Below are 72,089 nucleotides of genomic sequence, written 5' to 3'. Positions count from 1 at the left end.
TGCCACTGGTATCCAAATCTGCAGCTGAATACCGTGGACTCCTTTCATCAGTTAAGTCGGCTGTTTATCGTATATTTCATTAGTAGCCGCCGGTAGTGCCGCAACTCGGATTTTTTGGTCAACATAAAACAATGAGAGAATGAGCTATTCTGAGATTACATCAACCATTTCAATGCTGCAATCTTGAAAGTTCGGAACCTAAATCAGTTCGTGGTGATGATCGCACTGAAGGTCGGGCTTCTCCAAAATGACCTCCTCTTCTCACTCAACTTGAATTATCAAAAGAATTTCATCGAAGTGCTGGAGTGGGCAGAGAGGTATGCTCAAGTTAAGGAAGCCTAAGATCGACAAGGGGAGAACCTCGACGGCAGATCACAGCCGAATGTCGGATAAGAGAAAAAGGACTATCGGTGAGTGCAGCATCGACATATGGAACTGAGGCCTTGTCGTTCTCAGACCCCACCTCGAGGAAACTGACCTAGATCTCCGATAGCACCACATCAGATTTCACTACTTCACTCTGTTGAATGCCTCTCAAGCCCAAAATCTCATAGAGATAGAACGGCAAAAAGAGCTTCCCCAGCCAAAGAGGTTGGTCGCTCTGGTGCGAGCGAAAGATTTGAGGAAGTACTGCAGGTACCATCGGGACCACAACATGATATGGAAGAATACTGATAGCTCAGAGAGGAAATAGAGGTGCTCATCCGATGTGGACATCTTTGGTGCTACATTGACGAACGATGGATCCTAGTGAACTCGCATGACTAACCTCCTCGGCAAGAAGTCCCCCATAGAGATCAGCCAATAGCAGGGGAGATCCGTATGATCTCTGGGGGGCAGGTCGGCCATGGCACTTCTAAATCGGGCCGACCTGAAGAAAAAGAGCCGAAGAAGAGGAGGACTGATGATGAAATTACCTTCTCTGAAGCTGATCTAAAAAGGATAAAGTGTTCACATGACGATCCTGTAGTAGTGTTTTTGAATATTTCTAATTATGATGTACATCGGGTCCTAATTGATAATGAAAGTTCAGTTGATATTTTATTTTATGATCGTTTATTAGTATGAACTTGAGTCTTGAACTGCTGATGGAGAGGAACACACCTCTGATTGCATTCTCAGGTAGCACAGTCCCTGTGGGATGAACCATCTCCCTGACCATAACAACTGTGTTGAGCTCAACAGACAGTCATCACAATAAATTATTTTGTAGTAAAGAGCCCGTCAGTACATAATGCCATCTTAGATCAGTCTGGATTGAACACTCTCTGAGCCATAGTGTCAACCTATACTACTTGACGGTGAAATTCCCTACTCTCTGTGGGATCGATGAGCTCCAAAAAAATTAGTAGCTTACGAGGGAGTGCTACATGGTGACCTTGCATGGAGCGTCACCCATGGAACAACTGACGGACGAGCTGGACATATGGGATAAGCTAACTGAATAAAGAGGTCACCCAATGGAAGATCTTATTCTAGTGCCCATTGATGAAGATCCGAGCAAAATTGTCAAGATCAGCTCGAACCTATGTGAGGAGGATCATCGGCACCTCACCTCTTTTTTATGGGCCAATGTAGATGTATTTACTTGGTCGGCCTCTGACATACGATGCATTGACTCGGGAGTCATAGTTCATCAGCTTAATATGAATCCGAAGCACGTCCGATCAAACAGAAGAAATGCAGCTTTGCTCTCGATTGACAAAAGACCATACAGAAAGAGGTGGATAAGCTTCTAAAGACGGGGTTCTTCCAGGAGGTCTATTATCCAGATTGGTTGGCTAATGTCATCCTGATTAAAAAGGCAAAAGGGAAGTGGCGTGCTTGCATCGACTATACCAACCTCAACAAAGCATGTCCCAAGGATAGTTATCCTCTATCTCGGATCGATCAGCTGATGGATATGATATCGAGGTATCAGCTCTTATCTTTCATGGATGCATTCTTCGAATACAATTAGATTCGGATGGCCCCCGAAGACGAGGAGAAGACCTCATTTATTATCGACCAAGATCTTTTTTGCTGCAAGATCATATCGTTTAGCTTAAAAAATGTAGGTGTGACCTATCAATGGCTCGTCAACAAGTTTTTTAAAGAGCAGATCGACAAGAACATTGAAGTATATGTGGATGATATACTCGTTAAAAGTAAAACTGTCGAGCACCACATCACCGACCTTGAGGAGACGTTCGCCACGTTATGACGCTTTCAAATAAAGCTCAACCCTAGCAAGTGCACGTTCGGTGTCACCTTCGACAAATTCCTAGGCTTCATTGTGTCGCAATGGGGGATCAAAATGAATCCAAAAAAAATCCGAGCTCTCCAAGAAATGAAGCTTTCGAGAACGATCAAAAAGGTGCAGTGTCTGACTGAGAGGATTGCGGCCCTGAATAGATGTCTCTTAAGGTCGGCTGAAAAGAGCCTCCCCTTCTTCAAAGCCCTCAAACAGGCGAAAAATTTTCAATGGTCGGAGGAGTGTCAAACCACCGTTGACGATCTAAAGAAATACCTCAACTCACCTCTCCTCCTAAGCAAACTAGAGCCTAAAGAAGTGTTGTACTTATACCTGGCAGTCTCACTCTTGGTAGTTAGTTCGATCCTCGTCCGACAGGAGGCCAAGGTGTAGAAACTATTTTATTATGTTAGTCGAGTTCTCCACGACGTCGAGACTAGATACACGAAGCTCAAGAAGGTGACCTATTCTCTCATGATATCTTTCAAGAAGCTATGCTCGTACTTTCAAGTGCACACTATCGCTGTCCTCACCGACCAACCCATCAAATTAGTACTTTATCGACTTGATACCTCAGGATAACTAGCTAAATGGGCATTCGAGTTGGGAGAATTCGACATCAAATATCTATCGAGGCCGTCTATCAAGGCTCAGGTGTTGGCTGATTTTATCCTGGAGTGTACCATCTCCGATGAGAAGTAGAATGATGAGAAGGTAGCTTCGACGATCGACGAATGTTGGGTTCTCCACATAGATGGCTCTTCAAATACCATAGATTCGAGGGTCAGACTTATTTTAACTAGTCCAGATGGAGTGGTCATGGAGTACGTCCTGTGATTTGAATTTTCTACCTCCAATAACGAAATCGAGTATGAGGCATTAGTAACTAATTTGAGAATGGCAAAGGAATTGGGAGTTCGGCACTTCAGAGTTCACAATGATTCTTAACTCATCGTCGGCTAGGTCCAGAAAGAATATCAAGCACGAGAGCTGAACAAGATAAAACACCTACAAAAGGTCAAGGATCTCGCCACCAACTTCACCTCCATGAGCATCCAACAAATATCGAGATTAGAAAATATACAAGTTGACCTCTTATCAAAGCTCGCGACACTTGGTGTAGCAAATTTGAAAAGAAGCTCGTATCTTGAAACCCTCGAGAAGCTGAGTATTGAAGGGCCTTCTATGATACAAACTGATCTTGAGTCGAGCTGGATAGATCCGATCTTACGTTACCTGCAAGATAGGATATTATCTGTCGATCGAGATGAAGACAAGAGGTTGAGACATCTAGCACTGCAATACCTTATCTACGATAGAAAATTATATAAAAGATCCTTCACCTTGCCCTTACTTCGGTGCCTTTATCCCTCAGAAGCTGAATATGCCCTACGAGAAGTTCACGAGGAGATTTGCGGTAATCACTTGGGGGCAAAATCCTTGCCCATGAAATGCTACGATAGGGATATTTTTGGTCGACCATGTAGAAGGATGCCGCCGATATGATGAACAAATGCGACTAGTGCCAGAAGATTTCGAACATTCAGCGTTGACCCTCAACCTCTCTGACTCCAATTACCATGCCTTGGCCCTTCGCCCAATGTTTTTGGGATGGACATCCTTGGATCTTTCTCCATCGCAGTGGTGCAGAAAAAATTTTTACTAGTCGCGATCAACTATTTTACTAAATGGATGGAAGCGAAAGCATTGACGACCATCACTGAGGTCGAGATTCGTGATTCTGTATGAAAGTTGATCATTTGTCGATTTGACTTATCTCGAGCAATCATCATCAACAACGAGCGCCAGTTTGATAATTTGAAGTTCACGAGATTCTGTAATGGGCTCGACATCTCTCATAGATTGACTTCAATATCTCATCCTTAGAGCAACGACGAAGCTGAGGTGACGAACAGGATCTTGCTATAAGAGCTAAAGGCTTGGGTGGATCACGCTAAAGGATTATAGGTTGAAGAACTATACCATGTGCTCTGGATGTATCGCACAACTCTGTAGATTTCAATCGGAGAGACTCCCTTCAAGCTGACTTTCGAGACTGAAGCCGTCATACCTCTTGAGATCGGCTTGCCCATGCTACGAGTGGAGGAGTTCAACAAAGATAGCAACTCTATTGGGCTGAGGGCGAATCTGGATTTACTGAAAGAAATCCGAGAGAGTATAGATTCAGATGATCAACTATCAGCAAAAAGTAGCTCAGTATTACAATTCACGAGTCAAAGAAAAATCATTCATCACTAAACAGCTAGTTCTTCTTCGAGCTAAAGTTTCTCGTCCAACTGAACGATCGAAGCTTGCACCGAATTGGAAAGGCCCGAATCGCATTGATGAAGTAGTTTGGCCAAAAGTTTATCGCCTTTGTTGGCTTGACGGAATTTTGATTTTTCGGACTTGAAACTCCGATAACTTACATATTTATCACCATTGAATTATAAATTTTTATTGAATTAAATAATAAAAAATAATTTTTGCAGATCTGCATGTCTCCAACCGATCTCCAATCGATCTCCATCGCGTGCTTCTTGGCTGTACGCATCTCCAATTGTTCTCCAATGCACACTTCTCGACCATGATTGAGGAGCGATATGTATCTCCATATGGTTCTTCATCGTGTGCTCCTCGACCACATCGAAGAGCGATATGCATCTCCATGCAGTTCTCCATCGCATGCTCCTCGACCATGGTCGAGGGGCAGTATGCGTCTCCATGCGGTTCTCTATCGTACGTTCTTCAGCCTCGATCGAGGAGTTGTATACATCTTCAATCGGTCTCCATTGCACGCTCCTCAACCACGAGCGAGTGGTATGTATCTCCATACAATTCTCTATCGCGCACTCCTCGACAATGATCGAGAGATGATATGCATCTTCATGTGGTTCTCCATTGCATGCTTCTCGACCATGATCGAGGAGCGGTATGTGTCTCCATGCGATTTTCCATCGCGCGCTCCTCGACCACGACTGAAAGGTGGTACGCATCTTCATGTGGTTCTTCAACGTGCGCCCCTTGACCACGATCGAGCGGTATGCATCTCCATGCGATTTTTTATTGTACATTCCTCGACCACGATCGAGAAGTGGTATACATCCCCAATTGATCTCCATCTCGTGCTCCTCGATCATGATCGAGGAGCGATATGCGTCTCCATGTGGATCTCCAATGCATGCTCCTCGATCATAGTCGAGGATCGGTACATATCTCTAATTGATCTCCAACATGCGCTCATCAGTCACGATCGAATATTGATATGCATCTCCAATTGATCTCCATCGCATGCTCTGCGGTCACAGTCGAGGAGCGGTACGTATTTCTATGTGGTTCTCCATTACGCGCTCCTCGATCGTGATCGAGGAGTGGTGCGCATCCCCATTCGGTCTCCATTGCACACTCATCGGCCACCTCTGAGGAGCGGAACATCTCCATTTGGTCTCCTACAAGTTTCTCATTTTTTTATGAGCTAAATGATATGCCTGGAGTGCCTCGATCCCTACTCTTTCCGATGAGAAGACGACCTAAGGGTAAAGGCTGCAATTCTACTTATGTATGGCTATATTTAGAGAAGGTCGGGAACCAAACTCATCCATTCCTCGTCAGCTGAACAACAAGTGTATTCATTAAAGAAAAATTTTTACAAGATGTTGGTCAGTCCAGTACAAAAATACCTCAGCACATGTCGAGATCCACAAAATGGACCGACCTAAGTTTAAGTCCGGACATGCCCGAGCTGAACTACAAAAGTTTAAGCTCCCTCAGGAGCATGGGACTCGTCGGCCTCAGCATGATCGGAGAGGATGATGACGGCTGGGGGCAGAGCCGATGCAACATCTTCAGTTGCCCAATCTTCGTGAATCGGGCTGAAGAGCTCCTCGACCCGCAGTCCTTCATCGCCGACCTCTCTGATCTCCTCCTCACCATCTAACTCCGAGGAACCAAGTTTGAAGTCAGAAAAATGGCTCCTGACTTTTTCTTTGAAGTCTTCGATCCCCTGCAGGTACGAGATCGAGCCAAACTCCATCTTGATGTCCCAAAATTCAGTCGAAGAACGAAAAGCTTCAACCGCAGCAACCATAGTGGCCTCCAACTTCTCCTTGCATTTATTTTTCTCGATGGACAGCTAAGCTTCGGCATCAGCTCGAGCCTTTGTGAAGCCCTAGTCACTTCACCTCTTCCTTCACAATCTGGCCTCATCCTCGGCCTTTAGCTTGGAGAGCTGGACGTCATCCACTCTTCAGATGGCCTGAGCGGCCTTCTCCTCGGCTTCCCTTGTGATTTGCCAAGCTTTACGGATCGTTTCCAAGAAACGATCTACATGGTGGATGAGCTACCAAAAAAAAGAAGAAGAAGGAAGATCAGTAAAGAACTAAGCAGAAAGATCAGAATAAACTAAGGAATGACGGTAGATCATCACTTACCAGGAGAAGAGAGTCCCATGAATAGTGGATTCGGAACACCCTGCCTTCAGCATCGATGGCGTCGACGTCGGCCAGCAATATGGCCAACCTCAGTAAAGATCAAATGATCCGATAATCACCGATGGCCTTTCTGGTGTCCGGGGCCTCGGTGTCCGATAGAGCCTCCATTGGAGGGGATGCCTCATCCGATAGGTTGGCTAGGCATGAAGACATGCGCACCAAAATTCGGGAGGTGCCCGAACTCTGCTACGATGAGAAAGTAGAAGGCCAGGGGCAGGTTCCCCCGACATGGTAGAACAGAGGGGCTGCACTACCTTGGCTGGCACCGACTCCTTCCTCGAAGGAGCACCCTTGGGCCTTGAGGAACCCCAGCTGCGGGCTGAGCGAGGACAGCCTCAATTCGATCGTACTTAGGAGCTGGGGCCGCACTTGCCTTCTTTCTCTTCACGGCCCGATGAAGAGCTTCTAGATCTTCAGGATTCATTATTGTATGAGAGCGAAGTTAGCCAAAAGAAAATAAGGTCAAACTGAATAAGATGAAAATACTTACTCTTAAGATCGATCGGACTCAATCCGATCTTGAACAAGCTCTCCTCGGAAAGGAGCTTAGACAACGGAGAGGGAGTGAGATCGAAGATTTGTACCAATGCCTCCTCCTCAGTGTTCGACAGTATGGGAGCTCTTACCGCCGACCTACGAGGTCGACCCCATGACGTGTTGAAGTCCCAGGATTGTTTGATCGAGACAAAGAAGAAATGCTCCTTCCAGTTATGGATCGAGGAAGGAGCACCTCAAAAGAGATGATGTCCCTTTCGAGAAGAGGCATAGCACCACCCGACCTCTGTCGAATACTCCTTCAATATGAAGTAAGCTCAAAAGAGGTGGGAGGTTGGTTCGACCTTGAGGAGAAAGCAGTGGGTGAAAAAGGCTAATATTTAACGCTATGAGTTCAGCACTATGCTACAAGGGATTATTCTATGCAAGTTAAAAAACTCTACGACCAAAAAATAGAAGGATAGCCTAAGACCAACCTTCAGGGATTCCTCATAAAGGTATTTCTGACCTTGATGAGGAAGAGCTACCATTCTTCGGGAATGACGATCTCCAATCTGAACTCAGTCGGGACTTGGTATTTCAACCTGATGATCTCCAAATCCTCCGAGGTGAGGACGGAGTTCACCTTAAATGGACCGTAGCTCGAGATCTCACTCCCTTTGGGCCTATCTAAAGAACAAGCTACTTCGGACTCTTGATCCGCACCTTTCACATAGTCACCTGAACTCCAGTGGATGGGAACGAACTCGACGCACTCATGATAAATAACAAAGAACTGATCTACAGAATGACACGACCAAGCAAACAAGAGGCGAAGATGGGGTCGACAGTAGCTCAACTTCAACTAAGTAGAAGCTCCGAAAAAGCAAGTGGCAAAGTTCTGCCCCACAACAGCAAAAATGGTAAAAATAAAAGTTATAGCGGCCTTATTTATAGAATGCATGGACAGCTCTGATCTATTGTCAATTTACCTCCCTTGATTGATGTTCAACAAATGGCAGCTTTTGATTGATCAAGACGTTGCTCTCGTGGATCCAATGAATCAACGATCCAGATTTGAAGGCAAACCTTCGACACATATCAACAGAAGGCAATTCAACGAGATCAGTCTCGAGCTCGAACTGGTACTCTCTTCGGCTGACCTATCGAAAGCTTAACCTCGAGAATGGGGGGCAACTGTTGTGGATCTGTATCTCAACCTTGGCTGTCACATCCTTGGCTCCGATCGATCTATGGGAGATATGCTTATCAGAACATGAGTATACGACATATATGAAGATCGCCAAGCAAGACCTATTGAGTTTGCAGCAGTTCCTACTCCCCAGCCTGATCATGATTTACCTCATCCTTAGATGACTTACTATAGATCATATATAGCCGATCAATCTCAAATAATCTAGGAATAACGCATGCTTCACAATCTTCAGAACCTCGATCCCAGACGATCTATCCTAGCTCGTTTGTTGTCGAGCTAAGCTCTTTGCCACCAAATCCATTTCTCTTTTGAATTGAAAAAGTTTAGATAGATTGAAATTCCTCCACGATCGAGTCTTCTGTAAAAGAGAAAAATATCATTCAAATCAATTTACACGATAAATTCGAAAAACTAACAAGACTTCGAGACGGATACGATTCTAATTCCTCTCCTATAAATAAAGGGGCTCCGAAATCCTCAAAGTAAGCTCTCGACTCCCTACTCTCTCCCCTTATTGTTCTCCATCTTTTAACTTGAGCATCGGATGATCTTCATTGGAGAACATCCCGATGAGGGCTTTTTGCAAGTATTTAGGCAGATCTCCAGTAGCAATCTCTTCCTCGACCATCTCCATCTCGACAGCCGATCTCAGGTGGAGAGATTAGGAGCAATACTTTGCAATCCAACATTTTAGTAATCTAAAACATACCTTCGTCTACACTCTAAAATACAGTGATGATCAACGATGAAGCTAAAAATTGCTAGGAACTCTTCAACAACGAACTCGTATCTACAGAACCAATAGCATAGAAAAAGGCAATACCACAAAAACAGAATGTCATGCAACTATTAATTACTATGATAATTTTAACATACCATTTCTAAACAAAACATCTCACTACTCATTAAGTATCTAGCATGGAGGGGGAGAATGAGAAGGATCTTGTTGGCATATAACATAATCTAACCAACCAGTTGCATAGATTCTGCAGAGTGATAACTTAGTCAACTTGCATTCAATGAGGCGTTTGCATTGGCTTCAATATCCATCTTGCTCTTAATTATGCATTATTTGTTGGTTTTTGGGTCAAGTCTAACCCTGACACCAGTTTCAGTCATCAGTATGCTCAGCCATATAGAAAGTGATCCAATCAACGGTACTGTTCGCCTCCTGAAAGATATACTGAGTAGACACCACAACAAAATCATGAAGATAGGTCCACATGTCATGGAGTGGATGCACTTTCAATTGCATCATGTCGTTCCAAATCCAATCTATCACGATAGCAGAGTCTCTCTCAATGATGATTCTTTCTGCCCGTAACTTCTGTCAGATACAGATAATACCAGCCTAAGTGGTGCGAAGCTTGGCTCCCAGGATGGAAGGTTCAAAAAGATATGAACCCTCCACCACCAGCAATCTGACGTCCGTTCATTAGATAATAAAACCAGCACCACCCTTGCCATCTCTGATATTATCGTTGAAATTATCTTGACAAACCCTGAAGAAGGGGGATTCCAAAAAATGAAGATAATCCTCTTAATCACTGTAGGAGAAGCATGGGAGCCCCAGAAATTGGAGGCGTCAAGGAAAAAGTCGATAGTATCGAAGCAACTGTACTTCATGGCCAAGCAAAAGGCTCTCTCCAGCACTCGATGAGCAAATCCATCTCTGCTTCAAAACCAAGCTATTTCTAGAGAGCTAGATCTAATAGATGACATATGCTATTTTTTCTCCTAAACACATATCGAGCTCTCAGTAGTACTCCAACAGATCGCATCCAGAAAGGGATCCAGCTAAGGACCACTGCTTGCCTCCCACGATTGATCACCAGACCTTCTCCAAATTAGCTTCGCTCTCGAATATCGTAGGAGGGCATACTCCATCGACTCATCCGACAACCATAGACTGGACAGAAAATCACAAGCTCCATACTCATATCTTTGAATAGCGTGTGCATCGAAAATCAATCCCAGACAACTTTTCAAAGAAAAAGCCTCACCTTAGGATGAGTAGCTACTCTTTAGATTATGGCTGCCCCAATCCTAGTAAACACCGCATGCCTGTATATCTCGAACATATTTCTTAAGAGAGCTCTTGGGCAGCAAGAACAGTCTCATACCCTCAAATCCTGTCTACGATGGATAGAGATCAGAATGATGAGAATCCGATCAACAAGCGGGCTACCAAAAAGACAGGTGATGCCCTGTGCTTTACAACCCCTACCATCAGTAGTGAGTAGGTCACAGACTTGAAGTTGATCATCCATCTTCGTGCTGACATAGATCGATCATCGGATGAGAGGTAAATTAAAAATTCAGGTATCCTGACTCACATTCACCAACCTTCCATCTTCAATCAACCATTTAACCTAGATCAAAGCTGTTGGGGCGCAAGCACAAATCTCCTTCTACATAAAAGAGTAGCCCCAAACAATCCATGCCTCGGACTCCTGACTCCACATTCCAAACCAAGCCCTCATCACCTTGCTCCACAAACAATCCAGCTGAATAAGAAATTTGGTGACATGCCTAATGATCAAAGCTTCCCTCCTGACGAAAAGAGACTGAATATCAAGATCTCCATCCTCTATAGGGTGGCAGACAACTTCCTAGGATAGCAAATGAAGTCCATGACGATCATGCCTTGAGCTCCACAAAAAATTTCTGAATAGCTGCTCCAACCATCTAAGATAAAAACTCGGCATAATCGAGTTTGCCAAGAGATAGACAAATATGAAGCTCATGATCGATCTCACAAGTGTCATCCTACCTATCATGGAGAGGATATTGGCTTGCCAGCCCTCCAGACGATCCTGAACTCGCTGCTCTATAGGCCTACAATCAGTCCTCTAAAAATATCGACCTTTGATAGGAACCCTGAATAAATTAAGGCCCAATCTACTCCTAGATCTTTAGTCTCTTCCAAATCGCCTGCTTCATCCAGATCTTTGTCTTGGGACTAAAGATGACTATTGACTTCTGCAAATTCACCAATGTGTCCGAAGTTCGATAGTAGGCCTCAATAATGGATGCAAAGTACATTAAATTTCGGATCGAGATCCAACCAATCAGAAGACAGTTATCTGTAAAAAGAAGGTATGAGAGTCTGGACCTTATGGGCAGGCCAATAGAGCTGCAGCTTCGACCTCTAGACCGCTACCCTCAACACTCAAGATAAAGCATCGGCACATAAGATGAATAGATAAGGAGAAAAATGATAACTTGAATGTAGCCTAACCGTCAAGCGAAAGAACTCTGTCAGAGCACCATTAATCAGAATGGCAAAACTCGGATGCTCCACATAGTCCATAATCTAATTGATCCACCTATCCTGAAAATTGAGCTCTTGCAGCGTTCGACGTAGAAAGCACCAGCTCATCTGAGCATGTTCGTTCCATATCTAGCTCAATTGCCATAAGTCTTTGACAGGCAGGAGCTCACCGCAGATCATGCACAAACTTTTAGATGAGCAAGACATTATCGATGATGCACCAATTGCTGACAAAAGTATTCTGCTCTAGATTGATCAGATGTGGGACAATCTGCTTCTGTCGTACTTTATAGAAGATGGTACAGAGGCTGATCGATCTGAAATGCTCCAAAGTAGATGCCTCAAGATACTTTGGGATGAGAGTGATCAGAATCTTTTTCCATCCCTTTAAGATATCTCTAGAATTAAAGACCATCTACACATCCTCCACTTCTCCCCAGATGATAGGTCAATATTGATGGAAGAAGAGAAAGGAGAAACCATCCAACCTCGGGGCTTTATTCTCTCCAAAAGACTAGAAGGCCCCCCACACCTCAGCAAATATTGGATGAGTCAGGGCCTTATTCTCCTAACCGAAAACACGAGTCACAGACTGGGACCCCTGGAGGGGGTATCCTTATTCAAAGGCATCATCCATCATGATATGAAGAACCGAAAGATCTACCTCCTGATCTCCTTACTATCATCCACCATTCTATTGTCGCTCTCCTCAGTTGCCTAATGTGATTAGCAGACCTCCGGATCATAGTAGATTGATGAAAAAAACTGATATTTTTATCACCTCCTAATCCATTGCATCATTGATTTTTGCCTCCACAATATCTCTTACTATTTCAGCAAAGAATAATACACCGAGAGTTTGTGACGAAGCTCCCTCAAGTCAGGCTCCTGAAAGCCCCCTTCCGATCCTCTCTTCTCAATAGCTTCATAATGTCCATCTCCATCCTCTCAATCCATTTAAAGATGTCATCAACCTCAAGCTTGTTCCACCAAAGAAGTCTACATTTGGCTAGCTCCAATCTCCAGAACACCCAATACCGTGCATCCCCATGCATTAATATCCTCCATACATCTCATGATCTCGAATAGAAGGTCCCAAACTTCTTAAATCTAAATGGGCCTCTAGGCAAGAGTGGGCTATCAGTGGAAATGAGAATCAGATAGTGATTCGATACAATCCTCGAGAGGTGCTGAACTTGATACCCTAGAAAATGTTGGAGCTAGTTGGCGGTGGCAAGAAACTAATCAATTATCTTCCAAACCCTAGTCATCCTCTACCGATTGTTGCACCAGATGAATCTAGATCCAGACTAGTCAAGATCAATTAGACTTGTATTGCTAATGAACTCCTTGAACTCTCTCAAGTCAATGCTATCTGCATATTACCTACCGTCTATCTTCTCATGGGGCCCCATAATGCACTTAAAGTCTCTAGTGACAAGGGAGGATAAGTCTTGCAATACCATCTTAAAGATCTCAGACCACAACTCTCTTTACTTTCTATGTTCGACGCTCGCATATATCCCGAACAAAAGCCAAGATCCTTCAATCTGCTCTGAGATGATTTAAGCCACATGCTGCTTACATCTTTGGAAGGCATCCACTTTGACCGAACCTCACCTTCATATCATCAGGATCCACGTAAGTGCTCCACACCGCTGGAATCTACCATCTGGCCTGAGCCTCAGAGTTGGGTCTCGAGTAGGACACACGTTATGACAATGTTGTTGAATCAATGTATCAAAGATTGACCGAAATGAGGACTTCCCCATCCCTTTAGTGTTCTAAGTTAGCATCCTCATCAGATAGCTAGTGAGGATGGGGTTTCATGCCAGCATGCCCGTCAGCTTGAGCATCTACCTCCGTCCCAGCTACCGTCAGCTTGAGCATCTACCTTCGTCCCAGCTACCGTCAAGTTCATCACAGATGAGCTCTCTCCTTCCTCCTGAATAGCCTATCTCAACCAGACAACAACATCCTCGTGGTCTTCGACCAGGCTTCCCCCGACACATCCATATGCACTGGAATCTCTCTCCTGAAAAGCATTGGGTCATGCTTCATCAGAGGCCTCAGCCCCTTCTTTGAATGCCCCTCCTCAGTTGGGGCCCTCGGATCCGATGCCACCTCCTCCGACTGAACCAAGACCCTCCCCTCCTCCCCCAAGGCCTCTAATGCCATCTGTCGACTCCATCCAGACCTCCTGGAGGACTAGAGCCTTGTCTTTGGCCTTTTTTAACTTGATAAGCCCCTTTCTAGACCCACTGGGCCCTGAATACACCCACTGGGCTTCATAGGTGCCTGACCCACATCGAATTCAAGAGGCCGGGCCCTCTTGGGCTGGGATGAGCCTACCTTAAAAACTCTCGCCAGCTCACTCCCAGACAGACCCTCACTTGCGTCACAACCCAGCACTAATGGGCCCAAGTGGTTCGCGAGCCCTACCACGTGTGGGCTTAGGCACAAGGAGTAGCCCGCATAGATCTCAACACCCTTCCCACCCATTCCGATCGTTGGATCGGGCCTAGAATGGATGGGGTATCACCGCCATGCAATCTTAGCTTGCTTGATCCAGCAGTCTATTCCTGCCCTTGAGTCAACTCGGTTTGAGTCTGCCTACTTCATCTTCGGTTTAGGCTTAGCGGATCGGGTTGACTCGGCCTCCTTCCTCATGTCAACCTGCCCCTCCAGCCCAAGCTGCTACTGGCAAATAGCCACCAGCCATGGCCCCAAGCAGACCTCCAGCCGCCGCCTTCAGCCCCTCCCCTTCGATCGGAGCACCCATCTCTGAGCTCAAGCCAGCCGCTGATGCACCTCCCCCATTGATCGGGCACACCTCCTCTGATAAATGCAGCTGTTTGCACCAGAGGCAGAGGCCATCAAGGTACTCGTAGGTGAACCTCTGCTAGAAGAGGCCTTCTGAGCTCCCGATCTCAATAGCCGAGAGAAGTCGATCTTCATGCAAGCTCGGGCAGACCCGAGCCTCTTCGCTGCCATGCAATCATTTATCAAAGAGAACTCCCTGACCAAGTTTAGGAGTCTCCGAATCGCCGTCTTTCCCCAAAACTCCACCAGAAACCAAAACAATCGGATCCAAACTAGGATCGACCTGATGGCCCCTTTCGATGGGAAAAATCCCGATTACCGGGACTCCATTGCCACCACCTATACATCAACCACTCATGGTCGGTTGAGAACAAAATCCCTCTCCCCGACCTTCTTAAACCTGAAGAAAAAGAACCCTTTCTCCAACGCATACCCTTTCAGCCCCTCCCGCAGTCGAAACCACACAAGCTTTTCCTCCACTCGAACTTATGCTATCGTTAGCAGTAATCTGCATAAATTCTTGCCTACTAAGTACTAACTTACCTGTTATGTGGCATATGATCCAGCATTGTGGATCAAAAGATATATAGAAAATGGCAGCTAAGAAAGCATGCTAAGGGAGTGTATCTGATGGCTGAGTTCCAGAAGATTCGTTGATAAGTTTGTTATAATCCAATTTCCCAAGGTTCAATTGATATGATAATTAACCCACAAAAAGAAATTTTGAATTCTTCCAAGTGCTAACTTCAACCAGCAGCCACCATTGCTTATGAAGCAACTAATTGACTGCTATCAACTATGCAAAACACTACTGAAAAACGAAAAACATTCCATATTTACCTTATAGGTCTATGGGGTTCTCATGCTACCAAAGGATATTTACTAGGAAAAATATTGCTGTCCAAATCACCATCCTATTAAATGGGAACACATTCCTGAAGATCTAATAATCCATCCTGGTCAAGTACCAAATAGCATCTCTTCATGTCTTCCGTGCAACTAAAGTGCAAGTATACCAGAAGTCACGACCCTTATCATTTAAAGGAAACAATGTTAATGCAAGGTCACTTGATGTAGCAGCAAAAAAAATATTGATCCTCATATGCAGGTCATGTAACTGATTGCTGGAGTCAACGGATGGAACTTCAAATAAGTATTTCTGAATTGAAATAGAGGAGCAAGTTTTCAGCTTCCCGAATGATATCATGATGAAGAAGACATACCTGCAACACATGCAGCAAAAAAGAGTGTTTCCTTGTTCTCCATATCCTTTTTTTGATGTGGGCTCTCGTGCAAGGACTTGGAATACTTAAGGAAGGCTTTATGAGCGTGCTGCTTAAACGCCTCCAAATCTTCAGGTGGATCAGTCTTCACAAGATGAACATCATTATCCAGAACAAACCCATCATGGGTATTTAGGCCACCGCACTGATCTTTCATACCCCTCTTCCAATGCTTGTAGAGTCTAAAAAATTCTTGTCTAATCTCTGAAGAAAACGAACAATGGAATTCTGAAAGGCCTGACCTCAACCACCTTGTTAAACTCATGCCATGGCAGCCATCTGCATGAGGTCTGACAGCAACCGAGCATCAGATCTAGACATTCTACGAGAGGTCATTCTACATGGGAATGCTCAAAGGCCATGCTCTTCTCAGGCCAAAAAGCTATCCTATCTTCATTAAGCCATATTTCATCACCACCAGTCGGTGACGGAATCCTTGTAAAGGCTTTTGGGGTCATTAGATGCAATGACTCTTTGATCAATTTCCTTCATGTCACTATCCATAACACAGCTTCTTCTGATCACCCTTTCCGATGATAGATCATAAATATCCAGATCAACCACACGTGAGTTCCCTGATGGAGGGCTCATGTCCTTACCGCACATACCTAAACAATGATTAGGCTACATAGGACTCCTCGGCCTCTCTGTATCCCATAGAAGTAGCATTGCTCCCTAAAGCATGGTGATTTCAAATGATGGGATTTAGCAATCTTAATGGCTTCATTCAAAACTCAAGATGCTCACTTCCAGTACCACCAACATAATCCTCATGAACCCCCTTTAATTCATGACAGTCCGGAGCTGCATTTCAATGCAAAGAATGGTGCTGATCCCAGAAACTGCTCTCACTTGTCATATTCCAAGAAGCATCCAGTCCCTCACCCCTGCTTCCTGTGAGATTCATAGAGGATGATACAAGTGAGTCTACATAGTCACCTTCTGGACCTCATGGTATCTTTTTGAATATGTCATCTGATGCAAGCAATCCATGATCACTACTCCTCTCTCCCTGCCAGAGCTCATGATAACCATAGTCCTGTGGTTCATCCCTGGCAGGTGGACTATGAAGGCCCTCGCTGGCTCAGGAAGCTGCACTTGACCGTATCCAATCCAGTCCAAAGGGTCATCCAGGAACTTCTTTACGCCACGGCTCACATCCATGGGACAAGTGATGATGGTGATCGCCATACAAGCCCAACAAATCATCCTTTAGCAAAGACAGATAAAGAGTTGCCACCATAAGGCCTGAGCTGCGAGGGAGGCATCACCAGAAAGGTAACATCTCTGGTAGAGTAAATCCTCTCTCTCATCATAAGGATCCCTCATGCGATAGGGGCAACTCGTCATAATATATCCCTATGTTCAGAGTGCTACCGCTGCTTCATGTTCTTCCAGGAACACAGATTTCTGCGGCAGCATGCCCTGCACATCGAGCCCCCAGGATGCCAGTGCCGGGGCACCATTGGCTTCAAGCCGGCACTCAGATCCGGGTCCGAGTGAAGCGGAATGGCCGGCAGTATCTACTTGGGTGGAAGCTCGTAGCGCTCGTCTTCCTACGGCGAGGGTCGGCTGCGGAGCTGGGAAGGAGGGTGTGGTCGCGCTTGTGCTGCTTCCCGTGGTCCGCGCGCCTGGGGCCATAGTCCTTCCGCTCGACCGTGGTGCTCCGGCGGCCAGGGGACCGGCAAGAGCCGATCCCGAAATCGGAGGGCTTGGGCTGCGGCTGGAGCGACGGAGGAAGGAACTGCGGTGCCAATCCGAGAGGTGGTCCTTGATCTTGGCGTTGGTGGGGGTTTGGGGGGAGACATCTCCGGCGCTTCCCGGCCTTCTTGATCGCATATTCTTCTATAAGATTAAAACTGCCCAACAAGAATATCTTGTAGAACAGCCAAGATCGAAACCCAATTAATCGGGTTTTCGATAAATTACATGGAAAACGAATCAAAACCAAACGAAAATAGGGTTGTAGGAGACGAGGATCAACATCGCAATGCTCGAATGAAGCAAAGAGCAAAGGATTAAGGGAAGGGAGAAGAAGATCAAAGAGATGTTGTGATCAAGAACTAGCATAACCCGAACCGCAGATCATGATGGAGAAACCGTAAAACCTAACGCTAACGCATTCGTTTATTGGGGGAGACTGGATGAAAGAGATCAGATTCTGACCCGGGGGAAGAAGATTGCGACGAAGGGAAGAAGGCATGACGATGCCGGACGCCATCGCCATTGCTGATCTCTTGCTTTTCTCCCGCCTCCCTCGCTCTCTTTCTCAGCAGCCCGAAGCTGAACGGTTCGCTGCTCCCGCTAAATAATATTGGTAGTTAGAGAGACGTTTTTCATATATAAATCCTGTTAAAAGATAAAAATCCGGTTACCCTCGAGGAGTTGTTTGAAGAATTTTTTTAAATTTTGAAAAAGCTAATTCCTAAAAATATTTGAATAATTTTTTTTAATTTTAAAAATATTGATCTCTGATGTTAGAAAAAATAATTTTAACATATTTGACTGGCTATGAAAAAATATTTTATTTTAGAATAATTTATCTTTAGTTGAACATTCATTTTTTTTAAAAAAATATATAAAATATCTATTATATCCTTAATACAAGAAAAAATATTGTCCTATCTGATAAATTATTATTGTTTCCAAATAAAAAACTATGATGATCAATAATATTTTGGCCATAAATCATAATGGAGGATGGTTTAAGACAATGTGATAGAGAGAATATTCATTTCAACTTTATATCTTATGATGACTTAAAAGGATTTTTTTTTTTAAAGTCCCATTCTCATCCCATGGGAAAGTCAAATTCCACATCCATCATGAATTTTTCTTTCCCATAAAATATAAAAATTATATTCTCATGCAAACATCTTTTTTTTTAATTTTTCCTTTGAAAACTCTAACCAAACAACAGAAATTTATGAATGCCAATGTGGATGTGATGACTGAGTGTAATCAATAAGTAGTTGTGGTTATTACTGATATCAATGAGAGGCTTTGGCTTTTTTATGATGTCTATACGAGCACAGATTATAGAGTACGAAGGGTGTTGTGAGAGGAGGGATCGAGATTGGTGGACCAAGGTCTCCCCTCCCTTTTTGTGAGGGACTTCAATTGCATTGATGGACCCCAGAAGAAAAGAGGAGGTAGGCCTTTCTCGGATAATATGGGAGTCAAGGAGTTCAGAGAGTTCATCAGTCAAAATGGCCTTATTGACCTTGATTTCACAAGGCCCAGACTCACATGGTGCAACAACCAGTAGGGCAGTAATCGGGTCTGGGAGTACATTAATAAAGCCTTTGCAATAATGGGGTGGGTGCAGTATTTTTTGAGCTTCCAGATTTGTCATCTCTCTCAGATTGCATCGGATCACAGTCTTATTTTGATTTTCACAGCTCTTGATTGCTCTTACTGGTCCCCCTTTCGGTTTGAGAAATTTTGAATTTTCTACCCCCGATCCTGGGATATTATCTGTGAGGTTTGGAGGTTGCCGACTCATGGTAATGCCATGTATAGGATTACTTACAGATTGGAGATCATGAGGTATAGACTCAGGAGGTAGAATAGAGTTGAGATTGGTGACATCTTTTGAAGATTGGAGGAGGTTGAGGCTTCTATCTTTGACCTCCAGTTGAGGGAGGATAGGGAGGGGGGTTGTCTGCTGTTGATCTGGTTGACCTCAAGGCCAGGCTCATCCTACATCATTTCTTATTAAGACAGCAGGAGGTCTATTGGCGCCAGAAGTCCAGAGTTCAGTGGCTAAGAGAGGGTGACAGGAATACTAGATTCTTTTATTAGACTACTATTGTGAGGAGGTAGAGGAACCGCATTCGAGCACTTACAAGTGTCGATGGGTAGTGGCTTGATAGCATTGATGAGATGAGGTAGGAGATGTGTAGCTTCTTTCGCTCGACATGTTCGATGCATCTGGATGGGGCCGGGCAGGCTCAACCTCCCCCATCGGTTAACCAGGTCCCGCTCATGGAGAATGCTTCCTTGATTGGTGATGTATCCATGGAGGAGATTCATGAGGCTATCTGAGCTATGGCTGAGGATAGGGCACCTAGGCCGGATGGCTTTCCCACCTTCTTCTTTAGGTGTTATTGGCTTTTTATTTGAGGTGAGGTCATAGAGGCTGTCCAAAAGTTCTTTGTGATCGGATCGATGATTGATGATTGGCAGAGGACTTTCATTGTGCCAATTTCGAAGAGGTAGGATGCTTCTGAGCCTAGTCATTGCAAGCCCATCAACTTATATACCATCCTATACAAGATGTGTGCTAAGGTGTTGGTGAGCAGGTTGAAGCCTATACTTCCTCATTTGATTAGCCCTGAGCAAGGGGCATTCATCAGCAGCTATAGTATCTCCGACAATGTTCTAATTATACAAGAATTTATGCATGATCTATGGAGAGCCCCAGCTCGCTCTTGTCTCATGACTATCAAGCTAGACATGGAGAGGATCAGATGTACTGGGAGTTCCTCTATTAGGCCTTAGAAAGCTTTGGGAGAGTGTGTGCATGCTCCATCTTTCTCCATCTTGATTAATAGCACTCCAACGGATATTTTTTATTTTTCTATTGGCCTCCGCCAAGGTTGTCCTCAGTCCTCCTAATTGTTTATTATTTGTGCAATGTCTTGTCTCATGCTTTGCAACTGGGAACCATTAGTCTGGTTATAGACCCTTATAGATCAGCTCCTGGAGCCCAATCAAACTCGCATCTGCTCTTTGCTGATGATTATCTATTGTTCAAGTGCGCATCTATTTGGAATGCGGCATGCCAGTAGCTTTTAGAAAGATTTTGGAGGACTGCTGTCTTGCTTTTGGTCAAAAGGTAAATCTGACAAAGCCAGCTGTCTATTTTAGGCTACAGGCCAATATTCAGCATAAATGGGTGATCAGGGAGATTTTTGGTATTGTAGAGCATTCAAGAGTCCTACGCTACCTCAAGATTCCTGTTGGTGCAGAATTCTGCCGACATCGGAGAAGTTAGAGTCGAGGGGATCGCATTCGCCGTTGGGACCTGCAAGGAAAGTCTAAACCGGAGTTGGGGGTGCTCCAGCAAGATCCTCCGATGCTCAAGTCAGTACTCTGCCTCAACAGAAATGGAGCACTCGAATGGAATTTTAGCAGAGTTTCGAGATAGAGTTTTGAGCTTAGAGAAGAACGTATCTGGGGGGTCCCATTTTATAGACGGAGAGCGTAACTGACTGACAGCGATGTTTGTAACCGCCTGGTAGTGGGCCGTTCGGGGCCACGCAGAGTTTGTTACGGAGAGTAGTGGTGTCAGGAGGCCATTCAGGGCCACGTGGAGTTCGTTATGCAGAGTGAAGTGGTGTCCGTTGTTGCGACTTGTCAGAGAGTAGTGGGGCCACGTAGAATCTATTACAGAGAGTGGAGTGGGGTAGTGGCTATTGTCGCGACTTGCCAGAGAGTTCGGGCCTGCCGGCTGAAGTTCGGCTGGGACGTCTGATGGAGCGGAATGGCTCTCTGTCTCAGCAATCCAGAAGAAGCTCGAATATTTTTGAGATTGCTAATGAGTCTACTGTTGTCGGATGCCTTGGGCGCTGATGCTACAAGCGGAAGTCATCTGCTGTAGAAGCTCGGACGGAGATTTTCTGTTGGTGAAGTTTGGTAGAAGTCTGATTGCCAGAGGAGTCCGTCTGAGATTTGCCTGATGTGGAAGCTCGTCTGAAGATTGTCCGTCGGAAAGGTCCAGTTTCATGCGGAATCTGACAGGGGGTCATCCGATAGTGGAGTTCGGATGGCACTGTGGAGGTTTGTCTGTTGGAGGAGTCTTGAGGACACTGTGGAAGGTCGAACATTGGAGGAGTCCAAGATTCAATTCTGCTGTATTTCGACTTTTGTAGGAGTCTGAAAGGAGTCCGCTTATTGTAGATGCTCGGACGAAGATCGGTTGTCGTGGAAGCTCGGATAGAGACTTCTTATTGTAGAAGTCCCGCTGTTGGAGAAGCTCGATCATTGACGAAGTTCGAAAGAAGTTCAGAGTAGAGATCCGGCTAGTGGAGCCCGTCCGTTGTAGGAGTTCGTCTGTGATCCATCCACTATAAAAGTTCGGATGGAGTCCGACTCTTGTAGGAGCTCGGATGAAGTCCGCTTGCAATAGAAGTTCGGGGTAGAGATCCGATTCTTGTAGAAGCTCGGATAAAATCTAGAAGGCGGTCGACCATCGTAGAAATCTGGATAGGATCTGGTTACTGTGGACGTCCTACTATTGGAGAAGCTCGGACATTGATGAAGTTCGGAAGAAGTTCGGTAGCAGGAGGAAGTCTGGAAGAGATTCAGAGGATAGCCAATCACTGTAGAAAATCGACTGATAATGAAGCTCGGAGAGCATTTGGAGCAGTCCGGTAGATGAATGGAGGAGCTCATTATCGGAAGTCTGGATGGTATTATGGAAGCTCCGACAGGCGAGGGAGTTTAGAAAGACACTATACAAGGTCGGAAGCCGGAAGAGCCCTGAAAGGATCGACCTTTTACAAATTTCGGCTGGAGATATTTTATATCCAACACCAGTCCCCCTACTTTCGAGTTCGGGTTTCGAATGAAGGAAATACAGAAAAATTTTCACATCCGAAGTTGCCTCCCTCGATTTCCATACTTGGTTGTTTTCAGATATTTTGGCGTTTTGGTACGCTGGTGCTAGAGCTTTTTCGAATCGAGATGATTCGAAAAGATTTTTTCGGGATTTTCACTGGAGCGTTGCTCTAGGTACGGCATAATAATGGTTCTGTCAGTTGTCGGCCATTTTCAGTCGCCTGCCATGATGAGTGGGACATGTGGCGGTTGTAGATCAGCCAGAGGAGATCGCGATCATTATTCCGTTGGACCTCATCGCCTATTTAAACCCGCCCTCCTCCTTCAGGGGCTTCACTTTGCTTGGAAATTTCTTCGGTCCCTCCTTCTTCCTGAGAGTTCCATTCTTCCTCAGCATCCTTTTCGGCCTTAGGTGTTCTTCGAGTCGTCCCCATCCCTGCATCTCTGCATCCTTCGGACCAGCCTAGGTTAGTTCCAGAACTCTCCTCTTTTTTTTCTCTTGCTATTCTTCTTATGTTTTTCTTCCTTTACATTCCACATGTTCGGTTTTCTACGAACATCCTGTTTCTTATTTTTTTCAATTTTTCTGAGGTTTTTAAGATTTTTACTTGATTCAAAATGTCCTCCAGCACTTCCTCCTCTTGCAGTTCTAGAAGTTCGTCCGTTCCAGCTCCCCAAAACCTTAGTTCTGTAGATGAACCTCATCCGATCTTTATACCAGACACTATCCCCAGCTCTCTGACTTTGGAGGAACTCTCACTGATTAGAATTCAGTACGGGGTTCCTCCGGAGTATGAGCTGGAGCTTCCTGGGCCGACTGGCCGGGCTAGCGCTCCTCCCCCCAGCTGCTTCTGTTTATACCCAGAAGCTTTCCGCATCGGGCTTCGACTTTCGCTTCCACCTTTTGTTATTGCGCTCTTCCGCTTCTTAAATATTTCTTTAATTTCTGTAGCGCTGCTCTGATAGGATTTCTTTCCCTCTGTAGTTTAGCTGAAGTTTGACTGACTCTTTCTTTATTTAAGAATTTCTATACCTTCAAACGTCATCCCTCGACAAAGGACTGATGGTACTTCTCTCCTCAGTTCGGTAGAAAGGGGTTGCTGAAAGGTGTCCCCTCTTCTATTCACAACTGGAAGGAGAGGTTCTTCTACGTCCGATGCCCATCCTTGGAGCTGGGGTTGCCCCCCTGGGGCTCCCTGAGGGATTCCGTCCGTCGGGCTCCCAGCCTGGGACAGGATGACCTTGAGGCTTCCAATAAACTCGAGGCTTATCCAGCCCCTCTTCTCTCCAACCTCCTGAAGGAACAACTCTTGTTTAACATCGGCCTAAGCCCTTTCAACCTTGTCGGTATATATATATATATATTTTTTTTTGCTTCCCCTTTCTTCTTGTTTTTTTGTTAAGCTGTGTCGATCCTTATTTACTGCAGATATGGATGCAGACGCAGCTCAAATGCTAGCCTAGGATCTCAAGACCCACAAAAGGAAAGGCGCAACATCCTCGGGGGCACCGAAGAGGGCAAGGGCAAAAGAGACCAGCTCGACCGCGCCTGCCTAAATCGTCATTGCCGTCGACTCTCCCTCCAACGTCGAGCTCGCAGTCCCCTGGACCTCTTTAAGGAGCCCCCCGACCAAGGTTCCTGCTCCAGAGGCCCGGTCCGGGGAGGCACCGGGGGCCGAACGGAGAAGGAGAAAGAAGACGTTGGCCCGCAAGAGCCGCAGTAGCAGGGCTGCCATCGAGGAGGTCGATGGCTCCAAAGAAGATCCGGAGGAAAATTCCTTCAACCATAGGGATATAATAAAGAGATTGATTGATGGGTGCATCCTGTCTGAGGTCGTCCACAGGATCATTCACGTCGATCCTGAGCAGCGAGTCTGGGACTCTCTGGGGTCCTTTCTCGAGGTAGGTCAATTTACTCCTTTCTTCTTCTCACCTCTTTGCTTAGCTTATTCCTCAGTTTTTATATTGACTCCCTGGCCGCTCCTGTAGATGGACACCAGCTCATTGCCAACATCGAGATGATGAACAATGCTAGGAAGGAGGCCATCCAGGCGGAGGAAGGTCGCCTGGCTGAGGCAGCCCACCTCAAGGAGAAGATCGTTGAAGTCGCGAGTCTCCAAGAGGTGCTGCTGAAGGAGCAGACCTCGGCAGACTTGAGGGCCACCTTGGAGGAGGAAAGAAAGAAAGCAGAGGCCGAGGTCTCCGAGTTGAAGGGGTAGATCCTGACCCTGGTTTCGGAGGCAACGGTCCGGGTAGTGGAGGAGTTCAAAACCTCCTCCGAGATGAGGGATCTGAAGGTCGAGTTTGGTCAGGCCGCCTTCATCAAGGGCTTTGAGCTCTGTCAAGAAAAGGTGGTCGGAAAGTTTCCCAAGCTGGACCTCGATTTTTTGGATGAGGCGTTCGATGATGAAGCCGGGCCTTCCAAGGCTGCTGCCAGTCTTCCTCTAGTCGAGACTTCCTCGACTGCCGTGGCTGCCGTGGCCGATCTTCCAGGGGTGCCGAGCTCCCCCACTTTTGCCCCAGAGGTCCGAAACCTCTAAATTTGTATTCTCTTTTTTTTTGTGTTCGAGTGAAGATTTTCCCTCTGCTCTTAACGAGATCGTAGGGGTGTAGAGGAGCCGTTGAGGAGGCTTTCCTCCTCGTCCGATCTTGATCGATCGGGTCTTCGTTTGTGTCAGGATGAGGTTCTTCTCCTGTTCCCGACATAGTTAATTTCAGCTCATATTAGGACGAGGTTCTCCTCATGTTCCTAACAGGGCTGTGGAGACACGTAAGGGCCATTGCAAGGGCCTCTCCCCCCATCCAGTCTCTAAATAATTAGGCCTTCGACTTTGCTCATGTTAGGATGAGGTTCTCCTCCTGTTCCTAATATGGCTGTGGGGGAACATAAGGACCGTTGCAAGGGTCTCTCCCTCCATCCGGTCTTTAAATAATCAGACCTTCGACTTTGCTCATGTTAGGATGAGGTTCTTCTCCTGTTCCTAACATATCTGTGGAGGCATATAAGGGTCGTTGTAAGGGCCCCTCCCCCCATCCTATCTTTAAATAATTGGGCCTTCGACTTTGCTCATGTTAGGATGAGGTTCTCCTCCTGTTCCTAACATGGCTGTGGGGGCATATAAGGACTGTTGCAAGGGCCTCTCCCCTCATTTGATCTTTAAATAACTGGATCTTTGACTTCGCTCATGTTAGGATGAGGTTCTCCTCCTATTCCTAATATGGCTGTGGGGGCACATAAAGGCCGTTGCAAGGGCCTCTCCCTCCATCTGATCTTTAAATAATCGGGCCTTCGACTTTGCTCATGTTAGGATGAGGTTCTCCTCCTGTTCCTAACATGGCTGTGGGGGCACATAAGGACCGTTGCAAGGGCCTCTCCCCCCATCCGATCTTTAAATAACCGGGCCTTCGACTTTGCTCATGTTAGGACGAGATTCTCCTCCTATTTCTAATATGGCTATAAGGGCCGTTGCAAGGGCCTCTCTCCCATCTGATCTTTAAATAATCGGGCCTTCGATTTTGCTCATGTTAGGACGAGGTTCTCCTCCTGTTCCTAACACGCTTAGTTTCGATTGTCGGAAGGAGCTACTCCCTGTCGTTACGAGCTCATGCCAAAAGAAAAGATATGCAAATACGAAAGAAATTTTTATTTAAGGCAGAGTTATTGGTAATACATTCATAGATTTTTCGAATCCCATAGTCGCGAAAGGTCTGCTCTCCGTCGGGGTCCTCCAGAGATGGAGTTGATGATCCCAATTGAAGGTCGATCTTCAGGCTGCTCCTCCCTCCTTGGCAGCTCCGATTGTGGCAGGGCCCTCAGTCGATCTTTCCTACCTTCAGGTCAGCGTCGAATGAATCTGTCGAGCCAACCTCATCTGATGAGCTCCTCGATCTCATCTCAGAGCTGAATGCCTCCTCCGTGTTGTGCCCGTGATCACGATGATAGAGACAGAACTTGTTAGGGTTGCGCTTCTCAGGGTGTGTGCGCATCCTTTCCGACCTTGGCAGCTGCTCCCTGATCTCTATTAGCATTTGGGTTTTCGATGCATTGAGAGGGGCGTAGCTGTGGAATCTTCTTAGGGGAGAGCCCCGTCGAACTCTGCAGTCCGAGCTTCTCTGCCTACGAGCCCAGGGAGGAGTCTGGACACGCTTGTGCCCGGAGGGAGTTCAAGAATGTGGCCGAGCTTCACTCGACCCTTTTTCAACTGCGAGCTTACTGGAGTCGCCCGCCTGCCGCTCCTTCGCGGCCTCTTCGTCCTTCATCTTGAAGGCTTCTTCTGCTCGGGCATATCCTTCGGCCCGAGCCAGCAAATCAGCTAAGTCCCTGGGATACTTCTTTTTCAGAAAAAATAGAAGATCATTCTTTTGAAGACTGCCCTTCAGGGCGGCCATTGCAGCCAATTGGTTCAAGTTTCAGACCTCCAACGCGGCGGCGTTAAAACGGTTGACGTAAGTTCGGATGGATTCTTCCACCTTTTGCTTGATGTTGATGAGGGACTTCGAACCTCTCCGAGGACGTCGGCTGCTGACGAAATGAGCAACGAACTAGTTTCTCATCTAATTAAAAGAGAAGATAGTACCTGGCTTCAGTGTCGAGTATCAATTTCTTGCTGCTCCCTTTAAGGTAGATGGGAAAGCTCGGCACAGGATGGCATCTAGTGCGCCATGGAGCAGCATCATTGTCCGAAAGGCCTTCTAGGTGGTCAACCAGATCAGAGGTTCCGTCGTAGCTCTCGAATTGAGGGAGCTTGAAGTTCAGCGGGATTGGTTCCTGCATAATCATTTGAGAGAAAGGAGGGTCAGTGCAGATGTCCTCACCGTAAGCAGTGGGAGCATGGTGGAGCTCTTCGATCCGTCGGTTCATCTCTCGAAATCTTTGATCCAGGAGGTCCTCTCGACTGTGAGTTTCGAGGGTCTTCTAATGGAACGGAGGTAGGGACTCTCCGGGGGTGGAATCGTGATCGGACGGTGGGATCTCCGCCTTCTGCTTTCCCTTTCCGAGGAAGACAGGGTGACTTGCCCAAGTGGCCCACTCGATCGTCAGATTCTAAAACTCCGATGATGCTCTTTCCAGCTGCACTGATGCCTGCAGCTACTGTGGCTGCTGCTGCATGGCCTGCACTGCTTCGGTGAGGCCCCTGACCTACTGAACTAGCAAGTCAAACTGCTCCATGCTGACTGTCGTTGCTGGAGGAAGAGGAGCTTGAAAAATTGAAGACGAGGTCGGAGCTTGCGGAGCTCGCTGAGATCTAGCCGCGGAGGTCATGGATCGCCTAGTGGATGCCTTTCGGGGAGGCATCAGGTGGAGATCTGGTAGGAGAAGGAGAAGAAGATGTCGGAGAAGATGATCAGAGACAGTTCCGTAGAGCACTCCTTTAAGAACAAAGATACTGCGAAGACACAGGCCCTCCTTCTAGCATCAATTCTATTGGTGCAGAATTCTGCCGACGTCGGAGAAGCTAGAGTCGAGAGGATCGCGTCCGCCGTCGGGACCTGCAAGGAAAGTCTAAACCGGAGTTGGGGGTGCTCCGGCAAGACCCTCTGATGCTCAAGTCAGTACTCTGCCTCAACAAAAATGGAGCATTTGAATGAAATTTTAGTAGAGTTTCGAGATAGAGTTTTGAGCTTAGAGAAGAACGTATCTGGGGGGTTTCTTTTTATAGACAGAAAGCGTAACTGATTGACAGCGACGTCTGTAACTGTCTGGTAGTAGGCCGTTCGAAGCCACGCAGAGTTTGTTACGGAGAGTAGTGGCATCAGGGGGCCGTTCAAGGCCACGTGGAGTTCGTTATGGAGAGTGGAGTGGTGTCCGTTGTCGTGACTTGTCAGAGAGTAGTGGGGCCGCCTGGAATCTGTTACAGAGAGTGGAGTGAGGTAGTGGCCATTGTCGCGACTTGCTAGAGAGTTTGGATCTGACGGCTGAAGCTCGGCTGGGACGTCTGATGGAGCGAAATGGCTCTCTGTCTCAGCAATCTAGAAGAAGCTCGAATGTTTTCAAAGTTGCTGATGAGTCTACTATTGTCGGATGCCTTGGGTGCTGATGCTACAGGCGGGAGTCATCTGCTGTAGAAGCTTGGACGGAGATTTTCTATTGGTGAAGTTCGGTAGAAGTCTGATTGCCAGAGAAGTCCGTCTGGGATTTGCCTGATGTGGAAGCTCATTTGAAGATTGTCCGTCGGAGAGGTCCAATTTCATGCAGAATCCGACAGGGGGTCGTCCGACAGTGGAGTTCGGATGGTGCTGTGGAGGTTTATCTTTTGAAGGAGTCTTGAGGACACTGTGGAAGGTCGAACGTTGGAAGAGTCCGGGATTCAATTCTACTGTATTTCGACTTTTGTAGGAGTCTGAAAGGAGTCCGCTTATTGTAGATGCTCGGACGAAGATCGGTTATCGTGGAAGCTCAGATGGAGACTTCTTATTATAGAAGTCCCGCTGCTGGAGAAGCTCGATCATTGACGAAGTCCGAAAGAAGTTCAGAGTAGAGATCCGGCTGGTGGAGCCCGTCCGTTGTAGGAGTTCGTCTGTGATCCATCCACTGTAGAAGTTCGAATGGAGTCCGACTCTTGTAGGAGCTCGGATGAAGTCCGTTTGCAATAGAAGTTTGGGGTAGAGATCTGATTCTTGTAGGAGCTCGGATGAAATCCGGAAGGTGATCGACCACCGTAGAAATCTGGATGGGGTCTGGTTACTGTGGACATCCTGTTGTTGGAGAAGTTCGGACATTGATGAAGTCCGGAGCAAGTTCGGAGTAAAGTTGCTCGTAGCAGGAGGAAGTCTGGAAGAGATTCAGAGGGTAGTCAATCACTGTAGAAAACTGGCTGATAATGAAGCTCGGAGAGCATTTGGAGCAGTTTGGTAGATGAATGGGGGAGCTCATTATCGGAGAAGTCCGGATGGTATTATGGAAGCTCGAACGGGCGAGGGAGTTCAGAAAGACGCCACATAAGGTCGGAAGCTGGAAGAGCCCTGGAAGGGTCGGCCTTTTACAAACTTCGGCTGGGGGTATTTTATACCCAACAATTCCTATCACAGGATGGTGCCTTCGAAGGTCCGAGTGTGCTGAGCTGGAGGACTTGATTCGAGGATGGCTTGAGGGTTGGCAATCCAGAGCACTGTTGATGATGGTCAGAGTCATCCTGATCAGGTGAGTCCTCAGTGCTATTCCTATATATCTTTTATCTAATATCATTGTTTCGAAGATCACTTTGGAGAGGCTGGAGCAGCAGTTCAGGAATTTTTTCTAGGGCTCCCATCAAAGAGGGGGCAGGGGTTAGGTGTACACCTTGTGGCTTGGGATGTGGTGTGCCTCCCAATCTATAAGGGAGGATTGGGTGTGCTATCTTTGCAGGTCTGATGTGAGGCTCTGATTGTCTGTCACGCTATGAGATTTTTGTTGCAACCTAATAGTCCATGGAGTGTGATTATGCGCATCAGGCATGGCAGTTAGAGCCGTGAGGGTAAAATCCATGCTGGTTGGAGCAGCTCTTGCATTTGGAAGGAGATACATTATCATGCTCCTAGTGTTCTGGCCTAGATGACATGGCTTCTGGGTGATGGGCAGTCGATTGATCTCTTGCAGGACTTGTGGCTGTTCGAGCTCCCTCTGACCCACAGCCGACCTTCTTCGGCATTGAGATTGGCGACAGGGCCTAGGTGTTTGACTTTTTCCTTCCACAGAGGAGGAGCTAGAACTCGTAGTTGGTTGTCAGGCTCTTTGGAGATTTGTTGGCAGAGAGGGTGCTATCTCAGGAGATTCTCATCTTAGAGGGTCCGAACGTCTGGATTTGGTGGTCATCGTGTACTTCTAAGGCTATTTTCAGAGAACTCTACGAGATTTATAGCGATGAGCTGAGGAGGACGATGAATGGTGTGTGGATTTGGAGGCTCCAGATTTATCCTAGGGTGTGCCTTTTTTTGTGGAAGGTTGCTTGGCACCGGTTGCCGACCAGAGCCTTGTTGAGAGTCAGAAGGATAGACATTTCGACAGCCTACCCTTACTGCAGGCTAGAGGATGACGCCCTAGAGCATATGCTCCTTTTGTGCCCCAGAGCGCGGCAGGTGGCGGCTGGCTACCCCCGCCCCCCTCCCACAATTTTGGTTGTTTTTATGGAGCAGCCTACCTAGTTCTTCTTAGAGGCCTTGAGGCGAAGCATGGAGTCTGAGGCCACTAGACTTATTGGCACTAGAGCAGCTTATACTATTTTTCATATCTGGCTTGTCCGGAATGCGGGTGCCTTGGAGAGAACTTGGCAGCCGGTGAGGGTGGTATTTGGAACGGCTATGACCCAGGCTGTAGAGATCGTGGATGTTGCGCCTTCTGATTTGACCTTGAGGATTTAAGACACCTAGGACTCTCTTCCCACTCCTAGAGCACGTAGGAGAGTTTTCCTCTCCTGGGAGCCTCCACCCCTGACATTCCTGAAGGTCAATTTTGATGGAGTCTAGCTGATAGGAGAAGTGGTGCTGGCTTTGTGATCCATGGCTCTGACTCTTGATTCATCATGGTTGGGGGTGTTCGGCTTGTGGATACCATGGTGCCCACTGTAGAGTTAAGGGCTGCTTGGGAAGGCATCCTCTATGCAAGGATGATTCTTGGAGCTGACTAGTTGGTTGTGGAGGGGGGCTCGCTGACAGTAGTGACTTGGATGCAGGAGTCTTGCAATCGTGCTGCTACTTGTAACCCTTTGGTGTGTGATATCCAGAGTCTGGTGCGAAGATGTGATCTCTCCTATGAGATTCGGCATATCTATTGTGAGATAAATAGTGCGGCGGACAGAGTGGCCTCATTTGTTGCTCAATATTCTAGTGGAGTTTGGAATGATGTATCCTTGTTATCGATGTTCATCCAGAACATCCTTTTTTCTAATTTCTTGGGAGTTGTATGAAGTGACTGTCTTATCAAAAAAAAAAAGAAAATTTTTTTCTACTTTCGGTTAACCACACTTTTTCCTTCACTTCATGCAAACCAAATGGTCCTAAATTTAATAATTTACACGCCATGTAATGCCATCAAACATGCTTTAGGTTTGAACCTAAGGTTTCATCTCTATAATGTTAGCATTTGAGGAGAGCATTAGCATTTTATACCTGAATCCCTCTAGTATGTCTCAAGGGCTTTAGGGCATGTTTGGTTGAGGGAGTTAGACTTTGGAATAGCAATGAGAATAAGTGACTAAAATTCTAGGTATTTAGTTGGAGGGCGTCTCGTTCTCATTTTGATTTCAAAGGAAAATAAAAATATCTTGATCCCTCAAAATCTAATCCCTACTCTCCTCTTGTATTAAAATATGATTCTAATTTAAATTTCAATCATAAACTAAACATGTCAGAAGATATGGCCATCCTAATTCCCGTTCAAATCCATTATGATTCCACTTCTAGCCGCAAACCAAACCCGCCTTAGCCTATATGTGTGGACATGCATACTTATAAACATATGAACTAAGGAAATGATATTATCGGCAAAACCTTCTACAACAGTCTAAGAAATACTTAACACACGTGTGTGTATACGGTAGATTCTGTAGATCCAAAACTTTTTCCTTTCTTTTTTGAGAATTGAAACTGGAGACAATTTTCCTAAAAATCAGAATAAAGGTGGGATCAAACAAACATAATTGATATCCAACATCCAATTAATTTACCAATTCCACTCGTTGGAACCCACCTCAAAACAAATCTAATCATTTTTTCTCATTTAATATAGAATCACTTATTTTGGTATAATGGATTTTGTTAAGTCGGCAAGCTATTAGAAATTTCGCTACGTATCCTAATTGTGAGAATTTCCTGTAGCTAAAGTAGGAGATAGAGGATTTGCGCTCATTGCCATATTGTATGTAATTATGCCCACCAACTTAAAGCAGCATGCATGGGAGTTTCGTTTTGATAACTGCTAAAACCAATATTGATTTTCTTCTTCAAATGTGATGCCTTTCATCAGCTTTAGTATATGATTGATTCACGTTAAATCCTTTAATCTTGATCAATCAGTCAAATTAAATCTCAATGAGATAAAATAATATATCTTATAGCATCCATGGGAGGCCATTGTCCTGTAAGAATAAAATCCTGGGTCCATCATAAGCTCTAACAGCCATTCGAAAACTAATTACTTACATAAATTTTTTTAACTTCATAGATTGGCTAGTAGTAGAGCTCAGATAAGCCGTTTTTGTACTTTGGAACCATCACTACAAAAAATAAAAGGATTAGAAATGTTTTACTAGTAATGTTATTAAAATCGTGCCTAATAAAAATAAATGAAGTCGTTTGTTATCGTTCCTATTAAATAATTTTTAGGTACATTTTTTTTTTTTCATTCCAATAAATACTTATAGGAACGTTATCACAAAACCACTCTTAAATATAAAAGGAAACAGATTAGAAACATTTCTATATACCAATTTAGGAACATTTGAACAAAAATATTTTCATATATCTTGCTCAACTTTTTTGCTCCTAAAATTCTTTCAAAATTTATGAATTTAATTTTTTTCTGTGTATCAATTCAAGCCTAGATAGATTACGATGGTATTGCAAAAGTTTTGAATATGACCATTGCTCCCCTCTCCATAGGCAAATCAATTCTGAATGTGCAAGCCCACTTCTCATATCACACGCCATCGATCTGTCACCAATTTTTGAGGAGCACATGTATGTTGGTTTCTCTTCATCGATAGGGAAGCTCTCGAGTTCTCATTACATTTTGAGATGGAGCTTTCGAGCCAATGGTGTGGCATGCTCCCTTGATTTATCTCACCTACCTCTTTCTTTGCAATTAAGATACTATTGTTGCCAAATCTCCTTCTAATAGAATATGAATAGCTTAAACTTTACAGATAGCAACCATTACCCATAATCAGGTGGCAACCAATTTTGTAAAAGATAAAGATGCACATGACCTGTAACCAAGTGGCAACCAATTTTGTAAAAGGTAAAGATGCACATGACAACGAGCATCTTTGTCAACGTGCACTCTACCATATGCCTGTGAGAGTTGATCTCTTAATACAGGCTTTGCGTATGTGTTAAAATTTTAACACATAGACTTTTGCATCTTTGTCAACGTGCACTCTGACCGAGCGTGGATGCTCTCCTCGCCTTATTTTGATCCCGTTGATCTCACACAACAAAAAAAAAAATCTAGATTTCAAGTCTCCGCAGCCCAGTGCCTCCCTGTTTCCATTAAAGCTATATTTTGATTTCCTGATCCCACGCAACAGAAAATGGAAAAAAAAAAATCTGATCTAAAGCCCTCCTGATCTCTCATGCATCTGTTTATCAAAAAATAAAAATTTTCTTCCTAGCGCCCTATGATCGCACGCCTCCTCGCATTCCCCTCCTCCCATCGAAAAAAAAAAATTTCTTCCCTCCTCTCTCTCGTGCCTCCTCGTGTGCCCTTTTTCTTCTTGCACGTGCCTTCTCGCGTTCCCCTTCTCCCAAGGAAAAAAAAAAATCATTTCTTCCTTTCTCTCTTGTGTGCCTTCCCCTGTATCCACCTTTCTCTCTCGCACGCCTACTCGGGTTCTCCCTTCTACCACAGAAAAAAATTTAAAAATCCTGTCATACGCCTCTTTGTGTTTGTGGATCCCAGAAATCTCTACTTTGCTTTTTCTATCCGGTATATTTCTAGTCTTTTTACTTTCTATCTTATGTATGTGCCTTTTTATTTTTTTGATGGATTGGTAGGCTATGATTTTTTATTTTCTTTATGGCTTTTCAAATTTTTTTGTTCTTTTTGGGTTAATTTTTTATTTTGAATGAGTTGTAACCGGTCATTATAGTCTGTCAGATATTTCACTGTAATTGATTTCCTACCCCTGGTGTGAGATGAATCTCTAAAGAGCTGATCCCTAACAGTGCTGTTGATTTTGATGAAATCTTCTGAATCATTTTCCTAACTTTCTTGAATACTTTAAAGTTGTGTTTTGTACTGGCAGCATATTTCTGTTATTTTCTGTATGCATTCTAGCCGGTCAAAATACCTAAAAGGTTGTTAAGGATTATTAATTGTGTGCTCGCTACTGTTGTAAATGATGTTGTGAATGCTTCATGGATGATAAAAATCTTGATCATCTCTAAAATGTGATCATATGTAAAATGCTATGATTCAAATCCTTCAGAGCCTGATGAATTGTCATGTTGAATCCTGAAAGCGCTTTTAGTGGAAGGATATATCTTGAATGCTCTGAGCTATGTATCTTGCAATGCTTATATGTGTATATATACTAAATTTATATTATCTTTGGCAGGTGTGTACACTCAAGAATTTAACTTCTGCGAGAGAGTTATGGAGAAGTTGCACCCTGAAACATACCGGGAGTTCTTGAATTGCCTTCATATATATAGCAAGGAAATTATTACCACAACCAAACTGAAGGACCTATTAAGATTCTGATCACTAATTTTCCATATAAACAGTAGATTTTTTTTAAAAAGAACTCTTGATAAATTAGTTGAACTTTTCCATGCTTGTTTTCTTACATAACTTGCAGCCCAATATATATAAATAACATTTCTAATCATTTTTAAGCACGTGGCTATAGCTAACGGACAAATAATATTTCTAGAAGCTTATGAAAATGGTTTACATATATTTTAAAACATTGCTGGAACATTTCTAAAGCCTTTATTTTTTGTAATGCATTAACGATCTCAAGAGTCGAAATTTTTGCATATATTAAAAACCTATTCAAGGCATATTCTATATTTCCTATTTTGCAAAGCAACAAGTTTGTTGCCCTAGCTGAGATGATGAATGCTTAATGGTGTCCCTAGGTAAGAAAGAAAAATAACAAAAGGGATCGACTAGCTAGATTGCTTTCTTGATTCACCCTAATAGAGTGCCATTCTTCATTGCTTTATATTGTCAACAAAAATTTTAAAATGTCACACGATTTTGCTTATCGACTTCATATAAAGATGTGGTGGAAGCTTTCTTTGGAATTCCAAATGCTCCAGCATGCATAAAATACTAGAATATATTTTAGGAGACAAATGACGTAATTAGTAGGCTCACATTTCTGTTTAACGTTGACATCTCACCAATTTCCGGAGGAAAAGCAATTGGAAAATCTTTCACTGGATTTTAAACGTGTAGAATTAGTAATCTCTTCTTTTTGTTTAACGTTGACATCTCCCCTTCCACGCCATGCCAAGGGCAGCTGTTTCATTTTTCTCGAAACAAGTCATGTTCGTACGCTGCTTCAGGGGCCAACTTATTTTTGGAACAGTATTAAACGGAAGATTTTTTTTTTTTTTTTGATTACTTAATACATAAGACAACAAGTTTATCTTTAACAAATAACAAATTTGACACATAAAGCGTGAAATGATGTAAAGAAAAGTCTTGAAAGTCCTCTTTATATATCTCTTCTTTATGTCTTAAACACCACCTCCCCATGAAGCTTGTATTCTGGCCTTCCTTCTTCCCACTCAACCCCCAATATTGTGCATTTTCTTGTGTCTTAAGTAGGCAATACATTTGATTTTTGTTGTTCATAGAACATATGGATGCTAAAACCTTCTTGCGACTTCAGGTAGGAACACTGCCATAAACGTCTGAAACTCAGCATGATGTTGACATATAACAAGTAGAGCCATGGCTAAAATGTCAGCATAGATGCTACTCGAGCATTTCCCTTTGATGTTAACATGGCAAATACCTATCAAAATATTCATGTGAATCCGGGTCCATACTCAATAATCGAACTTAATTCCAAATTGAGAACCAAAAGAGACATTTGTTGTCAATGGCATCAGATGGCAAGCTCGTTGCTTTTCTTCAAAAAATATTGTAAAATGATGCTGTACGTGGTATCAGTATCAGTATACCAATAAAAAGCCTTGCTTCAACTGCAAGCGCCAAGCAGCAGGCAGATGTATGGAACCATGGCCATGGGCACGTGATGCTCCATTTCCAAATCCAGAGAGTGGGGAGGCTGTAGCTATACAGTAGCTAGAGTGCTGCTGCTCATGATATCAACCAACATGATATCACATCTGTGTTAAAGTGAAGACAGCGGTAGGGTCAAAGAGCAATCAAGTCAGCACAAGTGGAACAAGCTGTCAACATGGTTATATATATTGCCATTCATGGCTAGCTGCTGATAGCAGTGGAATATATACTCGTAGCTATGGCATAAATACTGCTCCAGTGGGTTGGTATTGAGCGTGCAAAAGCCGGCCAGCCACACGCACACGCGCGCGCGCGTGCACACACACACACACACACAGAGAGAGAGAGAGAGATGTACCATGTTAATTAGCATCTCGCTTTGTGCTATGGTTCTTTGCTATTGTCATTGCCGAACTCAGTATGGTCTCAATCCAGACACAACCCTAATCTCCTGATGCAAATCAGTTCAAAGCCATAGCACATACTTGGATCGAAAAGCTTGACTCACACCAACATGAACTAAAATCATTTGATGCATGCATAACCATAGGCACATCCAAGCAGGTTGAGGTCAGGTCGGGGCTTCGGGTCAAGTCAACTTTTGCCACCACCTAGTTATAATAATTTCAAACCCTTGCATATGGAACCACTATATGCATGGCTATCACCTGTGTTGGAACTATTCTCATAATAAACCTTCGGAAAAGTTTGTATGAATGGAAAACAATGATTTTTCACAGTAAAGGATGATTTGGATGATAAGGCCGTTCTCTGTTATTTTTTTCATTATGATACCATTTTAATTAATGACGATCGTAATAATCGTTATCAAAAACTCAAATAAATAAATAAATAAGAGTCATGATAATCATTATCGCATGGAAATGAAGATTATGGTAAGGGTTTGTTCTATTGGAAGAACGTCCTTTGTTGAAACATTGCTCAAGAATAGACCCTCTATATCTTTAAACATGCCTCCCTAGAATTTTCCTCCTCTTCTTTTATAGAGATTTATGGCATGGATCCATGGCAGTCATGATTGGTCGGAATCATGACGCGGTGCAATGCCAATTTGCCAAGAATGCTGCATATAAGCACGTGAGATACACTGTTCATAAGCCCCCAAATCCATAAAAGCCATCTGTACATGGACAACTTGATGGCATGAAGACTTTGAACGGTGTTTACATATGCTCGTGTGCAGCCCCACGCAAAAAATGGCATCAGTACCCCATATATAGCAGATTTTTATCTATTTTAAATTTTTTATGTTATGGGACAGAATAGTCGATGTTTCTGGTGTCTATTTCCATGGATGAAAGAAGGCGTATATTAAGAATACAACGCCAAGAAAGATATCTTTTTTTTTTTTTTGCCTTTTATTGACTCATCACACTGGCAAAAAGGAATTTTAATTTTAAAAGATCGATATTGCAATATACCCAATATTTGTAACGGATACTTTTGGATTAGTACTATAGGAGGAATGTGAGGATACCACAAGTAAAATAGACAAAGCTGAACCCTTCACTCAATGAACGGTTCGAAAAAAAATATATGATGAAACGGGACTCAGAAATTAATAAAAAGTCAGCATGAGAACTTGGATAAAAATAGATGTTGAAAACCCAAGAGGATTTCTTGATAGAAAACTATGATACAAGCAAACCTAGCTTCACCGGATTGTAGAAAGGGATATATGCTCAAAGTGAAATGGGAAAAGGAGGGAGAGAAAAAGGGTAAGGTGTGATATCATGTTCATCTTGGAAGCCAGTCATTAGTTATCAAAGGTAGCTGATACGTAGCATCCCTCATCTTTGTCTTGGTCCCTACGGCTCTGTTCTCCACAGTTCAGGTGAGCCCACTTCCTTTCTACTCCACATCAAAGCTTCATCTCTAAGCACCCTTTTTTCGCATGGACACAGTATCTACCCAATATTCCTTTAGACCTCCCAATAAAAAAATTGCCGTACTTCCACGATTTTTAGAAAAAGGGAGAAAAATATAGGATTATCATGTAAAAGGTCAGGCATAGAAAATCTGTCACCAAATTCGAATTGTATTAAGGGACAAAAAAGGAAGGTGATCTTACCAACTTAACGACATAGCCAACATACCAACTTATGAAAATAACCATCTTAACAAATTATTAACTTAGACTGGATCAATTACCTAAATTTTAATTGAACATGAACAAATAATAGTTGCTATGTCGCCCTTGAAGCCTTGTCCTTTATATATGTACATCACAAGAAACTGACTTGCGTGACACCATCGAAAAGGTTTCCTTGCTTAGAAATCCATTCAACAGGAGAAAACAAACCAGTCTATACAAAGAGGAAGAAAATAGAGAACAGAAGTTTGTAGGATTCTGAGGAAAGGAGGAGAGCTTTAGAACTTTTGGTAGAGGAAGAAATGCAGAATCCAACGCAGACATGGGAGCAGCAGCAGCAAATTCTGCGTACCAGGAACTCCAGCCAGAGTGTCAGAAACAGCCCAACGAAGGAAGAACGAGAAGACGATGAGACATCAAGGTCAGCTCTCTCCGAATTCCGAGCAAAGGAAGAACAGATTGAGAAGAAGAAAATGGAGGTCAGAGAGAAGGTGTTTGCTCAACTGGGAAGGGTGGAAGAAGAAACCAAGCGCTTGGCAGAGATCCGGGAAGTAAGTTGATCAACAACCAACAAGTTGCAAGATATACCTTCTTAAATGGTGGCACCTAAAATCTAGTTTTTAGGTTGATGATTTGCTTACAGGCTTTCTTTTTTAATATTAGTTTGCCAATCCGATTATTACCTTAGATTTTTAAAACAATATAAGGATGCAGTATCTCACCTTTTGTCTGCATTATCAAATCGGATTTGTAAAAATTTTCCCATATTCTAGCACCAATCACATACCTAACTGGCATGCTAATACTAAGACTTCAGAAAAATTTTATATTCCAAGTTATCTGGTGAAAAAGAGTTTAATTTGCTGATGCAATATCTTCCTATAAGACTAATATTTCTGCATTTAAATCATCACGCAGTCATATTTAGAATCACTTGAAATTCTGGTAGGAACTTGAAGCAATGGCGGATCCGAAAAGAAAGGAAGTTGCAGCTGTACGCAAAAAAATCGATGCAGTCAACCGTGATCTAAAGCCTCTTGGACAAAGCTGCCTGAAAAAGGTGGATTACATACTTATAACATGTAGGATAATCTAAAACGAGTGACATAATTTATTCATCAATCCAAATGTTTTGTCACTTAAGACCATTAAGCTTAACAGACTTAGGACCTGGATGCTCTTATTCATATAGGAAAAGGAGTACAAAGAAGCTCTTGAGGCATTCAATGAGAAGAACAAGGAGAAGGCTCAATTAATCAATAAATTAATGGAGGTGACTATATCTTTCCTTTTCTATCAGTCATATGGTGATCTGTTACTAAATAGTAGGAGGTGAATTTTTCATGTACAGAGTCTGTAGTCATCTAAATTGATAAATGTCTATGCTCATTCACTTGTACGTATGCCTGATGTCTGATCAGCTGGTCAGCGAAAGCGAACGACTAAGGATGAAAAAACTGGAGGAGTTGAGCAAAACAATAGACTCTCTTTGCTAAGCCAATCTGCTGGTGCTACCAAGGAGCCAGACCCGTGTGATTTTTATTTCAGATGATTGTAGATTCCACTGGTGTTTTTGATTGGGACATGAAATTATTGTTTGTTTTGTTATGTTGCTTTGGTTTGCTGAGTGCTTTTTGATGATTTAGGTAGGGACTTGCTCTCCACACAAGTCTGTAATTGTAAAGAAAACTATAGCAACCTTTCCATGTATTCATGAAAAGATTTCCTTGCCTGTTTTATGGAAACCTTAATCTCTAAATGTGTATTATTACATAATGTGGCACCAGCTAAGAAGGTGGTGAAACAAAATGAATATAAGAGGCCGAAAAATAGAGTGCTCTGCTTCTTCCCAGCAGAGAGGTATATATTAACATAAAATCAGTTAGTTACAATAAATACTCAACAGTCCTCGATTCTCTTGGATTACATTACAACAGAATATGATAATATGGGAAAGGATTGAGAGGATAAGGACGAGGTGATGGAGAAGTTGAAAGTCTGTTGATCATCCTTGTCATATCTGGTTGCATTTGTTGCATCAGAACACGATCCGTTATCATCTTCCCTCAAGCAAAGCACCCGAAGACCCAGCTTGGCTTGAAAAAATTGTACCCTGCTGCAATGAAGACCTTTTGTGAATATATCTGCTACCTGATCGGCTGAAGAAGTGAAGCGGATGTCAAGCAGCTGCCGGCTGACTAGTTTGCGGACATAGTGATAGTCGACCTCTATGTGTTTAGTTCGGGCATAGAAGACAGGATTATGTGTTAAAGCAATAGCGGACACATTATCACACCAGATCACAGGACGCATGGCAAGTGGGATACCAAGTTCTCAAAACATTGAGCAAAGCCAGTAGACTTCAGTGGCAGTGTGAGCAAGGCTTATGTACTTGGTTTCAGTTGACGAACGCGAGACAATGGGTTGTTTTCTTATGCTCCATGAGATTGGATTACGGCCGAGAAAGATGCATAAACCAATTGTAGACCACCGATCGACGGGGTAACTTGCCCACTCCGCATCACATTATGCTGAGAGTTGCAGTGGGCCTGGACGAAAACTTAACTTTATTGGATGGTGCCTCTTAGAAAATGAAGGATCCGTTTCAATACAGTCATGTGTTGTTCAGTGGGCCGATGCATATTCTGGCATGCTTGATTCACAGAGAATGCAATATCGGGACGTGTGAGCATCACGTACTGTAAAGCGCCAACAATGCTCCTGTATTTGTGGGGGTCAGATAGAGCAGTGCCAGAAGCATCCAGTTTCTTCACTAACAATGGTGACTTGATGGGCTTGCAACCGAGCTATGTCAGTGCGGGTGAGAAGATCCCTAATGTATTTGCTTTGAGTAAGAAAAATTTTCTCCTGAGTGCGAGTCACTTTGATGCCGAGGAAGTAGGACAGCGCACCCATGTCTTTTATGTGAAACTATTTTTGCAATGTTTTAATAAATGTTTGAAGGATGGAGGGGTTGGAGGAGTTGAAAGTCCGTTGATCATCTTTATCATATCTGGTTGCATCTATTGCATCAGAACACGATCCGTTATCACCAGCCATTCAAAGCTTTTGCCGATGCCGTACCAGTGATCTAAATTAACATTGGCTTCTTCAAAGGTATTGCAGGGGTAGTTTCGATCTAATGGCAAGTCTGCTTTCAACTGTCGTGTCCAACTAATCAAGCCCTTCCACATGTGTTTTCATATAAATCTTAGTAAAATAAAATCACAATCGTACCTGAACAGGGCACAGAAACAAAAAAAAAAAAAAAAAAAGAGAGATAGTTGAATAAATGGAAATTGGCTTTTGAGACATGGTAGTTAAGCATAAAAGAAATTCAACAAATGGCTAGTTGCAAGTGCCCGTATCCACATGCTGGTGGATAAATCAAAACGGACAAAAGCAAAATCCTAAACATGTATTTCGTCGAGAGGTCAGTATATGTCCAGAGAAATATAGTTTGTTGATGAACCATTATGGAGGTTCCACAAGATGTTGCCTTAATATTAACGTTACTTTTATGTTGCTAATGCACACTTTTTTACATTTATATATGGTTGATGACAAAGGGTCAGTTATTGTGGAAAGAAGCAGCAAGGTGGATAGAGCTTTTATTCTCTTGGCAACCTGCTTTATAAATATTTGCTTTAACCGATATTTTAATACTTTGATTTCCAGAAGTTCATTTTCAGGCAATGATTTGAAGTGGCAGAGATCTCCTAAACAACAGATGATTGTGTTGTGACTCAAACAGGAAAGATAGATGCTTTTTACTCGATGGCCAATATATGTATACATGTGTCTTGATGTGTGTACTTATATGTGTACATGTACTCTTAGATATTCCTATCCAAATGATTTTAACAATATATGAACATGGTCAAGTTCGGGCTATTCCGAGCATCTGCAATATCTCCACCTCTAAGTCTAGCTACCACCATAGGCAACCATGAGAAAGGAAGTAGGGGATAGAAGAATAAGGAAACTATAAGAAAGGAATGGGGTGGAGAGGAGAGGAGGCGAGGAGCAAAATTGATGCCCTCTTTCTTCTCTCTCCCAATGGGGATGCTCCAACTTGGGAGAGTTCTTGATTTTGTTGAAAAGTGACAAGGATTCAGTCCAATGCATGTTTGTCACCCAGCATGATGCATCATGTTTGACAGCTATCCATTTTCGTGATCCGTTGATAGAGTGATCCATACTTTGGCTCACAATCCATCTCCATGATTAGATGATGTAACAACTAACAAGGATTATATAGCCCTTTATAGTGCAAAACACACATCACAGAAGATCCAAATTCTGAATTATCGATACCAAAACTCTTAGTTGTTGTCAAACCATGCTAGAGTGCATCTAAAAATCCACCGGGATGATCTATTGGTGACAATAGCAATGTTAATTTTTTGTTCAAAAAATTTAACCCAAATTCTTTGATAACCAGGTTAAGTGATGGTTTTTCACATACAAAGCTTAACTCAAACCTTTTAGAACTAAGTCAAAAATGAAAGCCTGGTTGAAAATCGAGAGAGAGAGAGAGAGAGAGAGAGAGAGAGAGAGAGAGAGAGAGGATGTAAGCCTTTTTCTCATCAATATAATAGATTTTACTAACTTTACCTATTAAACTAATAGACAATTTTGTTTGAAATAAACTTAATACATATATAATTATTAATTAACATGTAGATTTTATGAGAGGTGTATTTGCTTGAAAGAGAAGCATGCTTGTAATTAAGATTCTTAGATTTCATTGTCATTCCAAGCCATCAAACATCATCTATCAAACACCCCTCTACGTGGGCATGTTGTAGCTCAACTTTTAGCAAATCACAAACCCAAAAGTCAACAAAATTCATTCTCTTATAATCATGATGCCTCTAGCAAGTAATTGGAGAATTTGCCTTTGCAATTATACTTTCATGAGTATATGATCTCCAACCTATTGTAGGTTTTTTAGAGATCTGCCTACAATGATATCCCAATTAATCTATCATGCTTATCTATACTTATTGCAGTCAAGGACTCACGGCTCGACACGAAAAGTATTGTCCGTTTTGGCTCATGACCATCTTTGGACTTTATTGGGCCTTGGTCATTTAGAGTCTCATGATTTTGTCCTTTAAAAAGCGCCTCACGTAGGAAGGATGGTCCCTTTCTATATAAGCAAGATTCTCTCTCGACTCCAATCAATATGGGACTAATGATATCCTTTCTTCTACACCACAACATAGCCCTCCAGTTAAGGAAGAATCTATGTACTCTTACAGATTGTATCTATGTACTCCCACAAAGTGGTGTTTAGGCGAAAGGAGCCCCACAGTCCATTGAGGGTGATGCCTTCCTTTTAGCGTCAATGTTGCAGTCAAGAGCCTCACAGTTTTGCTCCTTAAAAGGGGCCTCACATGGGAAAGATAATCCCTTCCAATATAAGCTAGATTCTCTTTTAATTTTAATTAATATGGGACTAATGATGCCCTTTCTTTTACACCACAACATAGTCCCCCAGTCAAGGGAGAATCTGTGGGAGTTTAGGTGAAAGGAGAGGAGCCCCACAGTTCATAGAGGGTGAGGCTCTCCTTCTAGCGCCAATGTTGCAGTCAATGGCTCACGGCTCGACACACGAGGTATTGTCCGCTTTGGCTCATGACCATCTTTGGGCTTCAATGGGCCTTGATCATTTAGAGCCTCGTGATTTTGTCTCTTAAAAGGCACCTTACGTGGGAAGGACAGTCCCTTCCTATATAAGCTAGATTTTCTTTTGACTCCAACCAATGTGAGACTAATGATGCCCTTTCTTCTACACCGCAACAATATTAAACTAACTAGATATCATCAACTTGTCTTCACCGTTCTTAATCTTACTTGAACTTGAGCATTGTTGCCATTTATTGGGATTTTGCAACATTATGAAAGTCCAAATCTCACTTCTAGTATTAGTCCAAATATGCTATTGCAATGTCCATCCTCAGGTTATGCAGGACTCATGCAGAATGTTAGGCTCATTTTTTAGGTTAACTTTGATGGTTTGGAATATGCCTTCTTTTGGCTACCCCTAAAATCCCTCTCTAGCACATCAAGAGAGGTAAAAAGTGACTTGGAAAAAGGTTTAGGGTTTTTTCTTAGCTGAAAGGAAGAGAAAGAAAGTGACTAAAGGAAGAAAGAATTCATTAGGGAGGTAGGTATTCTTGCTCTCTTTAAAGAGAGGTTGCATTGCCAGGTTTTCAAGCATCAAATTCACCTACTCAGGTTGATCTATTGCGATTTCAAATAGATTTTCTCCCCAAGAATTGTCATCCATCATTGTTGGTTATTTTTTTCTACCTTCTTATTACTTTAATCCATTTATTGGCAAGGTGTGGCCTGTTATCATTGATGTCTTGATTTTATATGTTTTAATCATGCCTAAAGAAGATTTGTATCCTACTATTTTCACACAGTGGACGAATGTGGATGTGAGATTTTTTTTCATTTTAAGATTTCAGGACACTTCAATCAATAAGGTTTGTACCATCATTGTGGGTCAGATGTATGCAGCTTTTTGTCAACCAGCTAAATTTCGCATTCCAAATCTATGATATGTATATTATAATGAAATAATATTATAATTATGCCAAGATTGTTTTCGAGATTTTACTATGTACAAAATAAAAATGTGCGCTTTTCCTTGGTTACTCAGTGATTGGTTGCATTAATAGATTTAAATGCTAGTGGTTTCCGATCTCTTAGATAAGGGAAAGGCTCGGTTCTCCAAAACACACCAATCAAAAGATATATTAAAACAAAAGAGAAGAAGACAATAACATAAAAGATTCATCAAAAAGATAGGCTACATTATTAGGACATAGCTCATTAGTTCCAACATGAATGGTAGGACATAGGAAAGAGTTTTTTTTTTCCTTTTTGATGACGGAGATTACCGAGAGGTTGGTTAAAGTCACTCAGTGATAAAAAAATTTCGTGGCAATCACTTTTGCGGTGGGTAAAAGAGGGCCACGAAGGAGAATAAAGGTTGGGGGAGCGTCCTTTCAGGAATGTGGGGTTGGTAGTGGAACGCACGCATAGAATCGAGCTTTTTAAATCAAGGGATCGATGCCAGCCACCATATTAAGGTTCAAAAGAAGAGGGCACAAGCGGCCGGCAAGGTAGATTCTCTTCTATCCACTCTGCCATTTAGTTTTGTAGTTTCCCTTGACCCAGATTGGAACAACCACATAAAAAAGCTAAAAATAAGATTATATCATAGGAATGTCTAAAGTTACAAACATACCATAGACACGTACATGCATATGATATCATTACGTGTATTATTCAACTGGAATGACTTATAATTTTTGTTTTGGACCATATCTTGATTTTTCATCCAAAATAGATGCATATACTCGTTCAGAAAAAAGAGAGAGAGAAAAGTTGTATCCAGGATGTAGCGCATGTTCTATAATTCAACTTGGAATTATCAATATATGAATAACGGCCATCTTAAGATATCAATAAGCAAATCATAAAATGAATCAAACCACGTTAGAGAGTCCAGAAGGAGCATATCACCTTTCGGCGCTTGTTGTCTTGTTGTTAAAGCCTTCCGAACCTTTAAATTAACCTTGGAAAAGCTTATCATGGATTCTCGTTCCTTCGAGCAAATCCGCCGTTGGATCATCTACTGCTCACTTTCAGATCTGTGCAGGCGGATGAAGAGTTCGGAGTGCTTCGAGAGCTGTGAGGTAGGTGATCCACTGGCAGACTCACGCGGAGCAACGTGAATTCTTCTTTCCCGTGGAAGATGCAACCTGCTGCCCAGTTAGAGAACGGTGCCTGGTCGTTGGTACCATAAAAGCAAGCCTACCACACCGTGCTGTGCATACAGCGAGGTGTCTATAAAAAAAAAAATAATTATATGATATTTATCTAAATTATTTAAATATTTTTAAAATTTATTTATTTTTTTTAATATTTTAATGTATGCATGCGTGATCACTATGCACAGTACTCTAGGGTACTCAACCTACTATAATGCATTTTTTGTCTTCTCTCTCTAGGGAGATCCTGCTCCGAGCACACTAGTAGTAAAATTTTGTGATGACAGTGGAAGTGATCTTGATGGTGATTAGGAGAGAGACATAGTAGAGAATATAGAGCTAGCGATGGGATAAAAGGAGGTGCCGATAATGGATGTTTTAGAAAAAAAAATGATGGGAAAAAAATAGAAAGAAATAGAAAATAAAAATTCTAGTTACAAAAAAAATAAAAAGAGAAAAAAATTAAAATCTGAATTATAAAAAAAAAATTTAAGATTTCATATTAGATAGTTTTATGGTGCATCAACTTATGTATCATGTAATCATTTTTATAATAGTTATCGGATGAAATTAATAGTTAAAAAAATTATAATATTTTAAAAATTTAAAAAATTGATTTTAATTTGATTTTAATGAATCAAAGTTTAGGATAAAATTAAAAAAATTTAAAATAATTAAGTTAAAAAAAAAAAACATCGCTGATAAGTGATGATAAAACAGTCTACATGAACGTACGATAGAATTCAAAAATTCAAGCCCCCTTTCCTCCCCTCTCAACCTGCCGACTGGCTGGTGGCTTTGGAGCCGCCAACTGTTCCGAACCTATCTACTGCACTTTGATTTTCCTCTCATGTCGACACGGTGCCGATGACCATAATCGATGTACTTCTTGTCGCTGATCTTAGACCCCCCCCCACCCTCCATCCCACCCAAATTTAAAGAATAAATGTAAATCAAGAGTGGAGAAACAAACCCCCCATTTAAGAGAAGCACTTGTTTATTCGTTCAATAAGCAAAGTAAGGGGAAAGCAACGGCACACACACAAACCTTTGTGAACCAAGACAATAGGCCTATAACTGATCTATAGTTCTTAGCTTTACCGACCATCTGGTCTCCAGTCACATCAGATACCATCGTTGCCGCGGCTGCCCGGGCCGGGTAAGAATATTTCGTTGATGTTGCCGCCGGTGCTCCTCGCACCAGGTTCGTAGATGGCTCCTATATTGCCGCGAACGTTGTAGTCGCCGCCGACGTTGCTGCCCCCTCCTGCCTCGCGGTCGCCCTCTCCCGTTACCGGTACGTCGATGCCGCCACCGCTGCTGCCCCCTTCCGTACCGGGTTCCCCTCCAGTTATAGTTATGTTGATGCGGCTGCCCCCTTCCGTACCGGGTTCTCCTCCTGTTATTGGTATGTTGATGCCGCCACCGCCACTGTCCCCTTGGGCGCCTGGTTCGTCGGTGCCACCCCCTCTCGTTATAGGTACGTCGCCGCCGCCGCCGCCGCCGCCACCGCCGGCTTCTGTTCCGCGGTGCGCATCCGTTATAGGTATGTCGATGACGCCGGAGCCGCTACCCCCTCCTGCGCCAGGTTCGGTGCCGCCCTGTTCGCCGCCGGGTCCATAGATAGCGACAACATTGCCGCTCAATCCTGTACCCTCACCGTACCCATAGACGGCGCCGACATTGCCACCGCCGCTGCCGCCCACACCCGGTCCATAGATGGCTCCAACGTTGCCGCCGCAGGCCGGGGAAGGTCCAGAGGTGGCTCCGATGTTTCCGCCGCCGGCCGGGCCCAGTCCATAGGTGGCGCCGATGTTGCCGCCGCCTGCGGCGCCAGGTGCGTAGGTGGCGCCTATATTGCCGCCTCCTCTGGCGCCAGGTGCATAGGTGGCGCCAACGTTGCCACCCCCTCTGGCGTCGGAAGTGTAGATGCTGCCGATGTTGCTGCCCCCTCTTGCTCCGGATCTGTAGATACCCCCAATATTGCCGCCGCCTTCCTCGCCGGATCCGTAAACACCGCCAACCCTGCCGCCGCCTTCCTCGCCGGGTCCGAAGACGCCGCCAACCCTGCCGCCGCGGTCAACCATGTCGCGACCCTGGTTCTCCTGCCGACAAAACAAATTATGAAGGCATTAGGAGCAATCGATCAGATCAGAAGACCAACGCAGCCATGAAAAACAAAGATGGCAGGCTAACTTTTTTCCTTTAAACTCGTTCGTTTTACGCTTTTGAGGTTACGGGAGGTTTCTGTTAAGAGGGATCATATGGAGTTGCTTCCAGTTGTTGGTCGATCGATATATGCAGGCTTCCGATCAAGAAATGGAACACGATCCTGGCCTTTTACCTTTCAATGTAATCGTGGAATTACGAGACAAAGAGGTTCCTTCGCAGGTAAGTAAATTGATTTCTTTTTTTTTTTTTTAAGAAAAACGCAAATCGATAGCTTTACTGAATACTGATGCCAGACCGGTGGCCAGGTGGTGCGGGGGTTCGTATATATGGTGTCCTTGGCACAAGATAACACTGGATATGCGTGGGTTACTGTTGTTTTATTGTTGTAAATAAAATTCCACGTATACGATGCAAGTGTCTCGAGTCTCCGAAAGAGAAAGAAAAGAATACGTTTTTTGAATCACTTTAAAAAAAATATTGAAAATAAATAAAAAGGCGGTTCTTTGAGGTTCGGGTTGCATCATTCGCGCAAGGAAGGGTTGATATTTTTTCGCGACGTCGTCCTTTGGATCGTGCCCCATCCTGCTCTCTCCCATTCATCGGGCTGCACAGATCTGGAAGCAACATTTGCGCGATTCACCGGTGGATTCGCACGAAAGAAGGTGAATCATTCTTTCGCGCGAAAGATACAACCCATACCCATTCTCTGGTCGGCACGCTGGCTGGGGCGGCCGGTCTATGAAGTCGGGCCATCAAACTCTTGGACGGCCACGATCAGGAGGGAATGAATGTTTCCCAATCGCCACCGTGTATATAAAGTTGTCGGTCCACTATGATCAGGACCACCTGGGTGAAATTTGGATTGCCCGATTTTTAAAAACTAGTCCTCTCTGTCAGTATGCTAACTAGAGAGGATCTGAATCCCCGGAAATAACATTCTGATAATTTTAATTTATTTAAGAAACATGAGTGTTTTTTTAAGGAGAAATCCAGGAAGCACGCCTGGTCTCCAAATTTATTCAATGAGCGGCTATTTACATGGTGGAGTTGCCTATATGAAGGCTCACATCGGGCGGTTAGGAGGGATCACTGAGAGCTAGATGGATCGAGTTTGGAGGACAAATTCCAGAGGCTTCTATGACCACCAGCTGGCTTGGTTGAGCATGGGCTCTCCCAAAGCTTGAAGGCTCTATTTCTAGTTAAAAAATGAGCGAGTTCTTCTCTTGCCGAATGTGCTAGACGAGAGCCATAACGAATCGAGGGATCTTAGACTAGAAGATAGGTTCAAAAATGTTTACTATGAGTATTTAGGTGTTGACCAACTTGAAGACCAACGCATTCATGGTCCTCTAGGTGCTGTTCGGTACCGGCACAGAAATAGGTGCTGTTCGATACTGGCATAGAAACATCCCTCCTGATCCAGGGGCAACAAAGACAAGTTGCAAAAGAGAGGATAAATGCTAGATAAAGGTCGGGAAGATGAAGGTGACAATGGTGTCCTATATTCCAAAGAAATTGCATTGTGATTAGGAGATCTTTAGAAATCGGATTGCAGCTCCTTCAAAATACAATTGATATTATATTAGCATGTGGCTGCTACAATGCGAGAGGAAGTATCGCTGCGCAAGTCCAATACAATGAAAAAAAATAAGTTTAAGAAGGATCAAAATCTCTTTAGGTATGATTATTTGAAGAGTCAAATACCTACTCTTCAATTTAGATATGCAGATGGCTAGTACATCCCATCACCATTTAATCGATGACCAATGGGATGTGAAGGGCATTGTTTACACTACATCTTTACTCAAACTGATAAATGGGAGACACATGCCTAAATAACCATATGGTGGAGTGAGAATACGCATAATGGATTTCGGAAGAAATTCCTTGGGGCTAAGACTAAATGGATAATATATAGGAGTTAATAGAGGAATTACACCAAAGACTAATGCATAGGAATGGCTGGGACTGCACCAAAATAAACTAGACTAAATAAAGATGTAATAAGAGTTTTAACTAAGTATGATTGCTAGTATCAGAGGCCGTATAAAGTTAAGTTATTCTGGTGGATGTGCATGGTGGGAGGACAACTAGTATTAGTTTCCAGCTACCAAAATAGGAGGCTAGTTATGGTTGGTAATCATCAGAGTGTAATTATTATATTTAGTATAAATAAATAAAATTATACTCTTTAGAGGACTCTTTGACAATCTAACTTATCGATGCATTTTAATTTATTTTAGCTTGCCTTATCAATAGCTTTCTATTTTATGAATAGTATTAACTTAGATTTCTATTACTGTAGTTGAGACTATATCCCTATCAAAATTTATCTATTGCTGCGAGGCTCAAAATCTAAGATGGAGAGATCAGACGAAGTCGAGTTGGAAGTCGGTCGCAGTCCGATCTGGAACACTTTCAAAGAAACCTGCAAAATAAGTTAAAAACTGATGGAGATCCTCCAGTTTTTGACCCTCCGATGTTTAAATTAATCTTGAGCCCGAGAACAAGTGGTGGAAAAGAGTAGTAGAGTAAGAAGAGGCTTTGTGTAAAACCAGATAAATTAGATTTTATAGGAACTAAAGTCCTTATTCAAAAATTGACAAAGTTTTCATTAGCAAAGTCTCACTCTAGTTAGAGCTTAGAACTTGCCTTCAGAGGATCTCTGACCCTCTATTTATAGAGGGGCTAAAGAGGCCGTTGGAGGTGAATGAGGTCGTTACAGAATTTGTTAGGCCGTTAAAAGAGTTTGTTAGGCGGTTAGAGCCAATTGTAAGTGAGTTAGAATATAGCTATCTATATTAGTTGGAAGTAAGGTCATACTTAGCTGTAGCTACCAGCTATGTATGAGATAGTAGCCAACTGTAGCTTTAATTATAGAGATCTTAGATAAACTCCACAAGATAATTCTTATAAATAATATAGGAGTTGACATCGGTTATAGATCGATGCGCACGAGAGGAGTTCGATCATTAACTTATTTGGAACCCTGATGTTTCAGATATACATATTCCCGATGTACCTTCCTGTAGATCGATAAAAATTCGATTTCATTACTCACTTGTCAGTAAGTTAATTTACTGCAACTCTATACTTTAAGATTAGTAATTCAGTGATCTTATGTGATGATGCCACGTGGTATGAGACGGTTTAGTACACTAGTATTAATACTTTGTCTCCCACTTTCTATATCTGAGATGGTAATTATCAGATCAGACATAGGAAGTAGAAACATCCATCAATTTCCGCCGTTAGAAATAAATGTGCCGTACCTTGATAATATCAAATTTTATTATTTGGCTGAAAATAAAGAGACGTGCAGGCCTTTCTGAGAATGATTCGTCAGATCTTTCCACTATCATTATCTGAAAAAGTATTTTTGAAAATATCAAATAGGTATGTGCCACTTGTTAGCATTTGATTAATCCATCAGTCCAATCACAGATTAGTCTGATGTGGCCAAATCTGATGAAGGTGCATCGAACCGTCCCCTGACAAAGCCGTTGGATTCATGCCAAATGTCATAGATCGACAACAAGGTTAGTTAATTTGAATCATTGATTTGTCTATAAAAGATTTTTGACCGCAGTAACTGTTCACTTCTATTATTTTTTTACGGAGGTGCTATCGATTTTTCTCCAGGAGTCTTTCCATATTCAATGATCGTCGGAGATAACGAAGAGTTCGTTGGAGCCAAAGAAGAAAAGCTCTTTTCTCATCCCTGAGAGAGTCTCGTCAAGAGTTCTTTAGGTAGAAATCTCAATTTTTTCTTCCTATTCTCAAATTTGTTCCTAAACTTTTTGTTTCAGTTCCTCTTCTTCTTTCAACTCTTTCCTCTCTCCTTTTATTTTCTTTTAGAAAACCTCCAGGAAATCATGTCCATTGGTGATAATAAGGGGAAAGAGGTTGTGGGTGACCCACGGATCCGATCAACCCAACCTTTATTAGATTTTGAGGTAGAAAATTTAGCTCGAAAAAATTTCAATGTCGATCTCGTGGGTGAGACTAGTCTGGAATAGTATGCAGAATCTCCTGTACGCAGTGTCTTGGACTATTTCAGTTTAGAAATAGAAGAATATGTTATGATCAAAAAAAATCTAGTAAATCTTTGAAAAAAATACGACATATCTGATGAGTATGAAATGTTGGTGCATGATCTAGAAGGTCGGATTTTTGAATCTCCTGAAGGCTGCATAACTTTTTACGATGAAGCCCTCCGATCTGGACTTCGATTTTTATTACACCCTTTCTTCTGTAATTTTTTTGATTTTTATAGACTCTATCCCACTCAAGTGACCCCAAATGCCATAAGAATGATCATTGCGTTTATTATAATATGTAGTTTCCAAAACTTAGAGCTTAGGATTTTGCTTTTTAGGTTGTTGGTTGTTTTGAAGAAGCATCTATATGAAAAAGATCGATAGTATTTTTCACCTCAAAAGATTTATAAATTTGGACCTAACCTTCTCTCCTCCATCCACAGTTGGAAGAGCTGTTTCCTTTTTGTCCAAGCTCCTATTCCATGGGCCTTTAAGTCTTCTTGGGGTGTCCCAGATACTCAATGAAACTCTCATTATAAAATTCTTCTTGGAGATGAGGAGGCACATACAGTTTTGTTTAGCACAATAGTGTCTAAGCTGCCAAGACTTATTTCAAATCAGGCATTATACGATGCTAGTATCAGCCTTTACTCTTCTCGGGATAAGACCGATATTTTCTTTCTTTAACTTTCTTTCCTTTTTTTGTATCTTCTTACTTTTTCTAAATATATAAGTTCTTTGTGTAGAAATAAGGTTTGATCTGAAGAAATTGGTAGAAGTAAAGAAGAGGAAGGATGAACCGAGGCAAACTTCTAGTGCTCCAGGGCTGAAGAGGTTTAAAGGAGTAAGTCCTTCTGTAGCTTGAGCTCCTTCCCGATCTTCTTCAGCCACTCCCTCCCCTAACACTTCAGGGAGAAGTGAGCCTCCTCGAGTTCCACAAAGCAATCCTCCTCAGGCTCCATTGATGGAGCCTTCACCGCACCAGCTAATCGATGTGAGGAAACAAAAAGAAAAGGACAATTCCTATCCTATGCCTCCTCCAAAAGAATCAAGTCATATGCCTATTTCTTCTATTATGGCCCCGTTGACTTTGGCTGAACAAGACAATGTTCAACAAATATCATTGCTGGAGCGACCTCGACTTGATCGCGATCTTCTTACATCGGTGTTGCCGAAAGTAGACCTAGTGACACATCGTAAAAATAATTTGGAGCAGACTATGGATAATGATTTTAGCACCTCTTGCATGTAAGCTTCTTTCCTCTCTTCTCTCTCTTTTTTTTATCGATGTTTAACCAATCTGAGATTTTATGATACAGATCGCTGTCGACCTACAGGTGATGTATGAGATCATGGCCTAGCTTGTTGAAAATAAGAGGGCCATGGATGAAAATATGAAGATTGTCCAGGAGTGGAAAAGGGCAGCTGAGAAAAAGTCTCAGCTCATAGAGAAAGAGTCCAAACTTGCAGAAGGGCTCAAGGTTCATCTTCAAGAGAAGATGGCTATGCTGAAAGAAAAGAATCAGAATCTTCTAGACCTTCAGCATAAAATAAATGAATAGGATATGTATATCTTTGACCTACATAAATAGGCCAAAAGAAATAAAGAACTGGAGCCGAGGCTACGAGAAGCAATGAAGGCTAATGAGGTCCATAAGAAGAGTATAGAAACTTTTAATAAGCAGGTGAAATAGGAGCAGAAAAAAGTGGCCAAGGCAGTAGAAAAGTATAAGGCTTCCGAGGACTTTCAAGATCTGCTGGCCGAGAGTTCTAAAGGGGCCTATGACTTCGGGTTCTATCAGTGCTGGAGCCTGATTAAAAAGCTGTTTCCCAAAGTCGATCTCTTAAAAGTGACTCCAAAGGTTGCTACGAAAATGGGCATTGAAGGAGAGCCTGAACCATCTGTCGAAACATCTGAAGAATTAACCAAGATAACATATAAGGAGACTATCGAGCTCACTATTGTAGAATCGATCATCATAGTGTCTCCAGTTGTGGCCGATAGCACTAATGTCAAAATTATAGCCATGGAGTCTCCTGTTGCTGAGGTTGCCAAGGAGCTGAAGCATGTTAAGGAAGAGCCAGCCAAAAAGAACTCCGATGCTTCCCTGAGTTGATCTTGTAAATAATTTTTTTTTCTTTTGAGATGTAATGGTCCGATGTGGGTATTTTTCTATGTATTTTCTTTCCCAATTAGTGAAAGAAATTTTTTCGATGTCCTTTGATTCTAGCTATACATTTCTATTACTTAAACAAATTTTCATGACTTTTATAAAGTAAAAGAACTATATATATAACTTGTAAGATTATAGTTTAACCAAACTAAAAAATTAATAAAGAAATCTTACCAGTTAATAACTGACTTATTATTAAGGCTAAGATATGAATGTACCTTTATCAGATGTAGTCTTGAATAAATCAGATTTTTATTAGAACTTCAGGACTTGATCTTGATCTGAAGATCAATATTCGATCTTGGCCTTTTGACATCCTCATTGATTTGAAGATTGGATTTTCATCTTGGTGTCTTTTTCAGACATAAGTTTGATCTAGAGATCGGCTTTTTCTCTTGATCCTTTCGGGACTTAAGTTCGATCCGAAAATTAATTTTTTATCTTGATCCTTTTGGGACTTAAGTTTGATCTGAAAATCAACTTTTCATCTTGATTTTTTTGAGATTTAAGCTTGATCCGAAGATTGACTTTTCATCTTGATCCTTTCGAAATTTAAGCTCGATCCGAAGATTGACTTTTCATTTTGATCTTTTTGAGACTTAAGTTGAATCTAGAGATCGACTTTTTATTTTGATCCTTTTGAGATTTAAACTCGATCCGGAGATCGACTTTTCATATTGATTCTTTCGGGACTTAAGCTCGATCGGGAGATCGATTTTTCATCTTGATTCTTTCAGAACTCAAGCTCGATTTGAAGATCGACTTTTTTCTTAGTCCTTTTGAGATTGAAGCTCAATCCGAAGATCGACTTTTCATCTTTTCATATAATATATGATGTACAAAAATTAGCTCTATGGAGTATTTTTATTGATAATACCTTTTGAGATTTTCAGAATTTCAAGTACGGAGAATAGCAGACCCATCCAAATTTTTAATTCTACAGGTTTCTAGACGAATAACATTAGTGATTCGATAAGATCCTTCCCAATTTGGAGTAAGTTTACCTCATTCAGTGAGCTTAGAAATTTTTGCTTGTCTCAACACAAGGTCATCCTTTTGGAACTACTTCGATTTTATTTGAAGTAGGTGACGAGCAATCTCTTGAGCTGCTCGAAAGATGAAATGGATCCTGATTGGAGTTCAGAAAACTAGATTCTGATTGCTTTCCTAAGAGTTGTCGGAAAGACCTTGCACAATAGGGCATCAGATGCCCCTTGTAATGCCACGAGGGCTCGATAACCCTTGATATGATCCAACGGATTGGTAGAACCATCGAAAGGCTCAATTGTTGGCATCTCGAACCGATTTGATATCGGCTCATTGAGAATTTCTTAAGAAAAATGAGACCAAAAATTTAAAATATCTTTGGCTTGAGGACGAGCTCCTACTTGAATATCCATCAAGCATTTCTCAAGATCTTGAATTTTGTGCTCCAGATCATCTCCTTTTTGAACTTTTACATTGTTTGGAGTAGATTCATCATCAGTCTCATCATCAATGTGGTGTTTATCTTGATGAACTGGTTGATGGCTATGTTGAGACACAACTTTCAAAGGAGGAACTTCTTTTTGTTGTCGCTCCTCATTCTTTTGAAGCTATTGAATGGCTGCTGTAATGGCTTGAACCTGCTGAATAAATAAGCTAAATTGTTGAGGATAGACAGCAACTGATTAATTACTGGATAGCTTCTAGTAGGATGTCCAGAGAGGATAGAGATGCCAAAAAATTATTTGGTATCCGCACTCTAATCATATTTTTTATAAGAAAAATCAGTTAAGTCCTTCCTCTAGTATCAATCTATTGCTACGAGGCTCAAAATTTGAGATGGGAAGATCGAACAAAGCCGAGCTGGAGGTCGGTCGCAGTCCAATCTGGAATACCTTCAAAAAAACCTACAAAACAAGTTAAAAATCGATTGAAAATCTTTGGCTTTTGACCCTCCGATATTTAAGTTAATTTTAAGTCTAAGAACAGGTGGTGGAAAAGAGTAGTAGAGCAAGAAGAGGGTTTGTATGAAACTAGAGAGATTGGACTTTGTAGGAACTAGAGTCCTTATTCAAGAACTAATAAAATTTTCACTGGCAGAGTCTCATTCTAGTTAGAGCTTAGAACTTACTATCAGAAGATCTCTGGCCCTCTATTTATAGAAAGATTGAAGAGGTCGTTGGAGATTGATGAGACAGTTACAGAGTTTGTTAGGCCATTAAGGAAGTTTGTTAGGTAATTAGAGCCAACTGAAAGTGAGCTAAAACATAGCTATCTATATTAGCTAGAAGTGAGATCATACTTAGCTGTATCTGCCAGTTGTATATGAGATGATAGCCAGCTGTAGCTTTAGTTGTAGAGATCTTATATAAACTCCACAAGATAATTGTTATAAATAATATAGGAGTTGATATCGGTTATAGACCGATGCACACAAGAGGAGTTTGGTCATTAACTTATCTGAAACCTTGATATTTCAGATATATGTATTATCGATGTACCTTCCTATAGATCGATAAAAATCTAATCTCATTACTCACTTGTTAGCAAGTTAATTTACTACAATTTTGTACTTTGAAATCGATAATTCAATGATCTTATGTGATGATGCCACGTAGTATAAGATCGATTTAGTGTACCAACACCATCTCTTTTGAATGGTAATGTAATGACAATGAAAATTCTTGAAGATCAAGATATTTGAACCTATGCTACTCTTATATTCTCTCTTTGATCATTATCTTTCCAGCTGCTCTAATGCCGGTAGCATGTCGTTGCACTTATCTATTGTTGTTATTTAACTTGTCATCCTTTTTATCCACCAATGAGTTCTTTGGCGCACTCCAATGGGATAAGAAGAGAGCAAACAAAACCCATTGGCAAATACTCCTCATGAGTTGGTAGGTATTTAGTCACTAAGTGACTATTGCGCTTGGTGAGCATTGGATACTCTTTCAACTCATAACATATGAATGTCTCCTATTTATAGAAAGACATGCTGGCTTCTCTCATTCTTCTCATCAGGTATTCACATAGGCAATGAAATGAAAGGCATGACTAAGTCAAAAGTGAAGGCTGTTGCTGCAACAGGCATTAGCTTTTTTTGAACGAAGTCAACAAAGATAAGCTAAATTTGGGTTCCTTTTCCTATCATTGACGGTAGTCATAGATGGAGGGAATATGATTCCATCGGCATGTACCATCAAGCCATGGCAAATAAGAAGTGCATTGAATTGAGCACATCATGATGAATAATTCATAGCTGCAAGTTTTAATGGTAGTTAGGCTGCAGGATTTATAGAGAACAATATTGTTTGGTTTGAAAAATGAGGGTTAGACATAATCATAAGATTGGTGGCACTTTAAAAGATTTTGTTATGGAAGATTCACGACTGCGTATGGATACGGCTGGAGTAGACTGAAGACCACCGGAGTAGTATTCCTACAAAACAAGTCCTGATCGAAATTGACTCCAATGAGGATCCTCTGACGATGCACGTGCGCCCACCATATTTGTGCCCTCTTGTTGTTTTTTCTCTCCTTCTCCTTTGTTATGTCAAATTCCTGACTTGATCATCGGAGGGTCTTCATCAGAGCCAATTCCGATTGAAACTTGTTTTACAGCAATGCTGCTCCAGTGATCTCCAGTTTGCTCCAATCGTATCCGTACACGGTCGGTAATCTTCTGCAGTAGGTTTCTTTAGCCATGGAGGGAAAAAATTCTTAGATTGTTGGCCTGTTTAAGCAAATGATTTTGATACCATATAGAAATTGAAGCTCAAGGAGTTATTAAAGCTAGATGTTTAAGATAGAAAGTTACATGATTCATCTTTGCTCATAAATTTATAATATACAGGATCAATATTAGAGAGGAAAAAATAAGGAAACATTTACAAATAAGGTATCAACTGCTAAACTATTGCATACTGTAAAGAAAAATTTTTAAATAGGCGCACGGTAGACAAAAATCCTTTAGCCCATGTGCTGTTCTATATATGATTCTTGGGCTGCTTGGTTGGTAAGGAGCGATTTCATTAATAAGCAAAGTTTCAAAATAGCTGCTCAATATGCAAGAATCCCTTAGTTAAAGTGATGCTCCATGATTTCTGAGCTGCATGGTTGCTAATGAGCGATTTTCCCCAATACAATCAATACATATATGTGTACATACGTGCATGCACGCAATTGCGTGTGCTGAAAGGCATGAGCATCTTCCTTTCATCTTATTAAAGATCGGTCCTGAGTAGAAGATTCCGTGAAGAGATAGGACATAAGAATTTTCTTTTCTATTCATTAAAGTTTGATCCAAAGAACAAGATCTCACCGTAAGAAAAGGAGATAAAGCATCCAGCTTTCATTAAAGATTTATCCTGAGAATAAGATCCAAAATGACGAAGGGAGATAAGCATCTTTCTTTCATCTCACTAAAGATTTACGTGAAGAATAAAGGAGAATAAGCATCTTCCTTTCAGGGTGATTTAGGGCCTGGTCTCAAATATGACCTTGGCACCTTCCTCCTCTTCAAACCACTATTGGGCTGGTGGAAAGAGACGTTGAAGTTATTCTTTTCGAGAGAACGGATGCAAGATACTGAAATGTTCTTCAATCCTTAATCACCAGCTATTGCAAAGATCATATTTTGATGGATTTATTCCACAAAATTAAGGTTCAGAGAGGATTATTATTTATTCAAGATAATCTAAGTGCAGAGTATTACATTAAAAATTCTAAACTAACAAGCACTTGGCCATCCTTTGAAAGCCATCTGAACAACACGAGAAAGTATATAGAATAATTAGCCAGTGTTATGGATATAACCCTAGAACCCGGTCCAAAGATATTAGTGAACCTTGGATTAGCTGACTATCCATCTCGGCCTATGAGCTCCTAATCTACCTTGGTACCTGTGGCCCATTCCTCCTGCTCCTTAATCCAATCATCGCATCCGGTGGCATCCCTGAAAGCCCCCACACGACCATCAAATCGAGCAATTAAAGATAGCGGCTTATCATGATGACCGCAAGATCTCTCTATAGCCTGGTCATATCATCTCATTAAGATATGCGAATGGTCGTGAGTAGGATAAGGTCACGTCAATATTAGGACATCCACTTGTAATCCCAAGCTTTTAATAAAAGTGGCTAGCCACTTACCAGATGGGATGACAACACCCATCAAATCCAAGAAAGTTAGAGAATCAGGTGTGATTTTTAAAAACATAATGAGGGGCAAAAAAGTTTCTGATGGCCTCCCCTCTTCTCATGGCTCCAACATCATCGATAAAAAGAGATAATTCAATTAAGGACCCCAGAGATATGCCCTTTCTTTCTAAAAAAGCGCTCATCTTTTTTTTTCAATTGTGAAAATCTGATTTGAGCATCGAAGGATCTCCACCAGAGCCTACTCTGACTTCCAAGGGCTTTTCTTGTTTTCATGCAGTCGTTGACTCACGGTCATCATCCAACTCTAGCCATTCTAGTCGAAGATAAATTTCTGTCATAACAAAGTGGCGCTAGAGGAAGGGCTTATTGCCCACTTTTGAGAAAATGTGCTCAACCCATTACTATGCTGTCATGAAGAGCATCTTTGAGACGTCCCTAATGCTACGGCATGCCAGGTGACAGAAGCTTCAGTCAGAAATCATGCTCTGTACTAGCTATTGGAGGCATCCCTACAACCTCCTCTGTCGGCTCCCAAAGAGAACCAGGACTAGTTCAATGCTCTAGCCACCCAAGTGCTGGCGTTAGTTGTGGCAGTCCATACCATGCGATGATCAAACCCAGCGCAAGAGGTGTCTCCCCAAGCTATCCTAGTTAGGCCTAAAAATGGGAGACAGGTAATCTAAACTAGAATGAAAAACAAGCTCAAAAAGAAACTCTAATAAAACTCTCATGGTAAGAGGCTCTTAAGCCCCCATCCATTATTTCGCTTTCTTTCCTTCTGGTGGAATCATAGACTTTTGAGCACCCAAGTCAAGGTCAAGCCAATGCAAAGATCAAGACTAATTTGAAGAAAAGATCAAACCCATCTGAAGTGAAGATCAAAGCTAATCCGAAGTAAAAGTCAAGGCCAAGCCAATGTAAAGATCAAAGCCAATCCAAAGTAAAGATCAAGCCCATCTAAGATAAAAACTAAGGTCAATCTGAAGTAAAAGTTAAGGTCAAGCCAACGCAAAGACAAGGTCAATCCGAAGTAAAGATCAAGCTCATCCGAAGTGAAAATCAAGGCCAATCCGAAGTAAAGATCAAGCCCATCCGAAGTAAAGATTAAGCTCAATCTGAAGTAAAAGTCAAGGTCAAGCCAATGCAAAGATCAAGATCGATTCGAAGTAAAGATCAAGCCTATCTGAGGTGAAGATCAAGGCCAATCCGAAGTAAAGATCAAGCCCATCCAAAGTAAAGATCAAGACCAATCCGAAGAAAAAGTCAAGACCAAGCCAATGCAAAGATCAATGCCAATCCGAAGTAAAAATCAAACCCATCAGAAGTGAAGATTAAGGCCTATCCGAAGTAAAAGTCAAAGCCAAACCAATGTAAAGATCAAGGCCGATCCAAAGTGAAGATTAAACCCATCCGAGGTGAATATCAAGGCCAATATAAAGTAAAAGTCAAGGCCAAGCCAATGCAAAGATCAAGGCTAATCTCAAGTAAAAATCAACTCCATCCGAGGTGAAGATCAAGGCCAAGCTAATGCAAAGATCAAGACCAATCCAAAGTAAAGATCAAGCCCATCTGAGGTGAACATCAAGGCCAATCTGAAGTAAAAATCAAAGTCAAGCCAATGCAAAGATCAAGGCCAATCTAAAGTAAAGATTAAGCCCTCTGAGGTGAAGATCAAGATCAATCTAAAGTAAAAGTCAAGGCCAAGCCAATGCAAAGTTCAAAGTCAATCCGAAGTAAAAGTCAAGGCCAAGCTAATGCAAAGATCAAGGCTGATCCGATATAAAGATCAAATCTATCCGAGGTGAAGATCAAGACCAATCCAAAATAAAAGTTAAGGCCAAACCAATGCAAAGATTAAAGCCAATCCGAAGTAAAGATCAAGCCTATCTGAGATAGAGATCAAAGCCAATTCAAAGTAAAGATCAAGCCCATCCGAGGTGAAGATCAAAGCCAATCCAAAGTAAAAGTCAAGGCCAAGCCAATACAAAGATCAAGGCCAATCTGAAGTAAAGATCAAGCCCATCCAAGGTAGAGATCAAGGCCAATCCAAAATAAAGATCAAACCCATCTGAGGTGAAGATCAAGGCCAATCCGAAGTAAAAATTAAGGCTAAGCCAATGCAAAAATCAAGGTCGATCCAAAGTAAAGATCAAACCCATCCAAGGTGAAGATTAAGACCAATCTAAAGTAAAAGTCATGGCCAAGCGAATGCAAATATCAAGGCCAATCTGAAATAAAGATTAAGCCCATCGGAGGTGAAGATCAAGGTCAATCCGAAGTAAAGATCAAGGTCAAACCAAGTTAAAGATCAAGATCGAACCGAAGTAAAGATCAAAATCAAACCAAGATAAAGATCAAACCAATCCGGAGTGAAGATCAAAATTGATTCGAAGTGAAGATCAAGGCCAGGTTGAGGTGAAGGGCATACCAAACCAAGGTGAATAGCAAGAAAGAGCCAAACAAAATCTAAGGGCTCTCAAGCCCCCATCCACTATTCTGTTTCTTTTCCTTCTTGCAGGACCATAGGTCCTTGAGCACTTGAGTCAAAGCAAAGCTAGAAGCTGATCTCGAGCTCCCAAAATCAACCACTTGAAAGCCGACCTCCTGAAGGCCGAGCTCCTGAAGGCTAATCTCCTAAAGCCAAGCTCTCAAAAACTAGAGTGAAAGAATTGACTTAAAGAATGCCAACCAATAAAGGCTGACTAGAGGCAAATTGACCAAAATAAGATCCACGACTTTAAGGCCAACCGACACTCCTTGCCCATGGGCAAGTCGAGCAAAAGCTATAATGGCAACAGTTAAAAGGCATAGAGTGGAGCCTACAAATTCCAACCATCTGAGATAAAGAAGACCTCAGCCAAGCCGTAAGAATTCCTCGAAGGTGCTTCATCTCTGGAGAATATAGCTACGAGAAGGGTATTTCATCTCCGAATGAATATAGCCAAGAGTTCCTCGAAGGTGCTTCATCTCCAGACAAATACAGCCACGAGAAAGGTGCTTCATCTTCGGATGAATATAACTAGGAGTTCTTTGAAGGTGCTTCATCTTTGGACAAATATAACTACGAGAATGGTGCTTCATCTTTGGATGAATATAGTCAGGAGTTCCTCGAAGGTATTTCATCTTCGGATGAATATAGCTATAAGAAGGATTCTTCATCTCCAAACGAATATAGCCAGAAGTTCCTCAAAGGTGCTTCATTTTCAGAAGAATATAGGCATAAGAAGGTTGCTTCATCTTCGGACGCATATAGTCAAGAGTTCCTCGAAAGAGCTTCATTTTCGGATGCATATAGCCACAAGAAGGGTGCGTCATCTCCGAATGAATATAGCCAAGAGTTCCTCGAAGGTGCTTCATCTTCGGATGGATATAGCCACAAGAAGGGCACTTCATCTCTAAATGAATATAGCCAGAAGTTTCTCAAAGGTGCTTTATTTTTGGATGAATATAGCCACTGGAAGGGTGCTTCATCTTCGGACGAATATAGCCAGGAGTTTTTTGAAGGTGCTTCTTCTTCGGATGAATATAGCGATGAGAAGGGTGCTTCATGTTTGGATAAATATAGTCAAGAGTTCTTCGAAAGTGCTTCATTTTTGGATGAATATAGTCATAAGAAAGATGCTTCATCTCCAAACAAATATAGCTAGGAATTCCTCAAAGGAACTTCATCTCAGGACGGATGTAGTCACGAGAAGGGTGCTTCATCTCCAGATGAATATAGCGAGGAGTTTTTTGAGAGGCTTCATCTTTGGACGAATATAGCCAAGAGTTCCTCGAGGTGCTTCATCTTCGGAGAAGTATAGCCATGAGAAGGATACTTCATCTCTGAACGAATATAGTCAGGAGTTTCTTGAAGGTGCTTCATCTTCGGATGGATATAGCCATAAGAAAGGTACTTCATCTCTGGATGAGTATAGCTAAAAGTTCCTCAAGGATGCTTCATCTTCGGATGAATATAGCTAGGAGTTTCTCAAAGGTACTTTGTCTCTAGAGAAATATAGCCACGAGAAGGGTGCTTCATCTCTAGAAGAATATAGTCAGTAGTTCCTTAAAGGCACTTCATCTTTGGATAGATATGGCCATGAGAAGGGTGCTTCATCTCCAAACAAATATAACCAAGAGTTCCTCCAGGGTGCTTCATCTTTGGATAAATATAATCAGGAGTTTCTCAAAGGTGCTTTATTTTCAGATGAATATAGCTACGAGAAGGATGTTTTATCTCCAGATGAATATATTCAGAAGTTTCTTGAAGGCATTTTATCTTTGGATGAATATAACCATGAAAAAGATGCTTCATCTCTAGATGAATATAGGTAGGAGTCTCTCAAAGGTGCTTCATCTCTGAATGAATATAGCCATACTATAAGCAAAATAACTTTTAGTGATGGCTATTAGTGATGGCAATTTTGCCATCACTAATAATAGTTTTTACCGACCATCAATCGCAACCAAAAGATAAGCCGTTGCAAGATAAAATTTATTTATTAAACTTATTAGCAATAGCAAAAATAGTATTAGCAACGGCACAATTAGTGATGGAATGAGCCATCATAAAAAATAAAATTTTTATTTATTAAACTTATTAGCGATGGTGAATATAGTTCCACCGTCGCTAATACTCATTTTTCATCTCCCACCCTTAATTTTGACTTCTCTGCTAAAACCCTCATTTTCTCCTTTTAATTTCCCCCACCCTCAATTTTTACCTCCCCTATCGACGACTGATCGAACTGAAGAGAAAATCTGTCCGATCTGATCGGATCGCTAGGATGCATTTGAAAAATTTTTCTATTCAATTATTTATATCCTTTATAAATTACCTAAATTGCAATAGAATAAGGTTCAAAATCCTTAGTGAATAGAATGCCCGAGGGTTCTATAATCCAAAGCCTCATAAGATCTGAATGTACAGACCCTTTACTTCATACGCACGCTAAGCTCTATAGTAAAGAGGGATGATCTTTTTGGCATTAATCTTTAGAAGGAATGTGAGAGGTGGTTGAGATCTAATCTCACAGGAGGGGAACACCTTGGATGTGAACCCTCACGCCAAGGTATAATTAGCACCTCAAAAAATCACATCAAGAAAGGACCCTCCTTTCTTTTGTCGCACCCTTCCTCTCTATCTCACCGTGTGGTATATTCTTTGTCGCACAAAAGGATTGCTTAACCACCAGTTGGTTAGAGCCCTTCTTTAAAAAGATTGATGCCATAAATCTGATTATGTCCCAACCAAATTAGGACACCATTCCTTATCAAATAAGGAGACCCAAGTAAGAAAGGAGACCGGCCATCCTTCACGTGAACTTATCCACATGCGTGCACAAAATCAAGGGTGAAAAAAAGTCAGTGCCCCCTCCTTTCTTTGGTTGGCTTTTCATGAGAGAGAGTCCCTGCTATTTAGGACTCTAAGGATCTCATCTAATTTAGGTCCAAACTGAGTCTAATTCAAACCTGATTCGAATCGGATTCGAACCAAACTCGAAGAGGCTGTCAATCCTAACCTAATTAAGATTCTGATCCAAATCTAACTTAAATTTTTAATCCAATTAAGTCTTAATTAATTCAGATCTAATCTAAAATTAATTAGGACATAAATTTAATCTCTCATGAATCTCTTGGATCATTGATCAGATCTAGAGCTATCAATTTGGATTGGGCCCATCAAGTTGACCTGCCTCGCCATGTAAATAGAGTGGGTTGGATTCATATTTTAGCAACCCATTTAAAAGTGGATTAAATGACCCACCCCATTTGGGTTGGCAAGTCTGGCTGGTCGAGGCGGGCTGGCCTGTCTATTTTGTTTAGTAAAAAAAAAATTCCAAATCCTCTTGAGGCCTTGACCCTTGTCTAGTTATCCATCTATTTTGTTTAGTAAAAAATTACCAACCCTCCAAAGACCGTGGAGGGGATGTGGAGAGGAGAGGGAAGGGTTAACTATTTTTTTTTTGGGTGGCGGGGGAATTTTGGCGGGTTGGCTCGTTTAACCCATAGCCCATGACGGATCAGATCGGGTTAGAGTTTTTCCAACCCGTCAGTTAAACAGATCAGCCCACCTCACCCCGTTTAGAGGTGCATCGAGGTGGATCGGAGTGGATCGGCCCATCTTGACAGCTCTAATCAGATCATTATTATCTTCGAAATTAAATCTAAACCTCATGTCCAGTGCTAGCTAGACATAGTCAACTGTTTAATTAAGCTAATCTATTCGTTCAATCAAGTCACATACTTTCAAATTGAACTTATAGATTTAGATCAAATCTTTCCTACTTTGTCTGACTTTTGTGCGTGACTCCATAGATTTGAACACTAAGCCGATAGCATAGAACTACTTTCTGTACTAGTCAAAGTTATCATCTAGCAATGATTTTTGATATCCAGATAGGTCAAATATTTGTAAGGCAATACTTAAGAATCTAGGAATATGGTTACCACATAATTTATCCCTTTGATCCTGAATGCTTGGGACGATCTAGGTTTTAACCTATCAATTCTGGGTTAGTCATCCATATTGTATTTCAATCTTTTTTAAATTCTATGATCTATCACATAGATTGCCCTAATCGAGATCTTATTCAATTAAAATATAATGATACATCAATTCCTAAAATATGGAGGGGTCAATCTATTTTGATCCACACACAGACTTCGTAAGTACTTGACTATACCCAATAGCCTTCTATCACTATATTAGAAATACAGATAGTCCGGCATCAAAGCACTGTGAGTTGCTTGCAAGTCACCATGGTGATCTCAGATCAAAGGGACACTTATGTCCATATTCTTCGCGAGCAGCCCTTGATAGCAGAGTGCTTCATAGGTGAGTCACTTATTCAGTGATGATGTACTCCTATATCTCATCTGTATGCTATACCAGTATCTCTACACTCTTTGATTATGAGGATAATCAATCTATATGGCACACAATAATCTACACTCAATAAACGTCATCGTTCTTTAATGACGTATCATTTGATCGCAAATATGTTTAAGAACTATTCGATAAATCTTTCTTTATCGATTGTCTTATAGTTTCAAAGATTTCATTACAACACAAGAGTTCTAAAAAGAAAGATGTACATCTTGTGATGAATTATGCCACATAATTTTTATTAATTTATAATTTATATATAAAATATAAAGAGCACAATCGTTCAAATAATTGATTTTAGGATATATTTTCTAACAACTCTCACTTAGATTAAAACTAATCGGTACAGTATCTGATACCTATCTTTCATTTGTGTTCATCAAACTATTTGATTCCAAGGGCTTTAGTAAATGAGTTGGCCAAGTTCTCCTTTATGTTGATCTTCTGAAGATCAACGTCTCTTCAATTCATGACCTTTCGTGCAAGGTGATAGCGATACAGAATATACTTGGTATCTAGTGGAACTACTATTCATTAGTCTGAGTTATGCCTCCAGTGCTGTCAATACAGCATGATTGAACCATCAATGGAGGGTGCCACTCTATGCTCATTGATAAATTTTCACAACCAGACTGCTTTCTTAGCAGCATCGGATGCTGCAATATACTCCATCTGGCATCAACTATGGTATGTTGTTTGAATTTTTTTTAGCAGATCGCTCCTTCATTTAGGATAAACACATAAATCTGACATACTCTTGCTATCATCATGATCTGACTGAAAGCTGGAATAAGTATATCTCACATGTTTCAAATCAGATTCTTTATAAATAAGCCATTGGTCCTTAGTATTTCTCAAATACCTAAGGAGGATTCTTAGAACTTTTCAATGGTTCTCTCTCGGATCAGACTGATACTTACTCACTACTCCTAGTGAGTATAGCACATCCAGTCTCGTACATATTATGACGTACATTATAGATTCCACTGCAGAAGCATATAGGATTCTACTCATATGCTCTCTCTGTTGTCAAGTTGTCAGATAATCCTTCTTAGAGAGAGTAATTTTATGACCTATCGAAAGATAGTCTTTCTTAGAATTCTCCATGCTAAATCATTTCAGCACGGTGTTGATATACGTTGATTGAGACAATCTAAGCAGTCTTTTAGATCTATTTCTATAAATCTTCATTCCTAGGATATAGGATGCTTCTTCCAAATTATTCATGGAGAACTGTGAAGATAGTTAAAGTTTTACACTTTGTAAAGCATAAATGTTATTTTCTATTAATAATATGTCATCCACATATAATACAAGGAAGATGACTACAGAACTATTAGCCCATTTATATATATAGGGTTCTTTTTCATTCTTAATGAAGTCATACATTCTAATCTTATCAAAACGCATGTTTCAACTCTGAGAGCATTATCAAAGGAGAAAATATCTTCTCATAGTCAATACCATGATGCTGATGATATCTCTTGACAACCAAATGGGTTTTATAGGTCTCCACCTTCCTGTTTGCACTTTTTTTTCTTTTAAAAATTTATTTACAACCTATAGGTCTCATCCTTTTAGGTAAATCAACTAATGTTCATACATCATTGATCTTCATGAATTTTATTTCGAATTTTATGTCAGTCATTTTTTAGAGTTGGGCCTCTACGTGGCATCCATATAGGTGATCGGATCTTCATTATTTTCATCAAGTTCAATAGGATCACCATTCTGAACTAAAAAACCATAGTATCTCTCTAGCTGACGCGGTACTCTACCGGATCTCCTTAAAGGTGCCTCAACAATGGATTCTGAATTTAATCTACTCAAATCCGATTCTATATTTTCACTTGTTTGTGTCGATTCTTCTACTTGTCAAACTTCCTTAAGTTTAATTTTAGTGGTATTACTTTCTTTTATAAGAAACTTCTTTTCTAAAAGGACTGTCTTATTACTGATGAACATCTTTTGTTCATCAGCATGGTAGAAGTAATATATCCTAGACTCCTTAGAAAATTTTACAAATAAGTACTTATTGGATCGAAGTCCAAGCTTATCAGTCTGCAAACATTTGACATAAACCAGACAACCCAAATCCTAAGGTGAGAGAGTGTCGACCTACATCCAATCCATATCTCATATGGTATTCTTGCAATTGATTTGCTCGAAACATTGTTTAGAACATAGTACGCAGTCTCAAGAGCATAGATCGACAGACTCGCAAATCCTATTGATAAGTGGTATATTTTTATATTTATTAAAGATATTTTTGGTAATTTATGATGCTAACATCTTCTTAAAAATTCTAATTTCATGAATTTATTGAATTTTCTTAAAAAATAAGTGATTTTGAAAAAAATATGAAATTAGATATATTTATAAAAAAAATAGATGTTAATTTAATTGAGTAATTTAAGTACCAAAATGAAGAAAAATTTTTGAAGAATTTAATGCATATTTTTTCTAATTTTTCAGATGAAAATCGAAGCAAAAATGGAGCTAAAATATCTTAAAAAAATAAAAAAATATTACCTCTGGTGCACGGTGGATCGGTCGATCGATCCACAGAGCCAGGGCACAGTCCACAAGAATAGTTATGCGGTCCACAGGCGTGGCTCACAGCGAGAGAAAGATCCTGGGTGTGATCCAACGGCTGAGATTTAATCCAACCCAGATTTGACGGTTCAGACTCGTTGCCAACTTTGAATAGGACTCTTTTGCACGATCCGATGGCCCAGAAGCAATCCATCACGCGATCCAATCGCTGTTATCATTCCTGACTTTGAATAGGACTCTTTTACGCGATCCGACGGCTAGAACTTTATCAGAATCCAGATCCAACGGCTGACATTTGATTCGATCCTGATAAGGATTATAACTCTGATTTTTGAGCAGATCTGGATGGTCCAAAGCTGATCCAATGGTTAGAAATATTCTTAAGGAGATTAATACGATTTCTAAGGATTTTAGAACTCCTTTTTCTATCAAAAAAATTATAAAAAATTTATCTATAAATAGGAGGTCCGGGAATAAGCTTTAAGAGCAGAAAAATTGAGTAGAAAGTATAAAAAAAAATAAAAAAAAATAAAATAGCTTTAGAGACCCAAAAAAAAAGGAGAAAAATTGATTCGCTCTACGGAGTATGACGGAAGACGGAGAGATCATCAACCATCTTCCCGACGAGGCTTGGCTGATCAACTTCAGATCTTTGTTACAGTTTTATTTTTATTTTATTTTATTATTTTTTTTAAATTTTTTATACTTGAATTTTAATTTTAATTAATATAAAATTTATTTTTTTGCACTTTAAATTTCTGTCTTTTATTTTTTGCACGTCGATGCTAGGATCTAATTAGTAGATCTTAGTATCAATTTATTTTTATACTTTTTAAATTTTTATTATTTATTTTTATTGCAAGTAGATGCTAGGATCTAGTTAGTAGATCTTAGTATCCGATTTATTTTTTGCACTTTTAATTTTTATTTTCTGACTTAAATTGCTTTCTCCAAAATTTTATTTTTTTTGTAAAATCAAAGATTTCAAATCAAAATCCTGCTTTCTCTGTGGATTCGACCCGACTTACTACTTTCTATATATTTTTAATTTTTATTGAAGTCAAAATTTGATTGATAATCATGGTGTCCTAACGACAGCATCTTGATCCTATCAATTTTTGACGCTATTATCGGAGAAGGCACCAATTTTAATGTTTGATTTCTTTGATTTTCTTATGACTATTGCTTACTAATTCTTTTTTATCTTTGTGCAGAAAAAAATTTAAAAAAGAGATAGAAAACTTTCAATTTTGCTTGGTGAGATCAATCCTAACCCTAACTTTAACTAATTTTTTTAGTATTAATTACTATTTTTTTAATTAACTTAAAATTCATCCACATAAATCTAATAAAAATTACATGACAAGAGTAGAAACTTAATTTTAGGAGCATTCATCATTGTAGATTTATTTTTGGTGATCGCTGGAGACAAGGTAAGCTTTCAAGTTTTATTAGTTTCATGCATCTAATTTAGTTGCATAGAACCTCTTGTTTGAAATTGATTATGTAAATTCATCTCAAATCAATTTAAGGGCAACACCCATAACAAGATAAGGTAGAGATTTCATCACCCTTTTTTGGCCCAAAAATAACCAACCAGCATTCCACATTAACCTTAGCCTAACTAAAATCAAGTAGACATTGGCCCCTAGTATTAATCGAGTTCAGTTTTGAGTATTGTGGTGAAGTCAAGTGCAAAGTAAGTTCGAACTCACCCCTGAAACTGGTGTCTAAGGCTAGAGGTTACAAAGGCTCTGCCTAAGTGGACTCGTGGTTATTTAATTGGTTCCGTTAGCTTACCTGGCCAATTCAATTGGTGTCTAAGGCAAGCAACGGGGGGACCCCCATGATCCCACCTCTTACCTGGCTAGTTGAAGGAAGTGAGAACAAACCCAATTTGCATTTAAGCTAAGCCACTCTACATTGAACTGTTAGGTCTAAGAAACCCGTAGGTGTCTAGATTTAACTGTTTGCTAACTTGATTGCAATTAACACTTAACCACAACTAATTCTTCTCACCTTACGTATCTAGGTCTAGAGCTCTTTCTTTCTTTTCTCTCCTTTTTCTATTTTTCTGCAAAAAAAAAAAACTTGAATCATACATTAGGATTTGCACTGGTATATGCAAGGTAGAAGATCTCTCTATCCTGACCTAGTTAAACCCAATCCTGAGATTGAACGGTTGATTCATATTAAACCTGAAAATCAGATGGCTGGAGATCCTAGAGAACCACCTAGGCAGATGAAGGAATATTTTATTCCTTCCACTTATAACCCATCGACTTGTATCCACTTACCTGATATCCCTGCAAGCCACTATAAGATCAAGTCGATCACAATCCAGATGCTTCCGTCTTTTTATGGGAATACTAATGAAGATCCTTACAAGCATCTGGATGAGTTCTTAGAAATTTGTTCCATGGTGAAAATTTAAAATTTTACTGATGATGCACTTAGATTGACCTTATTTCCCTTCTCACTTAAAGACAAAGTCAAGTACTGGCTTGGCACAATAGAGAGATCAATCCAAACTTGGGCTGAAATGCAGCACGAATTTCTTAAAAAATTCTATCCCATAGGTCGAACCAACACCATGAAGCGAGCCATCACTGGATTTGCTCAGCTTCCAGGAGAACAAATTTATGAATCATGGGAGAGACTTAAGAAACTTCTTAGAAAATGCCCACACCATGGTCTATCTAAGTAGCAAATTGTTCAAGCTTTTTATGAGGATTTAGGTGACCAATACAGACAGATGGTAGATGCATCTTGTGGGGGTGCATTCATGAGTAAAAGTGAGGATGAAGCCTACACTTTATTTGAAACTTTGAGTGAAAATTCAATCAATCATGCTTCATTATCCTCCTACGAAAGATCAATTCCTCACCAAAAGTGGGCAGAAATTTTTGAGATCAAGCAAACAGACTCTAGTCCTAAGACCGATCTGAACCTAATAGTCCAAAGATTAG

The 72,089-nt window shown here is 41.6% G+C and overlaps 2 protein-coding genes, 1 non-coding gene and 1 pseudogene across 4 annotated transcripts; 1 reads left to right on the top strand and 3 right to left on the bottom strand.

Annotated features, from left to right (window-relative positions):
• Nucleotides 1-15,314: 15,314 nt before the first annotated feature.
• Nucleotides 15,315-18,020, bottom strand: LOC140856438 (uncharacterized; annotated as a pseudogene).
• A 20,486-nt stretch (nucleotides 18,021-38,506) lies between these two features.
• LOC105038215 (uncharacterized) lies at nucleotides 38,507-40,106 on the top strand. Its single transcript, XM_010913940.4, has 4 exons — nucleotides 38,507-38,918; nucleotides 39,317-39,427; nucleotides 39,560-39,640; nucleotides 39,789-40,106. The coding sequence occupies exons 1-4, from the start codon at nucleotides 38,670-38,672 to the stop codon at nucleotides 39,861-39,863; spliced, it is 516 nt and encodes a 171-aa protein (XP_010912242.1). The 5' UTR covers nucleotides 38,507-38,669; the 3' UTR covers nucleotides 39,864-40,106.
• A 7,014-nt stretch (nucleotides 40,107-47,120) lies between these two features.
• Nucleotides 47,121-48,630, bottom strand: LOC105038214 (uncharacterized). Of its 2 annotated transcripts, none has more exons than XM_010913939.4 (2): nucleotides 48,357-48,630; nucleotides 47,121-48,265 (listed from the first exon to the last, which is right to left on the bottom strand). In XM_010913939.4, the coding sequence occupies exon 2, from the start codon at nucleotides 48,245-48,247 to the stop codon at nucleotides 47,285-47,287; it is 963 nt and encodes a 320-aa protein (XP_010912241.1). In that variant the 5' UTR covers nucleotides 48,248-48,265; nucleotides 48,357-48,630; the 3' UTR covers nucleotides 47,121-47,284. The 2 variants fall into 2 exon arrangements, with proteins under 2 accessions (XP_010912241.1, XP_029118353.1); XM_029262520.2 differs by having other exon boundaries at nucleotides 48,505-48,618.
• A 23,078-nt stretch (nucleotides 48,631-71,708) lies between these two features.
• LOC140854973 (small nucleolar RNA R71) lies at nucleotides 71,709-71,817 on the bottom strand. The gene has a single exon (XR_012138066.1). It is a non-coding gene; the product is annotated as a small nucleolar RNA R71 (small nucleolar RNA).
• Between the last annotated feature and the right edge of the window lie 272 nt (nucleotides 71,818-72,089).

The sequence above is a fragment of the Elaeis guineensis genome, chromosome 1 (genome assembly GCF_000442705.2).
Source record: "Elaeis guineensis isolate ETL-2024a chromosome 1, EG11, whole genome shotgun sequence".
Lineage (NCBI taxonomy): Eukaryota > Viridiplantae > Streptophyta > Magnoliopsida > Arecales > Arecaceae > Elaeis > Elaeis guineensis.
This window is presented reverse-complemented; position numbering and strand designations above follow the sequence as displayed.

Coding starts and splice junctions, on each gene's coding strand:
- LOC105038215 (XM_010913940.4), top strand. CDS start 38,670: ATGCAGAATCCAACGCAGACATGGGAGCAGCAGCAGCAAATTCTGCGT. Junction 38,919..39,316: donor GCTTGGCAGAGATCCGGGAA/GTAAGTTGATCA, acceptor AAATTCTGGTAG/GAACTTGAAGCAATGGCGGA. Junction 39,428..39,559: donor GACAAAGCTGCCTGAAAAAG/GTGGATTACATA, acceptor TTATTCATATAG/GAAAAGGAGTACAAAGAAGC.
- LOC105038214 (XM_010913939.4), bottom strand. CDS start 48,247: ATGGTTGACCGCGGCGGCAGGGTTGGCGGCGTCTTCGGACCCGGCGAG.